General features: G+C 42.3%; 2 protein-coding genes across 3 annotated transcripts in view; both read left to right on the top strand.

Annotated features, from left to right (window-relative positions):
• The first annotated feature begins 17,365 nt into the window (after window positions 1–17,365).
• On the top strand, window positions 17,366–42,181 carry TSNAX (translin associated factor X). Of its 2 annotated transcripts, none has more exons than XM_041402124.1 (6): window positions 17,366–17,457; window positions 19,330–19,437; window positions 21,514–21,628; window positions 23,276–23,406; window positions 38,654–38,781; window positions 40,384–42,181. In XM_041402124.1, exons 1-6 carry the CDS (start codon window positions 17,445–17,447, stop codon window positions 40,756–40,758), a joined length of 870 nt encoding a protein of 289 aa, XP_041258058.1. In that variant the 5' UTR covers window positions 17,366–17,444; the 3' UTR covers window positions 40,759–42,181. The 2 variants fall into 2 exon arrangements, with proteins under 2 accessions (XP_041258058.1, XP_041258057.1); XM_041402123.1 differs by having other exon boundaries at window positions 17,455–17,564.
• A 22,041-nt stretch (window positions 42,182–64,222) lies between these two features.
• Window positions 64,223–71,780, top strand: part of LOC121334730 (disrupted in schizophrenia 1 homolog) — a gene marked incomplete at its 3' end in the record, with an annotated part of 23,515 nt that continues 15,957 nt past the window's right edge. The window contains exon 1 of the mRNA XM_041402122.1: window positions 64,223–64,280. The remainder of the gene's footprint in view (window positions 64,281–71,780) is intronic.

Raw genomic sequence — 71,780 nt, 5'->3', positions numbered from 1 at the left:
TCAAACACACCTGCTTATCTTTACTTTAAGAACCTTCCAAGCCTATCTCCATTCTTTCCAGGACAAAATACAAGGTGAAACCCCCCTACAAGGTGATGCCATATTTCCCCATGCTTAGATTTTTACCTCTGCAACTTTGCTCTCTTTGTCATGCTCCCTTTCACTTCCAGGAGATACCCCAGGGAACATCTGCTTCCCAGAAGTTGCTTAGATCAGCTGCAGTCAAACTAGCAATGGCAAATCTGTGGGTGTCCCACTGCCTCTTGGGTCGGCCAGTCAGTGATACTGCAGGGCTACTGCACTGCTAAGTGGGGATGACATAAAGTGGTATCACATCCTGCTCAAGTTCTTTGCATGCTGCAAACAAGATTAACTTTGATCTTAGAAATGAAAATAGACACCTACAGGCTATAAGTTCATGCAGATGCTTATAGAGATTGCTTAGGAAATCAACCATGATAAAAATAATGAAAGAAAATAATCTTGATTCTTTTGGTGAATTCTGTTCTCTTACTATCACACAGAATTTATCTTGCACGCTATTGTTGGTCATCAGTCTTTTTTGTTAAGATAGTAGTTTCTTTCTTCCCCAACCATATCCTAATATTTGCATTATACAAAATAAAATAGTTTAGACATTTTAGCTTGTCTATGCCAGAAAAGGGTACTGTTGCAACAATGCAGAAGTAATCATTCACACCTATTGTGCAGACAGCATAAAGACATAATAGAACAGCAACTCCCAAGTAAAAACTGGAAGAAATTAAGTGGTATAAGTCACCTCTCTATCATCCAAAGAAGGGATTTTGCCAGCACAAATGAGTTTGGTTACAAAACCGCCCAGTTCCTACTGCAATTATTATACTAGGAAAACTTGTAGATCCAGACTGCCTACAAAAACATGAGTGCAGCAGACACCAATATCCCAAAGACTTGTTACACTGAACTCAGTCCAGTTGTAACTCTTGATTTCACTGAAAGTTATTCCAAGAATGACTTTCTCCCACTGGACTGGATTTCCTTTCGTAACAGGAGCATAAAATGCTCTTCTAGTACAATCACATATTCCAGGAAAGATGTTAAAGGAAATTTTTTTTATGGTGGGGGGAGGGACCGTGCTGTGAAGATGAATAATTTCTGTATTAGAATTCTTCCACTCCAGTAAATATCCAACCTCCCACCAGCATGCTGCCCTCCTTATTTTGCCAGCTTGTGAGATTTTTACAGCTCCAGGTGGCCTCTTTTTCCCTCCTTGATAGCGCAACTCAGCCTCACAGCCAACACAACAGCTAACCAGAACTTTTTTTAGCTTGATAAATATATCTGTGTGAAGGCATTGTGTGGCGTGTGTGAATCCAAGTTGGGCCAAGGTGCGAGCTGGGCAGCACGCAGCCCAGGGCTGAGGCAGCTCTGTGCCAGGCAGGAGGAACTCTGTCCCTCACAGCACATAAGCAGGGGGAGCTTTCAGCACGTAGGGCATGGCCATGTAAATCCCTCTCAGCTACACGATTTACCAGCCCCACATTTTAGTTTCCACCCAGCACTCATGTGCCTTGTGCTGGGCATGCTCGGTTACCTGCAAATGGATGGCTTGGGCACCTGGCCCCATACTCAGCCTGTGGTCTTCTTTATCTGGGCTCTCCTATCTGCTCTGCTATGTTATGGCTTTTCTAAGCCTGACAGAGAAAAAAAAGCACCATCTTGCCTCCAGGAGAAATGAAGCTGTTTCTGGGCTTTGAGGCAGCAAGACATGAGGAATGATCACTTAAGTTGGCTGTCACTGGTGACAAAGTAAACAGCTGGAATGGTGGTGGCTTTCCTAGGTATTTTAGAGCAGAGCTTGGGAAGCTGGAATGTCAGGATACAAAGTACTGCCCTGCTCCCACCTTTGCTATTTTCCTCCTCCTGTGATGGTGTTATGACAGTGTAGGCAGCTCTCCAAGATCTTCTGTCAGCTCCCTGTAACAGCTTGACCATTTCGATGTTCTCTTGAGAGGTAAGAGCCAGTCCCACCTGGCCTTTTGTCCTTGGAGTGGCAAAAGTTAACTTAGCCAGTTCAGCTGGGGAGCCAAGAGAAATAGCTTTGGCCAGCCAGACCCAACTAGTTGCCCTCAAGTACAACATTCCCTGGGTCTGCTCTACCAAGCACCATACAAGGGGTTGGTACCCTGTTTTGGTACCCATGTTTTGGTACCTTCACTTATGATCAACACAGACCTGTTTCACTTTATATTGCGGCAGTCTAGGAAAGTGCAGATAGTTAGTGATTGGACCTCGTCTTAAAACTAATTTAATTCAGGCCTTTGCACTGGTCAGTCAGCAGGTTTGCATACAGCCAAGTGATGCTCAGACACCATAGGTGATATGGCCTGCCTATGCAGTTTCATGTGGTTCTAACTTTGACTGTCATTGCTGTTTCTGCTTATGTTTGGGATGCTTTTTAGAGATGGTGTTTCATTGCCAGGGTGTGTGTAGCTCGATAGGATCAATGGTGAGGAAAGCCTGTTTCACAGGCTGGCTTCTAGCAGGTGTTCACATGCGGTCGGCTCAGACTTGACTTTGCACTGAATGTGACTCAGAGTGTGTCCCTCGCTGCACTGGACAGGGTGTAGGCATGTGCATCTGGGCAAAGCAGGTGCAAACCACTGTGTCTTGGGGTTTCCTGGCCATTCATATGTGCAAATGGCCCTCCTCAGGCACCAGGGGATGTGTCACATGGGGTGTTTTACCTCCCTGAAGAATCAGGCCTTGGGCTTCCTTTCACTCCCCTGCTTGGGTAAGGGGAGTTTGCTTTAACACAGCAGGTTGAAAACTTTAAGTGGTTTAAGAGTTGCTTCACATGCAGCTCAGCTGTTACAGCTCAGCAGTAGCTGCCTCGAGGGGAAGGGGAGAGTGGGAAGTGAAGCACAGACACCCTACAACTGTAGGACTCTACCTATGCAGCTCTGCCTTTGTCTGTTTTTGTAAAACAGTGCAAAGTTTGTGCATTTCAGTATCTGCCCTTTTCACATATTCCTGGTATCTTAAAAGCCTGCCGGTTATTCTCCTTCATGTGTTGCATGCAACAACTGCATTTCATCCTAATTTGGTGTTTGGAAAAATCCTGTCATTCAAATTACATTAGCAGAAGGTGAAAGTAAGCAAGGAGGAAACAAGGACAACTGCATATATTCCATGTGGGTAGATTACTTTTCTGTTCTTTTCCTGTGGAACAACTGTGGATGTTTTTCTTACTTAAAAAAAAAAAAAAAAGAAAAAAGGCAAAAAAAAACCCAACCACCAACCAAGTCCTGACCTCTGGCTAATTACCAGCTTCAGAGCTACACCAGACATACCCAGCTATATGCACGTAGCTGAGTGATGCCCTCCCAGAGCAGGGCACATTCCAGGCACTTGTCTCTTTGGGATTAACTGTCTCTTTCATCAGTTTGGCTTGGACTACTGCTGCTGTTGATCCTGCATTGCAAATCTTCCTGAGAAAGACTCTCAGGCTATTGATTACAAAACACTGCCATTTTGACAACCACCAAAAGGATCCAACCCTCGGTGTTTTGGTCTGTTGTTACCGGAGATAGGAACTGTGTTATTGATCACAGCCAAATATGAAAATATGCATGCTTTGCACTACATAATGTTAAATATCTAGTGAAGCAAGATGAAAATTATCATTTATGTCACTTGAGGGAAAGGGCTCTGCCAGAACGTGGGTGGGTGTACTTTATCTAACATCCTATCTAACATTAGCAGCTGAGAGCAGCAAGCAGGAGAATTTCAACACTTCTGCTTGTGAAACATCATGCGAGAAGCAGAAGGGTGTGGATTTGTCCACACCTCATTTTAGGTGTCTAAATGAAGCACCAATGTCAGGAGCAAAGTTGTCCTGAGCACTTCCTCAGACAGAGACATGGTTAAGATTATAGGAGGGATAAATTGCTTTCTGCAGGCACCTCCTTCTTTCTTGACCACAGAAGACCACAGAGAACTGCACTGCTCACCTCCTCACTCCTCACCACCTCCCCACTTCACTTGCCTGAAGGGAAGATACTGGTATTTGTTTGGGGCTTCTCTTAAGGAAGGGAAGAGGGAAATGCTAAATGATTGGCTCAGAATTCCTCTGACGGGGGGTGGGACAGCCACAGCCAGCAGTAGTCAGCATGTACAGCAGATCCTGTTATCTCCTGCTCGGAGGTGTGCTGTGGAAGAAGGTTGTGCTGGGACAGTCCCAACGAGGTAAGAACCTCCTGTGATGCCAACCCTGAAGCTCTGCTGATTTACAGTAGGATGAAAATAGCCCTCAGAGGTTTCACACTAGTGAAAGGTCAGTCAGACTGGGACATCAGGGCCAACATACAAAGGAGTGGGCAAAATAGCTACTTTTCTGTCTACGTGCGGGAGCTCTGCTCTAAAGATAGACTGCTGAACTATTTATTGTGACATTTGCCTGTCCCATCTGCATAGGGAACAGGTTTACCTCTGAATGCTATCACCATTAGAGTAGGTACTGGGCAGTTTGGAGAAGCCTTGGGCCCAGGCCAGGATGTACTGTCATAACAGAAATTTAAAACAGCCCTGTCCCATATTCTCTGCCTTCCACAAGCTTGCTCACAGTGTGTTCCCTGTTAATGCTTTCTGTGAAAACTGGCAAAATCCCCTTCTCAAAACCCAGAGGACTCCTAGGTAGAGCTGACATTCACATGAGCTGCAACTACGGGCAAGTTCTGTGCACCTTCTTGATGCCAGCGTGTGCAAAGGAAACGTCAGCGTTCACCTTCCCAGCAGACCCTGCTTTCCTGGGGTGCAGGGGACACCCTGCAGGTGCCCACTACTTCATCTGGCTGCAGAAAGCCCCTGCCAGCAAGGAGGGAGAGCAGAGGTGGAGTGGTTTCAAGCAGTATTTGGAAAAGTTCCAGTTCTTACAAGGCCAGTACAATGCTGAATAAAAAAGGTGGGTGGTTTAGTAAACCTGGCATGGCCAGCAATGACAAAGTGACAAAGGGCATTTTCCTTGTGGTCAGCCTCAAGGTTGGGAAGGAGGGGCAGGTGCAGCTGCATGTCAGAGCAGATGGTGAAAGTGTGCATCGCTATGATCACACAGAAAGCCAGTCCCCAACAGATGATCAATAGCTTTGGGGGGTCTAAGGTGCTCCAATTGACAGAACTTACAGTCCTATTGCCTGACCCTCTCTCTCCTCTGCCCCTTCTTCCAAGAAGGAGGTTTTGAAGTCCAAAAACATGAAAGAGCACTTCTCTGTTGTTCTTTAGCACCTGACTGTCTGCCATAGTTAACATGCTGTTTTTAAAGTAGTTGGGTCCAGAAAAGATTACGTTAAACCTTTCAAATACACATTTCTTTCCCCCTGTGGGGAAAGGCCCTATGGATCTGTAGCTATAACATGGATGATCAACAGCAGCCTCCCCTTCTCCTCTCCCCAGGAGCCTGTGTGCCCCTCTCTTTCAACTGCAGTAGTGTGTGTGTTTTGGACAGAGCAGGTGCAGGTCCCCACAGACACTTGCGCTGCCACAGCCAAGAGCAGGGCACGCTGCAGTGCTGGGGCAGGGGCAGAAGCACTGCACAGGGGCTCAGTAACCTGCCTGCCTCAGAGCCTGCTCGTTTCCTGTCGCCGTGTTGGAGGAAGCACCTGGGCTGGAGAAATGAGCTGTTTAACTGCTGCCAAAGATAAAAATGAAGAACGCCTCTGGAAAACTGGCAGCTGGAGAAATAGAAGAGGATTTTGTATTTTGAACAGCACTGTGAGAAAGGGGAGTGACCTTCCCTGAGGGCTGGGAGACAGAGGTTCAAAGATTTGCCTCTCAAGTCTGTGCAACCAGTGAAATGCCTGCTTGTGTAAGACCAGAGTTGAGGAACACCACCAGCAACTGCTGTGAGGACAAGAGCAGGAACAGAGATTGATTTCTTGGAGTACTGGCCTGGGTCACTGCAGACAGCCATGCAGTAGACATTCTTTGGAAACTAAAGAGATGCCATACTGAAAAGCAGCAACATTTGCTACTGTCTTCCTCTGTGGGTAGCCTTTTTGGTCATGCCTCTGGTAACTAGGAGCTTTGCTCTCACTTGGTCCGTTGATGACCAGCTTGCAGTCAAATATTTTTGAGTCAGATTGTCCTTCAAGTTGAACAGTTTTACTTTTTCCGTACTGTCCCCCCACACTGTTTATAATGGGAAATCATAAGCTCTCTCATCCTTTGCTTTGCTGAAATTCTTCCAATGTCTTATAGAACAGGCTGTTTATTCCCTGTAATGTTCCTGGATATGTCTTCACAGCACCTGTTTGAGAGCTTTCTGAAAATAGATCTAACTGGAATAGTATACAGTATTCCAGATGAAGTTTCTCTAGTGTCTTTTCCACAATGCTATTAGAATAATTTCTGCTGCTTTTCTGTCTGATTTTTACTACACCATTTGACTCTATTTGTATAATTTAATCTCTGAGAGATTTTTGCCTGTGATATCCATAACTTTTTGAGTACCAGCAACACCCTCCAGCTGTCTACTGTTGACAGATTTCATCACAGATCAGTCATGTTTCACAACACCCCTAGTTTTTTGGTGGTGTTGTGCCTTTTTTTTTTTTTTTTCCTTTTTTTAATATATCTGAATTGTCAGTAAAAATATTGAAAGTCGTAAGACTGGTACTTGTGGAATCCCCTCATCCCAGCATAGCACCTGTTCAACACAACTTGTATTCTTCCCGTAAGGCATTTCCTCACTGCTTTACAGTTTGCTGACTAATCTTCATCTTCTCCAGTTTGCCTTTTAATCACCAAAGCTGTGGCACTGAATGAAATGCTTTGCTGAAGTCCAGTAGTTGAGACAGACTATGTTACCTCTGCCTAAAGAGGGATTAAGTTAATCACATCTAAGAAAGGTAAGTGCTTAGTTTGGCATGATGTAGTTTTAAAAGACTCATCTTGCATCTTATCCTGTTTCCCAGCTACTCATTATATACAATTTGTAGTTATTCATTCTCTAAATTTGTTCTAAAGCTCTTGATGTGCAGCTGGTGGATAATCTGGTGAGGACATGCTTTATACACTTTCTTGTAAATCAGATGCAGGATTATTGTGTGGCAGATTTAATATGTTTTATCTACTTGTGCTTTCATCAACTTTTAATATCGTCTGGTTTTAACTCTTATTAGTCAGGTGAGTGCTTGCTCATGAAGGTGTAGGTAGATTCCCTGACCTTATTTGGGACTGTCCATACAGGCTTTATGTGTTTTCATGCATTTTATGCTTTAGTTCTCAGGTAGTGCACTGTGTGAATGCTTTGTGCCTTCAGGCTCTTGGGAGAATGGGTTGTAAAATTTGTAAAGAGTTGCTTGGCTGACTGTAGAATATAAAATTAGTGTTTGAAAAGGGAGAGCAAAACAGCCAGGGTAAATGCAGTTTCTTCTTGGAGTCACTCAATTTTTTTGACAGCTGCAGTGTTGCAGGAGCAACTCAATGTCATGGGAACACGGGAATTTGTTTTCATCAGAGAGCTGCTTTCCCTGCCAAGCTGGCAGCAGCTATAGATGAAGCCTTAACAGGGAAACACTTTCATACTGCCTGTGCTAGGAGGGGAGTTTTCCACGAATGACTAAGTGACAGAATAGTGACCTTCACCTTCTGATCTTCTTCCATCTTCTCACTGCCCTTTTTGTGTTTTGAGGTTTGTTTGGTTTTTTTTTTTATTTTCGTACCAAGATGCTGGATAGCAGTGAACACAGGGATGCCTATGGATTTGCACATTGCAAGGACAGAATTCAAAAGGTAAGAAAAACAAATATTGTGTAATGCTCAGTTTTCCAGCTCAGCAAAGCTAAGGTTTCCTTCAAACCTCAAGCTGTTTCCTACAACCATTCTGAGGATCATCCCCACAGCCTACTCTGAGGTGTGGGATATTCTGGAAGAAGCTAGTTTTTAGCTTTGATCCTGAATCAAGTCTCTGTCATTTATGAGCCAAACATCTCTGTGAGTTAGGTGATCCACTGTGTTTTGTCCACCACAGGGAGGGAAGAGAGATTCCTTGAGATTAATCATGTAACTTAATAACCCTAGAGGGACACAGCCCAAGATAAGAGTTAGAGGGGACTCTGATGGCCAGCCCAGTGACAGTGTTTGTTTTTGCAAGTGTTGGAGGGCGTGTTCCCCAGACATATGAAGAAACAGCAAAGAAAACACCTTTTTGCAAGGGTGAAAGGGAGGTCAGTGAGATGAGTATTACAATTATTTGCTAGTATGGGCCTCCTCAATGTTCTCTCTATACAGTAGGATATGGGCACTAATAAGCTGGAAAAAGATAGCCACAACCCTGTGGATTTAGAAATACACTGAAACACTCTCTGCTTTTTAATTTCTATTTCAAAATTCTTGCAAACAGACTACAATTTCTCTGCCATGGATATTTCTGGGATGGTCACAGCACAGTAATTCATGTTTTGAAGTGTGCTATTTGTACTTGAGATATTGCTGTCATATATCTGGTTTAACCCATTTCTCATGCTGCCAGGTACATAAGGCAGATGTCTGTCATCACCGACCAGTTTTGTCCCAGAGCAGTCCCCGGAAGATGTTCAAGCTGCTGACTTGCTATGTTGCTGCTTTAGTCATTATTGGGTTTCCTCCTGTTCCTCAGGGTCACCGTCTCTTCTTTCCTCTTCATGTTGAAACAGGGCTTGTTGAAGGACCTGGTTATCAGGCACTCTCAAAACATGGCCAAGGTCAGTCTGTTTTCTCCACTGTACTGTTTGTACAGCTGTGGGTAATCATGCAGGCTCTGAAATCTCAGCATTCCTTTGGCTCTCTGGCTGCTTTATGATCACTGTCCCCCTGCAGGCATCTGTGTTGAAGCACTTTGATTTCTGGGGAATAGACATGTTCTTCCAAGACTTCAGCTTGTACAGGTGTATGTGTAATGTATATTTTAATAAGAGTGGCTCAAAAGGGCTTACAGGGAGGCTTAGCATTGATACTGATGACTTCCATATGTGATGTATTCTTGTCATGGGAACAAAGGAAGTATTTTACCCATTTTGATACCATATTCTTGGACCAGTGAGTAGAGATATGCATGTCATCTATAGATATCTTCATAAGACCTGTGCTCCAAGCTTACCCTAATTTGTTCATTACCCTTACCTAGCCTATGATAAACTTAGAAACCACTAATAGAGGTATTTAAAAGTCATTAGGATTAATGTTTCAGTTATTACAGTTTTCTAAACAAGTATTGATTCTCTGGGATTTGTTGGAATAGGTGGATTTTCCTGGAGGACAGAAAATAAAAACTGCATGCTGACTTTTTAAAGGTGATTTTAAAAATATAAATACAAATAAAACCTTTATTGATTTGCACTCTGTGGCCTTCACACTGTGACAGAACTATAAAATGTTCAGTTTGTAATGAGCACAGTTTTAACATGATTTCAGTTTTCCAGGTCAGAGCTGATCATACAGCACAGCACTCAGGAATAGCTGGACCTGAATTTTGAAGACACCTGCAGAAGTGACAGGCTGTGACCAAGTCACAGCTTTTGTGTGTGTATGAAAGTTTCTGTGAGATTTTCAGCCTTCAGTGTCTTCAAGGTCATCAACCGTGCCACAAAATGAAATTGTTAGACTACTACCTCTTCTCCATTTTGAATGGACAAAGGTCTGTCATACAAGTGTACTTCCTCTACTCATCTTGAATTCTTTGTTTTGATGCAGCTCTGTCAAAACCCTCCCCTGAGACCAAGCATAAAAATTCTGGTTTCTGTGCCCGGACCAACACAGATTTACCTTACTGCAGAGTATAAGAAGCCTCACAAGCCCCCTATGGCACAGGGACAGAAGACAAACCTATTAGTATGATGCCAAAACATTATTCCAAAGTACCTGGGTATAAAAAGGCAGAATTAACTCTGTGTTAGCATTTAAACAACTGGGTGAAACCTGTCATTTCTGGTCACTGTGACCCACTTGAGCAGAAGAAACTTGGATGAAAGCAGCCACTAGGTGTGGGAAGGTAAAAAGCTATGTAGGAAAGTAGGTGGAAAACCACCAACACACTCTGAATCAAAGGTTTCTTCAATACAAGTCTACAACTGGCACGTCCTGTTCTTGACCCCTCATAATATGGCTACCTTAACCAGTGCCAGTTCAAAAGGCAAATGGCCATTCTCTGTGACCAAACTGGTCATGTATCAACCTCCTTTCCCTTCCTCATCAGGTCTGGAAGGTCCCATGCACCAGACAGAATTCTTCTCCCCATTCCCTATCAGCCTGAAGGTCCCTGGGCTTCCTTCCTTACCAGCCTTGAAGGTTCCAGGCACCTAGGCTGTAATGACACCATCACAAAACAGGGAGGTGTGGCAGAACACAGAGCACTGCCTATAAAATCAAGCAGTTATGAGACCAAAGTGGGACTTGGACCACAGTTGCCACTGGACAGCAAAACCCATGATCTGCTAGTGGTCAGGGATACTTCCACCATCATCTGCTTCCCCCAAGTTCTGAGTGATTAATATTTTTCCATATTTTTATTCTATACAGAATATAGAATTCATGTATAGAATCATTCTATACATGATTATTATACTGATACCGCAAGCCAGGTATTAAAATTTAACCCATTCTACAGAGCATCCATGTGATTAGGAACTGTAAGCCAACCTCTGATACAAATTTTGTGCTAAGCTACCTAGAAAATTCAGACATGCTGATTCTAATTATAAAAATCATGTTCTATTCTGATCACAGAATTGTATGCTATGCCAATCATAAAATTATGTTTTAAAAAACAAAGCTTTAATTATAATTACAACTTTGTGTCATCATCCTTCCACACCATAGTGTGGGGTGGGTGTTTTTTTGGGTGACAAAACAGCTTTAATGTACAATCTTTTCTGGCTCAACTGGGAATAAAGCACTTAGAATAAGCTGCATACAAATACCTGGTGCAGATGTAGCTATTTTTTTTCAGCAAGAGAAACGATTTATTCTGGTGTAAGTATATCAAATAGCTCATTCACCAGTGTAATAAAAAGCAACAGATAGCTCTTCAGCTCTGCATTGTGGAAGGGTCTGCTAAGTGGAGTGGCCAACACAAAAAAAAAAGCAGTCTGATGAAATCACAGAAGGTCCCTGAGACCAGCAGTACCAACAGAGCCTATGCTCAGGGGGCACTTAAACTTCATTTCCCCCTGTAATCACCATAGACTCTCCACATGCACCAGCTGCTGATGGTAGTGTTACAAAAGCCGAAGGGTTTTGCACTGGAGCATGTAGCAGACATTCAGTTTGTTTCTTTATCCTGCTGAACAAGGGGAGCTTCTTGTTGGGGTTTGGAGTCTGTCACTGGGAGTGGTTAATGTGAGGTGTGCAGGATAGCGTATGCAGGGAAGGTTCCCCTAACCTGTCATTTCTTGTGTGGGTGTGTTTTGCCCTGGAGCAACCTTAACTGCTTTTTTAACAGAACTTTTTGGTGGGAATGGCTAGGAAAGCATTTCTCTAACTACCTAAGCCTTGCTGTGTTTTTTTGGCCCTACCTATACCGCAGCATAAAATATTCTGTACATTGGGAATTCTCAAGACTTGATAGTCATCTCAATGGCACCCAATTTAAAGGTAATTATTCCTGATTTACATAGGTGTGAATAAGGGCTTTCCATATATAATATAATATATTGCCTCTCTCAGATGTAGACACAAAGGCTATTCTCAGATTCCTTCTCATAGAGAGTTAAGTGCAGATGAATCAGATTAACTCCTTTGCCAAGAGCCATTACTTCCAAGCTGCAGCACTGGAGAGGACCAAGAGGCTGAAGGAGAATATGTATTTGGCACTGCAGTGCAGGGGCAGAAGGGGGTCCTGAGGGCTGTAGGAACTGAAAAGCATCTGAGATTCTTTAAGGTTCATATGGTTCAGACGAGAGACCTAGGCATGCATACCAAAACCAACCAACCAACCAACAAAAAAAAAAAAAAAACAAAAAAAAAAAAAAACCCAAAAAAAAAAAAAAAAAAAAAAAAAAACCCAAAAAACAAATCAAAACAAAAAAAAAAAACCAACCAAAAGAAACAAAAAACAACAAACCAAAAAAAAAACCCCACCCCAAGCAAATTCTGCTGTTATGTAATTGGATTTACCTTTTCTGATGAAAGCCATACCCTTGGCTCTCACTCTTCTGACTCCCAAAGCTGAAGGAAACATTTTAGGTTTTCTTTGTTTGCAGCTCTTACTCCACCAGCATCTTTTCCAAAACTACAACACATTATAACTTTCGCTCTTACATTTTCTCTGTCCTGCCTCCATGCTGTGGCAGAAAAGCCTACATTTAACAATCTGGAGCAGCTAGAAATAAAAAGGATTATATAATTTCAGTTAGACTTTGCAAGGGGCTCAGACACAGAGCAGAGCATAGGACAGATGAAGGAGAAAGGTTAATTTCTGCATTTCACTTCTACTGCATTAAGGGTGTTGGTGTTGATGCAAAATAAAGATATTCTCACCTTGAATTCCTCCAAAGCAATTCTTTTATGTGGTTGCCTCAGAAGAATGAAATCTTTATTAAATAGTCAGCACACCCACCCAGACATAAGCCAGGCACTAACTGTTCATGTTTAGAAACAAACTTTCCCCATGGGTACATTATTCACAGCCGGTCACTTGCCAGTTTTCCCTTGGAAGATATAAACTAAACATTAGGAGTAAAGACGATGCATAGTTTGGTATCTTTTTTTTTTTTTTTTTTTTTACATAAGAGCTAATAAAGTTGTCACTTTTTTATTTTTTTTTTTTTTTTTTTTTTTTTTTTTTTTTGCAGATGGATGTTGCAGCAAATCTGTGGGTTCTCTCCTTTTTTCCACTCATTCGTTTACAAGTCAGCTAAATCGATGGTGCATTCCTAAAGTCTTCCTGCTAATCCTTTCAAAGGCTGCACCATCGTGTATTAACACTTGCATCCTGAAATCTCAAATTCTACCAGCAGTAAAATATTCACAGCTTTCAAACCTTATTTCAGGAAATTAGGAAATCACCCTCCTGATCCATCCTGCCACTGCTGTGGGCATCTCTGTTGCCTGAGAAACATAACAGGTTGTTGTTATAACAGCTAGAGACCAGCTGACCTCCCTCTTCCTTTTGTCAACCAGCTGCAAAACTCCTCGGTCATGGAACAGTCTCAAATTGAACATCTGACCCCAGTTTATGCAATTCCCCTGTGACTGTTTCATAAGCTTTTTGTCACTTCACTTCACTCAATTGTTTGTGGAAAGCTTTCACAGTTACCCTGGCTAATGGGAACGTTTCAGTGTGACAGCTTGCCCTGTGGCTAAGCCCTCCATCTCCAAGGCAACCTCACAATCTTGCTCTAAGAGTACTGCGCCATGTCATGAGATAAAATGAAACCCAAAAGGATATGCCGGGATAATTCCAGCTCTAACTACCCATTGCGCTATTCTGCTTTAGCAGAAACTTTAGGAGACATTCCCAGGTTGGTTATTTTAACATGGGAGGGCACCACAAAGATAGCATTTGTCTCTAAAGCTATACAAGCCATACAGGAGCATGAAGAGCTACACCATGAGCTCTGCCAGGGATCCCAGGGATCTTAAACAGTTTCCACAGAGCTACATCAAAATGACTGAAGGCAGAAAGAAATGGTAAATTCATGTGTCTGACAAATCACCTGGGTCCTACCTCTGTGCAGCTCCAGTATTTGAAGCTGTAGGTGTTGAAGCAGCCTCACTAATGTGGCTCTTGAGCTGGACCCACGACACTCCTCTGCCTGCCCTTCACAGAGTTCAGCTGAGTCAGTATTAAACTTGGGCTTTTACAGGAAAGGAAGGATTTCTTTCCTTGAGTGCCATGTCGAGGTGGTCTCTGCTGACACTACTACAGAGGACCAGAAGCCTCACTGAAGGACATTGTGTAGGAGTGTTGCTGAAGCAGGTCATTGTTCAAGGCTGTAGCTATGATATTTTATTAAAAATCCTTTCCTAGGATTTTTTTCCCTCCTGAGGAGCTGGGAGCCCCAGGAAAGAAATGTAAACAATAACTATCTGCTGCTGTGGAATGCAATAGGTGCATCTTCCATTGATCCATGTGGATTGTTTTCAATTGATGACCAACCACAGCCACCTGTGCCAAGGCTGTGAGCAGGCACAGGATTTTGTTATGCATTCTATTCTATTCTTGTTCTTTGTAGCCTTCTGATCTTTCTTTCTCTCTGTTCTTTTAGTATAGTTTTTATGTAGTATTTTAGTATAATATAATAAATCAGCCTTCTAAGAAACACAGAGTCAAACCTTGTGTCTCCACACACAGAGAATTCACCTCAACACAAAGCAGCAGACTACAGGGATAAAATGAATGGAGAAGTTCCAACCCCCTACAGTGGTTGTTTTCAGTTGGTTTCCCCACTGAGAAAGGCACAGATCCTGTCTGGCCTATGCACTTGTGCACTGTCCTTACAGCCCTGAGTCTTGGAAAACACTTCTTTCCCACGTGAAAGCTGAGTTACCAGCCTTGTCTTAGGATCTGGAGCACAGTCGTGTGCAACCCATATACAACATCCTAGTGTGACCTTAAGTCTCTGAGAAAACCTTGTTGGTTTGTTGTTAGCTTGTTTGGGTTTTGGGATTTAGGGTTTTGCTCTACCCTAAATCCTCACAACTCCTTTCTCCTACCAATTCCTCCTTCAAAATGTTACTATTCCACCTTCACACTTGTGGAGGTATGCCGTTCTCTTCAGGCATAAAGAACACAAAACTGTAAGGGGAAGGGAAAAGGTTTAAATACCAGCTAGAAGAAAATGAAAAATACTGCAACTAACCTGTTACCAAAGTGGTTTAACACTGCCACGTTTAAGTGGATTGTTTCAGAAGAAAAACCCCAACCAGTTCTTTTTCACAACAGCATCCAATAGAAGTCAAACAAGTTGAGTATCTCAGTGCACGTGCAAAGTGTCACTAAATCCAATAAAAATCAGCTGAAGACCTGACCTTCACTCCCTACAATTGGCTGAAAATTCTCCACTGCTGGGAAGCATTCAAAAGCAGACACTCTTTCCACTCTCCTGCGACATCGATATAACCAAAACAACTCTGCTTTTTGTCCAAAGAGCTGCCAAGAACAGGGAAATAGCACAGTTTAAAAAAAAAAAAAAAAAAAAAAAGAAAAAAAAAAAAAAAAAAAAAAAAGGTATGTGTTTCCAAAAGCAGTTTTGTACATCTTCTAAAACAAAAGGCTGTGCCTGAATGTGTGCAGCGATAACACCGACACAAATAATTTCATGTCCTGATTTTGCCCCATAGAAAGCAGAAATCTCCTGTGCAGCTAGTAGGGCAGCAATCAAGCTGTTGCACAACTCACTATGCAGATCAGGCCTGAGGAAGTTCTGCTGGGATTCTCTTTGTCCTCTGTTTTTCAAGTGTGATTGAAATCTGTTTTCTCAGATTAGGAAATTGGAGAGAGGTTTTATGTTACACTTCTGAATAATTTTGAACACTGCACGACAGTCACATGTTCTCAGTTGAAAACACGAGGTTTGAGCAACTGCTGCTTGGCTGCCTGCAGACTTTAAAGCTCACTGTCAAAGTTTTACTCCTCTGCTATCTGAGCGAGGTGATTTACTGTCCTCCTGAATCTGTTGATGGATTCACCTGATATTCAAGTTTGTCAAAAGCTGTCTTTGTTTATTTGTTAAATGCAAAAGACCTGATACTGTGCTGGTGTCCCTGCTCTTCCAGAACTCCCACAGGCTGGGCTCTGCTAACTTTCCACTCTAAAGCATTTGCATTTCACAGCTGGACTTATCTGATTTCTAGTAAGGTGCAAGTTCCACCCAAAATTTTTTCCTTACTCAGGATGTTTATAATCACTCCTGGAGGCTCTTTCCCTCTGTCAAATCAGATTGACCAGTTGACCAACAGATTAGAAAATTATTAAGGGTGGGGAGGAAGGACAGGCATACACGCACACCCACACACAAAGGCTGCAAACACTCTGCCTTTGTGCTCATATGAGCTTTGTTTCCTTGGGAATCAGCTACTAAAACAGGCAACAGCTGTGACAAGAAATGAGCTCTAGCAGCAGAGCAGCAAGACTGATGATTTGCAAAACCCATCTCTATTTTAAACACGTCGGAGGAATCCATCAGGATGCATGTGTAGGGAAGTACAAATCTAGCAGGCAAGCAGACTTTTTGTAGCTTATCATCGTAAGAAGAGAAGCATCAAGTGCCCTCTGTGCTGGGAAATATTTACAGTGTGCATCCCTCTCCTTCGTGCTCAGTCCTGCAGTGTGTCCTGAGAACACTCACACTAAGTCTCCAGTAGAGGAAACATAATTTTTACCAGGCCTGACTAAACATAGGATGCAAATAACCTGAGTTTGGGAATTTGTCTCTGTACCAGCAGCTACATCTGCTGCTTCTCAGATTTCTTTTCCTGGTATCAGGTGGCTTCACTATCAGATCTTTTCGGTGTACAGTTAGTGTCTCCAGTTTCCAGACCCTGTCTCAGTGTCAGTTTGCCATCCTCCCTGGCCTCCTTCCCCTGGCACACCACGTGGATGGGCACTAAGGGGAGTAACGCGGCACCTGGCGCTGCAATGGGGGCTGCTCCCAGTCGCCTTGCCTGGAAGGAGAGCACCTGGATCCTGACGTGCCGGGGAGGAAAGGGGCACTAAGGGGACGGGAGTAGACAGGCAGTCTCAAAAGCTGTGCCAGGGAAGGTTTAGGTTGGACGTGAGGAGGAATTTCTTCACAGAAAGTACCTCACAGTTAGACATTGGGATGGGCTTCCCAGGAAGGTGATGGAGTCACCATCCCTGGAAGTGCTGAAGTGTTTTTAGTGTCCCTGGACGTGGCACTCAGTGCCAAGGTCTGGTTGACATGGTGGTGTTCAGCCATAGGTTGGACTCGGTGATGTCAGAGGTCTTTTTTAACCCAACTGATTCTGTGATTCTCTGGAAGCACCGTAGTCCTGATACGCCGGGGAAGAAAGGGGCAGTAAGGAGTCCGTCGGGGGGTGAAGGGAAGGCGACACGACAGCCGCTTGTACGGGTCTGGGCTGAGGAATGGCGCTGGATTTCTGCGGGTCTAAGCCAAGGAGCACCGCAGTCCCAGTGGCGGGACACGCCGGCCACCAGCGGGACATCGAGCACACAACCCCAGAGCGCCGGGGACCGCGCCGCCGCCCCGCCCGGCACTACATGTCCCGTCATGCTACGGGCGCTGAGGCCCCACGACGGGGTCGCACACTAGCTGCCCAAGGAGTCGCCTTCTCGGAGGCACGGCCCGGCCTCGGCGCTGCCCCGATTTCTTGGGCAGCAACGTCCGAATCACGCTCCGCGCTGCCACTGCTCCGCACCGCGCCTCCTGCGCCGCAGGCGGCGGGCCGGGCTCCTGCCGCCAGTTTTGGCGTTTCGCCGTCCGGCACCCGCGGGGCGCCCCTCCATGGCGCCGGCAGGTCGGGGGCGGCAGGCGGCGCGGCGGGGTCCTGGTGGCGCGCGGGGCGGCTGTGGGTTGCCGGGGGGACGCGGTGCGGCGGCGGCTCCGTGATGAGCGGCAAGGAAGGTGATGTCCCCTTCCCTTCCCTCCCCACCCTCAGGAGACTGAGGCGTGAGGAGCTGGGGCCGGCGGAAGCAGGGGGAGGCCCCGCCGCTCGAAGGGGACGGGGGTGCGTGGCCTCTGCCGTGCCCAGCGGTGCCCTTCGACTGTGCCGTGAAAATCGCACTGGGAGGGGCCGCTCCTTCACGGGTGTCACTGAGCTTTCCTTCGTGGGTGCCCGGCCTTCCCGCTGGGGCTCTGCGGGTGCCTATAGTGGTCTGTATTCCTGGGGGTGGAAAATCACATGCCACAGAGGGAAGCTGAGTGTGTGAGACCTGTAAAGCACTTGTGCTAACTGTTCGGTAGAGTGTATATATATATATATATATATATATATATATATATATATATATGTATAAAATATTATGTATATAGCATAACATATATGTGAAATATGTATTTTTCACAGCTTGCTCTGCCGCTTGTGTGTTGGTTTAGCCCTAGCAGTCACAGAATCAGTCACAGAACAGCTCAGGCTGGAAGGGACCACACGGGATCATCTGGTCCAACCTCCCTGCTCAGGCAGGGTCATCCTAGAGCGCATGGCACAGGGTTGTGTCCAGATTGTTCTTAAACATTTCCAGTGAGGGAGACTCCACAGCCTCTCAGGACAATCTGCTCCAGTGCGTGGTCACCTGCACAGTAAACTTCTCCCTCATAGTCAGGAAGAACGGAACTTCCTGTGCGTTGGTTTCTGCCTGTTGCCTCTTGTTCTGTTGCCTGGCACCACCGAGAATCCACACAGACCTCCCTTCAGCACTCTTTCAGGGGGTGCATTTAAAGTTTTAAACTGCTATAGGAAAAACAAAACCCTGAACTCATGTCCAACAGAAAAGAAAAAATTATTTTCAGTTTCCTCTTTAAGAAAGTAGCTACGCCCACTTCTTGTTTTGGTTTGGGATAATAAACAATTAAGCGGAAACATTTTAAAATCCAGTGTTCCCTTGGTTCTTCTTTTAAGGAAATTGAGAGAACTCCACGTATTCAAAAGGTATGCCTCTTTCAAGTTCGCCAAATTTTTGGCTCTGTTAGGAGCAGCGTCCAGCTGTTACCAAAAGGAGGGAGAGAGAGGAATGGTTGACACGTGGGTGACACAGTGAGTTAGTCCAAGGTGAAGGAAGGATAAAAGGAAGAAACAATACAAGGTGTAAATCGGGAGTAAAACATAGTCCAAAAGAGACGAGTTCTGGGTGTGGGTCTGAAGAGGAGGGTTAAGGAAGAGGCACACGAAGCAGTAGAAGTGGGCAGCTGCATTCAGAGAAGAAACTGATAATGGGCAGAGTGTAAGGGCCTAAGAAGCTAGACTGCAGGACAAAACCTGTATACCTGAATAGGGGTAGTCTGCTTAAATTGTGCCTTACTTCTTCTGTGTGTTAGAGAAGACTAGTGACGTAAATCACAGACTTCCATGCAACCATTTGCTTACAGCAAGAAAACATAAAAGGGTGTGAAGACCCAAAGACCTTACAAAAAAAAAAGGCTTATGTTCCTGCCATGCTCATCCATTGAAATGGATTTTTTTTTAAAATTTTCACTAGCAATGTGATAGAAGAAGTAACATGATAATATGAAGCTGGTGTCAGTTGATAATAAGGTTCATCCAGTTACCTTATTCCATCCTGTATGATATGATTGCTGTCAGGAATGCTCTGAAGATAGCATTCTGGTGCTCCTTATGCTCTGGCAAAACTATTTTTTAATTTTTTTTTTTTTGGTGTCTACTGTTTAATAGGATCAGGTGGGTTCAGAAAACGGAAGCATGATAATTTTCCACATGGTCAAAGAAGAGAAGAAAAAGAGAATGTTTATCCACCTTCAGCTTTGATGAAGTCTTTTAAATGTAAGTAAGCATTTGGAAAATCAGATTTTAAAAATGTGGTGTAGAAATTACTAGGAAGTTATTAGTGAAATAAACCAGCTCTTTCTGAGGGAGAAACTTGAAACTAATTTGACTCATACTCCATACCTTTAGAGCTTAGTGTTCTGCATTTTGTGCAGTGAAGTCCTGGGAGTGGGATTTTGTATAACTGCCTTGTTGATGACTTGCTCCTGTTTCCATCCCCACAGCATCTCAGGGAATGCTGTTTCCCCTGCCCCCCTCACTTGTGCTGAACCTGATGCTGAGCAAATTGCACAAGTGTTCATCCAGGCAAAAGGTGACTGGGCCCTTTGATGACAGAAAACTGTAGGATCTGCAGAGGTGTAATAAAAAAATCTGAGCCACAGGGGCAACAGGAGGAGATGGTGACCTTTGGGAAACTGAGGAGGCTCTGACCTTGGCTGGGATTCACAAATGACTGAAATGTAAATCTAGATGCATTGTTTCTAGAGTTGGTAGTTGTTTATACCTGCACTTTTTTAAAAAAAAGACTTCAACTAATTAATATGGACCTTAATGTAGTCACTTTATTAACTTTGAATGCTTTTAAAGTATTAACATATATTTGAAGTTCTTTAAAAAGGCAGGTGTAAACTTCTCTTCAGCCAAATTGTTTTTATAGGATTTTTGACTAAACCAGATTTAAACTCCAGTAAATTTAAATTTCTCATTAGACAACCCCAACAAAGCAAAGCTGACCTTCAGAGATGAGAAGCCTTGACTGAAGAAGGAAGGAGATTTGAGAAGGGGAACAGATTAATTCTTGTTGTAAAATTTTCCCCGTGTCACATATTTTTTATGAAGCTAAGAAGGGTTAAATATAAGCTGGTTGGCTGTTTTAGATGGTTAATGTGTACTTCAATGTCATATAACTTCCTGGCTTTTTTAAAAATGGGTGTTTATATTTTTCTGTGTAAATCAGCTTGGCAGATGATTAACCATGACCCCTGAACTTTGCCTAGAGAAGCTGTGGCTCACCCATCTCTGGAAGTGTTCAAGGCCGGGCTGGAGGGGACTTTGAGCAACCTGATCTAGTGGAAAGTGTCCTTTTGGACTAGGTGATCTTTAAGGCTTCTTTCAACCAAACCACTCTATCATTTATATTGATTATTGTATATACACTTGCTCTTGAATTGAGCAGAGCAACTGTACTTTCAACTTTAATTTTTCACTGTTGTGAATATCAGTTTGTCATAAAGTTGTTACTACTTCCAATTCAAAACAGTTGTTTCCCTCCCTTCTCCTGAGACACATTCATCTGTGTTTGGTTAATTTTAGAAAGAATTTACGGGACATGGTTTCTTCCAAGTTTTTCAAAGATCCACTCTTTGTAAACAGTCATAATATTTGACTGTCAAAACCAGATACGCTTCCTCTCTTCTCTGTATTTGTTGTAGTTAGAGAGAACTAATATCAGCAAGTCAGAAATATTATTTTAAGTAATTGATCTCACTTTTTTTTCATACTTCTAGTCCTTAGGGATATTAAAATACTCAAGTTTTGGCCAATTCTAGCTGGGATGTGAAATGCAACCTTTCTTGTAACTAAATGGTGCATTTTGAATCGTATATGTGCCTTAGCCAGATGCTTTTTATTTGATTGGTTTAGGCACTGGTGAATAATATTAACAAATGATTGTAGGGTTTTATTTTTTCATTTTTCTTGCTGAATTGGGGTGGAATTTTCAGTCCATTTCCAGAACAGCAGTATTGTGGAATAGATTTTATCAGCAAAACCAAATATTTTAACTTAAAAATTGTTTAGTCTGCTTTAAGGCATCATCAGCATTGATAGCTACTTAACCTGTCTTATTAAACAAAGGTAGCATTAATGATGAATTTTGCAGCTTTGGCAGGTGACATGCAGTGATGGTGTCTGCAGCCGTGCCCCCTGCAGGGACAGCCCACCTTGGGGAAAGGTGCCCAGGGGCAAGGCTGGTGGGCTCTGTAAGGAGTTAGTGCAGCACAGGTGCTTTTCTCTTCCCCTGCGCTGTGTTTGTGTGACAATTGGGTTTTGCTGTAATGATTGACTCCGCAGCATTCCAGCTGGAGCTTGACACCAGGCATGATAAATACGAACGGCTTGTGAAGCTCAGTCGGGATATAACGATCGAAAGCAAAAGAACAATATTTCTGCTCCACAGGTTCATCAGGTGAGTCACACTGAGCGTGAAAACGTTCATGGAAACCTACAGTCTGCCTTGCAGTGTTGTCTGTGAGTAACAGCTGCAATGTTCTGTTGAGAGGAATTTAACTTCCCATAAACATACTTTAAGGTGGATGTGAGCTAATGAATGCACACTCCAATTAGAGAATTAAAAGATGCTGGTTCGGGTTTCTGAGTTGGTTTTGTTGGTTTATTAAACCAGTGTAAAGCAGTAGAGTGAGCAGCAGATGAGAGCCTTCCAGCTTTCAGCAAGCTGTGAGAGAGGAGTTACGCACCCTTCCTTCAGGTTACTTGCCCGTGCACTTCCGTCACCATTTTGGTTGTTGCACCCCCACCCCAGGTCATCAGTGCAAATAGGAGGTGACCTGGGATCTATTTATGTAAATACTACAGCTGGATAGGCTTCTGTGTGAAGTTTTGAGCTTCCATATGTTTTGTGTTCTCATGAACCTTCAAGCAATCTTTGGAAGCCAGAGACAAAGTAGAAAAGGAACAGGAAAATTAGAAGCTTTGCAGCCTGCTGTATAAAGTGTTTGCTGTACGTGACAAACACTGGTCTTGCATGTTATAACAACTCTCCCTGTTACTTTTCTTTGTAATTTCATTTATCTTAATTTGCATTTTGTTACCTATCAATATATTTATGTTGAAGTAGTAACTATTTATAGTTGTAGTTATAAATGGAGATTATGAAGTTGCCTGCTCTTTAACTTGGCTTACTTCTTCTGCAAAGAAGTACTGTGATAGTTCCAGTAACCTCTACAGCCTTGACTGTAAATGACTACTCCCATTGCAGAGGCTAGGTAGCTGGGAACTTGTGGAGGAAAGAACAACAACAAAGAATTCCTCATTACTCTGAATTTAGATTCCTGTTTTATAAGGCATTCCTGGTTTTGTGAGAGTAGAAGTTTTCCATGCTGTATTTTGTATTTCCTTCTTCATTGCTTTTCACAATTATTGTGGCTTTAATTTCAGTAAATTTTACTGTTTGCTTTTAAATGTTTTCTTGAGACCAATTAATCAGTAGTTCCTTAAAAAGACTGTAAACTAATATACCACGTGGATTACTTGGGCTCAAGGGAGGAGAAAGTTTAAAGGAATTAGATAAACTAAACTTTAAATGCCAAGTATATGTTGTGGTTGTGAATCAGATATTTCAGCTGTTCCTGAACAGCATAGTCCATAACTACTTCCTTAAAAAAAAAAAAAAATCACATGTAGAAGTATATGATGTATTGTATTTTGCAATACTGTCAAGAATTGCAAAATATTAATTTTTTTAAGAAGTTGAAGGACTTCTGTAAATACTGCTAGTTTTCTGGAATATTTTTTGAAGCCTTTGTATGTGTTTCTCCTTTTTCTTACTTAAATAATAATCATGGCTGTAGTCTGGAATAAGCTTCATGCTACCAGAACCCTGAGTAGTTGATTATTTTCTTGGTAAGAATCTACAGAATTTCAGAATCTGCAATAGGTATCTGTGAAAGTTAAACTGTTTCTCATTCTAGTATCAGTTTTGCTTTTTCTTGAAACCAGTGAAAATGTATTGATTAGTAAAAGAAAAAGTGTAATGTTTTTTAACTGTTTGTTCATGCTAGAAACTGCTCTTTCAGTTTCTGTTTTATGATTGCAGTGCTCCCAATGGGGAAGAAATATTAAGTGAATCTGAAGTCAAGCTAGATGCTGTCCGACAGAAGATCAAGCAGGTTGCACAAGAACTGATTGGAGAAGACATGTATCAGTTCCACAGAGCTATATCTCCAGGTAAATAATTTAAAATGAGGAAAAGTGTGCAGTTTTGAACTAAGCTTATTTTCTGTTTATGTAGCAATACTTCCTCTTCATACTGCAGGTCTGAATTTGTTGCATTTCTGTGGTTATAAATCAGGACTCAGGTTAATCTTTGTTACTAGCAAGTTAGCTCTGGTATTAGAGAAGCTGTTGTCCTACAGTTTCCTTGCAGTTTAAAGGAAGATGTAAATGAGAGTCTACAACTGGAACAGTTTGGACCCTGCCCTAAACTGAAGTTGGGAGTATTTCTCACAAGTGTACTGGCTACTGTTCTCTGACTGAGAGGAATATATGTAGCACATTCATTTGCCCCTCCTGAAGGGCTGCAGTTTCAAAGAGGAGTGTGGGAGCAACTGTCTTGTGAAATTATCCATTTTGAGCGATAAAGTGGTTTCAATTTGATAAAGTTAATGAATTTGAGAAATGTAATGAATGATTTGATAAAGTAATGAATTTGATAAAGTTAATGAATTTAAATCCTTAGTTTAGCATTTTCTTTCTTCTAGGCTCAAAATGTGCTTCTGCCTCTCTGTTGCAAGTATTAAACCAGTTTGTGTGTTTCAGTCGCATCTTTTTCTGCTCCTCTCTGTAAACAGCAGTCTTTGCTAACATTCTTGAGATATTAAATCCCAGTTTGTCCGTGACTCTTGCTGCCAAACCATATTTCTTTGCTGACTTCTTGCAGCAATAATCTGAATATTACCTAAAATTAGTATGCCTTGGTTGTGGCAACACATGAATAAAATACGCAACTGCTTCTTTGACATCTCAGTCATGGTATAAAAGTGTCTTGTGTTTATCAATCTCATTTTAAACAATTTGGAATTGTGTATATCTTTCCTTGTTCAGGCAAAACTTCTTCAGCTGATGAGAGCTGAAGATTTGCCCTGAATTAATTGTTTAGTAGTGTCCATAAGATTGATTTGATTAACCAGCAGCAAATACGTGTCTGTAATTTACAAGACAAACAATGGTTAAGGTCACTTGTACTCATGTCTTACACAAACTTTGCTGTAAGAGTGACACAGGTCTTGAGTCTCAATTTAACAATTTGGAACCAAAAGGAGCATGCCCTGATAGTCCTCAATGGCTCTGATTAATTCCACAGTCCTCTTACCTGTGATGCCTTGGGTTGCTCAAATTAGATGTAAATAGTTTTTCTTAGTGCCATTTAATCTGTGTCTTGCTATTTATAGCCAAGTACTGTAGTGACACAACGAAAAGAGATAATTCAAAATGCTGACGTTACAGATGAACTTAAACTGTGAACAATACTATTCAAAGTGCATTATGAGTATCTTAACACATTAAAATTGTCTTTTGATTTTCATTTTAAGTACTGCTTATAAAAGCTGAGAATCCTTGCAATTCAGTTTTAAGAACAAAAGTTTTTGAATGCTTCACTGTGACCTGTAAAGTTTGTTTGAATAACCCCTGAAGTTTGTAGTCCTGTGTGAATCATATAAAGCTTTGTATAGAACAGCAGTGTTTGAGGTCTGCTACGTCATGGATCTTTGTGAGACTGCGTGGTGCAAGCCATCAGCCATGCCATGTGAGTCAGATTCTCACAGGGTAACCCCTTACTCTGCATCAGCTGCTTCACCTGAACTGACTCTGTTTTGTTTGATGTGTGTCTTTGTGGCAGTAAATTACCTGCCTCTAGTTCTACTGAGGAGCAGTTGGCCTGGAATTAGATTCACTCATGTCGCACATAAGAGAGTATACCTACGTAGCAGACACATGGAAAGTTGCTGTACAGTAACTTCTGTGTGTACCCATCTTCTTAAAAAACAAGTAAGCAAACCTGATGCTAGTTTTCTATATCCAGAATCTCTCCTCTTTGTAAAAAAAATTACTGGTTTTGTGTCTTTAAATATATATATATTTTCAGCAATCAAAAGCTAAATTTCTTTTTTACGTGAAAGATACCTAAACTTAAGCTAGCCGTAGCAATCTGAAAATAAAGAAGTTAATGAAAAAAAAGTACTGTTCAGCTTTGCTTTGTGTATTTGGTAAATACACATTGTCAGCTACACTGATTTTCCTGCATAATTTATTTCTGGCTTGCATAAAGGTACTCATTAGTACCAGAATAGACCTGAATAAACTGTTTAGAAAACAACTGCAAGTATTGTGTCAGGAATAATTCAGAATTTTTAATAGTTTTTTCTGGTGTTGTAAATCTTAGCCTCTTAAAATGACTAAGGTGTATTTTTCCATTTTAGAGCGGGATGAGTTACTCTAGGGGAGGTTAATAGTAGTAGAAGTAGTTAGCAGAGGAAGTTAGAGACCTGATGCATGTGCATGATGACTCAATGCCTTCACAGCTGCAAAACTTTTAGAACAGAATAGGCAAATTCAGATGGAAAGAACCTACAGTGATCATCCAGTGCCACTGCCTGACCACTTCAGGGCTGACCAAAAGTCAAAAAACGTTGTTAAGAGCATTGTCCAAATGCTTCCTCTAAACACTGACAGGCTTGGGGCATCAACCACCTCTCTAGGAAGCCTGTTCCTGTGTTTGACCACCTTTTCAAAAGAAACACTCCTGCCTGATGCAGCTTAGAGCCATTCCCACATATCCTGCCACTGGATGGGACAGGAGACCAGCACCACCTTCTCCACTTCCCCTCCTCAGGAACCCGTAGAGAGCAATGAAGTTGCTCCTCAGCCTTGTCCTTTCCAAACTACACAAGCCCAAAATCCTTAACTGCTCCTTACAGGACATTGCTTCCAATGATTTCACCAGCTTTGTTGCTCTCTTCTGGATGCCTTCAGGGATCTTCACATCCTTTTTAAATAGTGACACCCAGAACTGCACGCAGTTGCATGTTTGGTGGCACATCCTTAGTGCTTACATGGGACTTGGGGTGAGATTGTCATAGAATTAAAGAATTTTCTTACTACAGTCTTAAGAAGACTTAAGAGAATGAGTCTTACTGTCTTCTCAAGGTAAAGAGAAAGGAAAGCAGGAAGGTATTATTGTGCTAAATAAGGGAGAGAAGAAGTAGACTCTGCTGTCTGTCTTTCCAGCAGTCAGGTGTGGAATCTCTCAAATACCTGAACTTTGCAGTTTTTTTGGACAGAACTAAAGGGTACAAATACACAGTCCCCCCAATGCATTTCTGAAGTTAGAACTGGAAATAGCTGTACTTTTACTTTTTCCCTCTCTTCAGGTGAATAAATGGTGAATCTGTGCACTCCCATCAGTTGTATAATACTTGGCCCTAAGGTCTTCCTGTTGTTTCTGTAATTAGGTATTTTTGCCTCATTAAGAAAACTGTTTATAAAATTCAACTGAAATAAGTTGCCTTCATTCTATTTCGGTACATCATCCATGTGATCTACTTCCAGCTCTTCTACATCTGCTCCTCTGCCAGGAAAGTTTGTGCCAGCTGTTGCCCATAGTGCATGCTTAGTAAGGGAGAGTTAGAATATAGCTGTGTGTCACTGGGAAGACAGGGATTGCTTTTAGGCATTTGTGTAAATGAGCTTGTGTGCACAACAAGTATAAAATGCTAACATTCAGCCAGACCTTTACTCTTACCTTTGCTAAATCCTCTGCTCTCCAGTTAGTCGTTGGGATGGCAAAAAAGGGAATATGCAGGCTTCAAGACATGTAGGTCTTGATTGTGCTGAAGCTGGGATCAAGGCGGTGTCAGAGATATGAAGATGCTTGATGTCAGGATTATGAAGCTGAGATAGAAAACCTAGAAACAGGAGGAATGAAGGGACAGTTAGATGAAGAACAACTGGAAGAGGGAATGCTTTATTCCACCTGCCCACCACTGTTTATGAAGAACTGTAATTGGGGGGGTGAAAAGTGATAAGCGTTAAGAATGTTGCTTTTAGTTTTGGTTTTAAGTAGTGTTCTTTAATTGTTGCTTTGCTTTTCTTCAGTGGAAAAAGCTTGCATGTCGTTTTGAAAATAAAAGTAACTAAGTGCTAGGTCTTTGTCTTTATGTATTTCCTAGGGCTGTAAGTCTTGACCTTACTTTAACCTAGTTTTCAACTCTGATTTTGTATTTTAAAGAAATTCTGGAGAACCAGTTAAAAAGCTTTTATGAACAAAAACATTGCCATTAAACTGCTTTTTTCTTCCAAAAAAAAAGAGTAAAGAAACACTTATGTCCCATATCTCAAAAGCAGCATGTCCAATTAACCTCAAACTTCCTAAAAATATTCTCCTTTGTCTTGAAACCAAACATGAAACATCCTCCTGTTCCCCACCCTAGCTCTCACAGGAGTAAAAGGGTTCAAAATTGAGCTTATAATGGAAACCACTGTAGCAGCCTTAACTGGAGAATCATGATTGTCTGCATAATAAAGATGCCTAATACATATTTTATTCAGTATAATAACTGTTAGCCTATAAATAGAAAAATGCTATGAGTATTATGCTTAGGAATATTGTTTGCCACTTGTAATTGTTGAATGTTTTTTTTGGGGTTACTCCAAGCAGTTGTTCTTTTGACTTGAAGATAAAACAATTCTGGCAGAGCACTAAAGAAGTTTCATGCTTTCCCTCATTAAGAATAGTTCTAATGGCACGCAGGACGTTTCCCCAAAGGACACTTGCATGAGCTCAAACACTGAGTATAGCACTAATTGAACAACAACAAAAACTGATGACTGTTTTCTACACATTTCTTAACAGTACAGATTGTCCCAGGGGATGATTAAACAAGCAAACAAAGAGATACTGAAATAATGAAGTCTTTTTTTAATGCAGAGCTCTTCATTTGTTATGTTAGAATGTTCTGCTTTGTTGATATTTTTAAGGCTTTACTATTTGTAATATAGAATTCCTGCTCCTTTGGCCTGCTTTGGAGTGTATACCCTATATATCCTGTGAGGAAATATGTACTCTTTCTGTAAAATTGTTGAGCGACACTATGCAAGAAAAGGACTGAAAAAGATTGTATGGATTTTTTGAAAGGAAGGAAGGAAGAAAATTTTCTGGATTTTTTAATTTGTATATACATATGTGTTTAAGTATTTTTATATATATGTTTAACTGTCAACTACTGAGGGAAATACCAACAGTATACAGAAAAGATCTGTACGGAACTTCATAACAAGAAAGAAGTGCTCTGCAACATGTGTAGGGTCCTACACTTCTGCTACACCAAACCCCATGCAGTGCTGGGGGAAGAGCAACTGGAAAACTGCCCGCTGGAAAAGGACCTGGAGTTTCTGGTCTAGAGCAGTTGAACATGATCCTCCAGTACATGCCCAGGTGACCAAGAAGGCCAGTGGCATCCTGGCCTCTATCACCAACAGAGTGGCCAGCAGGACCAGAGCAGTGATTGTCCCCCTGTATTCAGCACTGGCTGCACCTCAAGTTCTGTTTTGGACCCATCACTAGAACTTTGGACACTGAGGTTCTGGAACGTGTCCAGAGAAGGGCAATGGAAGAAGTGAAGGGTTTGGAGCACAGATCTGCTGAGGAGTGGCTGACGGAGCTAGAGATTTAGCCTGGAGAAGAGTAGACTCAGGAAGGACCTCATTGCACTTTACAGCTGCCTGAAAGGAGAGTGTAACCAGGTGGGGGTGCTCTCTTCTCCAGCGTAACAAGAAATAGGATATGAGGAAATGGCCTCAAGTCACTAGGGGAGGTTTCTATAGTATATTAAGAAAAATTTAATCATGGGAAGGGTTGTCAAGCATTGGAACAGGCTGCCCAGGAGAGTGATGGAGTCACTATCTGTGGAGGTATTTAAAAGACATATAGATGTGGCACTTAGAGACACGGTTTAGTGGTGGACTCGGCAGTGTTGGGTTAGTGGTTGGATTCAGTTGATCCTTAAAGTATTTTCCAACCTGAAAAATTCTATGATTCTATGTTAGGATGTATGTAATTCAAAGCATGTTCTGAATCTTCTCTGCATAAATGCAAAACTTGTGTACTGCAGAGGGAAAATTAAGGACTGCTCAATAAGTTGGCACTGTGTGGGATTGAATGGAGTACCTTTTCAATGTGACTTTGTTAAATGAAATCTCTAGCTGTGTCTCCGTCTCTCTGGGTGCCTCCCAGTGAACCCCAGCCAGCCCCGGGTTGGCAAACAATGGGGGGGGCAGCCCCAAAGTGACCGACAGCGGGGGGGACACTCTCTGGTGCCCCGAGGGTACTGAGGGCAGCTGGGCTAGTCACCTTTGCATCAGAAGAGACAAAGGAGACATCGGTGGAGAGTAAAAGGCCGACTCTGAACAGAGGCCAGTCCAAGGTTTATTTGGAGGTCCCCAGGGGCCCCACACCCCTCAGTGATGCCCTGTGCTCAGAGTAAGACAAAGGAATCTCAAGGTTACATTTAAAGGGGGGGAGGAAACCGAGGGTAGATACATTTGCTGACCAATAAAGACCCTCCAGGGATGCAGCCTTAGGGGATGGACATTTGGGATAGCGTATAACATCATCCTTGGGGGGCTGACCCCTGGCTTCGGGCTAATCACTTGACGGCTTTGACCGAAAGATCTAGATAGAAGGGATGGGATGCTGAGTGACTGACAGAGAGCCAGGGCGGGGATTTGGGGGATGATCTCAACACAGGAGAATGGTTACACAGGTAGAGGAAGGGGGTACAAAAAGGGGTACATCATCTGGGGAGAATAAGGGGATACAAAATCAGAACTATTACGAAGTATTACAAAGTATAAAAGCACAGTGCAACATAGCTGTTTGAGGACTTTACTCAGTTTTTTGCCCCTTAAGACGAAATATTGAATGGGGAGCCCATAATTCTTCTGGAGTTTCTGAAGTGGAGTGATGTGGGGTGATGATGATCGATGCAAGTGGAGCACTGTTGGCTGACCTTTGCTGTGTGCCTGTGCTTGCCACAGTGGTGAGTGGAGTGCTGTGCACACGGAAGCTCATTAGCTGTTTATCATGTCTGCACTTGCTCTCAATAGGATTAGATGACAGGGCTGTAAAATGTCAGCACCTTGTCAAAACTATTGCTCTGTGACTGTTTCTGCTGATGATGATGCAGGAAATTCTGTGTAAAAGTTCAGCACTGACACAGTCTAATACATCATTTATCTTGTGCAGGCACTATTTGTATTCTGAGAGACTGATATAATGGAGCTTATTTCTGTCTCCTGCCTTGTGCTATTTAGAGTCACTTCAGGCATGAAGTTGCATATTGCAACAAACTGCATTGCTCGACTGGACCAGGCCAGTTAAGTCTGTGGATGAAAAGGAAATACTTCAGTTGCACTAGAATGCCACTTTCTAGCTGTAGTATGTTGTACCACCAGGCAGGATGCTCTAAGAAATGCTGTGGAGATGAGTGGAGTCTGTCCAAGCAGGCCAGCTTTAGATTGCTGATGATTTAAGTAACAACATTTTTTGGGTATTGTATTAAGGATTTTAATTAGAATGCAAAGTAAAGGAACTATCTGTGTAATGAGGTCTGTGTTTACTTGGCTTGTTTTAGGTTTTTTTTTCCTTAGCTTTTTAACTCAGAATATGGAGATAACATACTCAGATTGTTCTACCTTTGTAAACACACATGTATTTCTGAAATAATATCAAGGTACACAATATAAAGGATATATCAATGTACTGTTCTGTACATCAGGAACAGTATAAGTAGAACACCTTATTTTTTTCTTGAGAAAGCTTAAAAACTGTAATTAAAATAGATGGCATATTTAATTTTAGGTTAGTAATAGAAAAGAAAAGCTTTGTACTGCAGGAAGAAGATATCATGAATTGTAAATGTCTCACCCAGGATGAGACCTAAATACACCTAAAACTTGAAAGGAAAGCTGACCATGAAGGAAGCAATCAGGTTTATGCAAGATGGTGGGAAAACACAGTAACACAGGAACAGGATGTGACTGAAGAATTAATCTCTTGCTGTTGTAGGTGAGGGGTAAAATGCCAGAAATGGAAACAAAGTTTCCTGATTATACTGGATAATTAACAGAATTTGGAGTGAATAAGCTTACAGTTATCAGATGCAATTTTGTTAATTTCTTTCTTTCTGTTTTGTTATTTTCTGTTTCTCTGACTCATATCCCTGCTTGGTCAAACTGGATTGTTTTTTTTTTCATTCTGCAAGATGCCTATTTGAAATTTGGTACCTTCAGTTTGTTGAATTTGCTGCCCTTTTATTATTTTTGGTTTGTGCCTTTTTCCTAAGTTCTTCTAAGGAAAAAGAAAAAACAACGACTGCAAAGCCTCTCACTTGGTATTTTCTGCTGCAGGTTTTGTATGTCCGTACACAAAAATTAAAACAAACCTACAAACATAAATGCAAATTCTGATATGAGCAGACTGGGCATGTACTGTGTGAGAACTGATTATCAGCTCATCCCTGAATGAGATGTAAATTCAGCAGGAGCCGTTCAGAGCAGCAGAAGTCCGTCAGAGAAGCTATGTAGAGTCTTTTAAAGATGCACGCCGTGGGTCAGCATGATCACAAAGATTGTCTTTTCCTGCTTCTCACTTAAGACCTAGCTGTCCTAAAGTCCTGCTGTACTATTATGAAAAATACTGTGATTACTCACATGACAACCTGAAACTAATGACTCTGTGTTTTAATTCAGTTTTATAGCTGGCAAATGGAGGGCACCTTGTTGTCTGGCTCAGGAATTTTTTTCAACCCTGCAGTTATTGACATTAGTGATTCATAGACCAGATCTCTCCAGCCTTTGCAGGAACCAAGTGCAGCTGGAACATAAGAGAAGTTAAAAAAAAAAAATCTATGAAGCTTTTTTGTTTGTTTATTTAAAATCACACAGGAGAATGTGTCGTAGAGGAACTCCAGTCCAAGAAGTGATGGGGATAGCACATCATGGTTCAGTTTTTGTTTTGCAGTCACATGGGGAGAAATAGAGGTTGGCAAGTAGTGAAGTACCTTTTTGCCATCTCACAGGTCTGTGCTTATGAGGACAAATGGCCTCATAATTGGTTCTTCTGATGTACTTGTGAGTTGAGTCTGTTGCATGGAAACAACAACACCTCAAGAAGAACTTTCACTGTGTTTTGAACTGCAGAAGCTGTGTTGTGTTAGGTGCTCTTTCTTCTTTGATCATTGAACATCCTGACTGAGTCAGAGCTTCCTTTCTTTGGTATCTTGAACACTTGCCCTCAAGGCTTCCAGCAGTGTAAAATTTGCTGTCTGACTGAATGGCTTTTGAAACTCTATGTTAATTATGAAGGCAATTGGGGATAGTCAAAGAGGTCAGGAATACTACTTGTCAGAGGAATAGTTTTTTTAAGAACTCATGTAAAACATTGGGTGGTCTTCATAATTACTACATTTGGGGCTTGTGAGTTGGAATGAAATCCCAAACTTCAGAACAAAAACCTTGATTACAAAAGTAAGCATGGTACATCCCTCAGGTCTCCAAGTAGAAGCAAAATAAAAGTTTGTGAATTTCTCACCCACAATTATTCATCTGCAAAAAGGCCTGTTGTTGGTCATATGTCCATGTATTTTTAATAACAATATAAAAAAAGCTTGATTCCCTGCTCTCTGCAATGAGAGATTAAAATATTGTTTGCAGTTCTTTGAAGGGTTTTTGTGCCTGTTTAGAGAAATAATTTAACTCTCACAGGCACCTGTCTGATAAGGAACTTATATTTGTTTCTGGGGTTTTTGGGGAAACTGACTAATCTTGGTATTGCCTTTTCCCCTGAAATGGTATTACTTTTCCTCCTGAAGTGTGTATTCAACTTTAAACAAAGTGCAAACAATATTAACACTTCAGTATCCACAATACATCGCTTCAACTCATGAAGCTAGAAGACAATATAACTTTTTGGTGGTTGCGGATGTGTCAAGCAGCAGCTGACTAATGAACAAAGCATTCAGGGCTTTACAGAAGAAATTTACCTTATTTTAATTATTGATATAATAGTAAACTGACCCAGCTTTTGAATTATTATTGAGTGAATAGAAACATGTGTTTTTCCAAATACGTGAGCTCACATAGACTTTTGTTCTAGTACTTTTATTTGTATTTATTAGTTAGTACTATTTTATAAAATCCATCCCTGACTGGAATTACTCTTTTAAGCCATTTTCACAACAGGATGTCCAGAGCATTCCTGTCTGTGAGGAGAGCTGGTTTTATCCTCTGTCAGTGTATGTTATAAAATTAACCTTTGACTTCATGCTCACAATCAACAAAATGCTTTGATTGTTTCATAGCCTCAGTTTAAGTTTAGTTACTAAACTTTTTACCCCCTTTGCCAAGAAAAAGACCTCTGAATCTTAGGAATCATTGTCAAGTATGCAGAGAACTTTAAAGGAGTAGATTAAGGTGTAAATTACCAGTTTCATCTTAATAGGACACTGGCTTTAGTTTTTGTATTAATATGACTAAACTTATTTTGTATACTTGTTTCAATTGATGGTTACTCGTTTGCTTATTTCACTTGTTTTCCCCTTTATTCATCCATATGCTTCTAGAAACAAGTTCTTTAAGTTTACCATGCTCCCCATATTCTGCATAATTATTTCTCTGTTTGGGATTTCCACAAGGATATAACTTTTTTTTTTCCTGGATTATGGCAGGGATTTCTGTGTTTTGGTGGTGGGTGGTTTTTTTTTGTTACTGCTTTCTTTGGTTTTGGAGGGGAGGAGAAAGAAGGGAAGTTTTTCTCTGTGTTTGTTTGGGGGTTTTTTAATGACAATGTAACTCACCAGCCTAATCATGGGAATAAGATAGAACCTTGTCGGTGCTGTTTTGGTTTTGTAATGAATCAGCAAGCGGGTAGTTTCACATGACTCGCCCTGGAAATAATGTGCCCCACTCTTCATGCAGTGATCCTGGAAGAAGCTTGCTGGCTGTATCTTCCTACCACCTTTCTAGTGGCTGCTCTTGGCCTGTGATTCCTGCTGCATGGCTTAGGGGAGGAGCTGAGTGAGAGAGCACAGGCTTGTATCTGTCTGCTTGTGTCCACACCATCAGCACAGACTCCTCTCTAAACAAAAAGATAGAGAGAAACAGTACAAAGGATGAAAAAAAATGAGTTTGGGAAGAAATAGAGTGAGAAGCAGCTTATTTGAGAAGACGGCAGGTGGCACTGGCATTGCTAACCTTAACAACCGAGAAGCATGAAATCCTTTTGAACCTATTTTGTAACTGTTGAACCGAGATTTCAAGAAGGAAATGAAGTAAACAAAATTTTAGATGGAAACTTTCACCTCTTATTTGATCTGTCATTCTGGGTGGAAGCTTCCATGCATGCATGGATGCATGCATATCTCAGGTATCTCAGATTCTGTTTACCCTAATATAACTCCTGCAATTAAGTAATTTCAATTATTTACTCATTCTTTAGATAGAACTTGCTTTTCCTCTGCCTTTTGCATTCATTTGACTCTTGGACTGAGTGCTCCAATTACGTTTTTTAAAATTATTTTTTCATTTAAGAAACCTAATTTCTTGCTAAGTTTCTTAGGGTAACTGCTTTTTCTTCTTTCTCAGATCTTGCATATGTAGTTAAGGAAAAAAGTCTTGAATATCAGCTGGCAAAAAGTGCTCAAATTTTCAGGCAGAAAAATCTTTATTTGTAGATGCATACTCAGAAGATATCTCAGTGTAGCTATGTAGCTATGTGCAGAAGATAAATTTTTTAAAACACAGAAGGGAGCTGCTATACTGGGTCACTGGCATTTGTCTAGTATAAGCTATTTCTATAGAATAAATGTAATAAAATATCAAAATACTTAAGCAGGTAATTTTTTACCTTGCATCTGTAATTTTAAGAGGTGCTAGTAAAAATAATACCGTGTTTTTAATTGGTATTTTTGTCCATGTACTTCAAAAAAACCCAAACCCATAAAAGGCAGTCTTACAAACTATTCTGTTACTGGTGGCTCAATCCATAAATAAGCTAATTTTGGAATAAATCCAAAACAAGAGCATAAGGGGAAAGGTATTGTTGGATGGCGTAGTGAAATGGGATGGGGTTTTTCACCTTGGGAATTATTTGCTGAAAATAGCGGATGTCCTACCATTAAGCTAAAACATGTTTAAACATCCTTCAACCTGCACATGGAAATACCTTACTTCAAGGTCTTGGCTCATTGAAATGTCGTATTGTAGCTACTTCTGGAAGAAGAACTTGTTAAAAAAAAATTAAGAAGAAAAAGTAAAATATTAATGTTTTTTGCAAAATAGTCATGAACAGGATTTGTTAGCAGTCTATTTGTGATGGTAACTTTAGTTGAGTTTTGTAAGGCTTACTAAATGATGGGAGATAGATTCCCTAATTGTGAGAAGATGGCAGTAAATGGCAAACAGACTGTGTGCAACATTTACATGGTGGTGTTAAACAAAGGGAAAGAGCACAAGGCTGGAACCTACCAGCTAGCGTGGGATGGCAGGAGGAAGCAAAGATATGTGTGTGTACATATGTATAAATATGCCCACATTAAAAAGTACAGAAAGATAAAAGAACAGAGGAGCCAGACAATGGAAAAGGACAAAACATGTATGAAGTAGTAAAAGTGGTGTGAGTTGAAAGTGGGAGATCTGACTGACTGAGGAGACTGTTTACCAAAAAGTTTGAGGGCTGATTTGATCTCTCTTAGAGCTGTGGAAAATGCCAAGTTGATTCTTCATATGTGATAGTCTTCTCCATAGATAGCAGAGGGAGAGTCTCACAGATGTTGTCGAGTGCTGCTGTATCTGGTAGCTTACAGCTTATCCACAGAAAAAGCCAAAGTTTCATAATAGATTACTGGTCCTGTTACATCAGAAGGTAAGTCAGGGAAAGAGGGAGTGATGAAATCTACCTCTCTGCAGCTTGTGAAGTTATCTTAAAAGATCCTGGGTAGCTTTTATCTACTGTTTTTCTATTGCTTGTGCCCAGAATGCTTTACCTGAATTCTGTTGATGAAATTATGGTGTTTAATTACCTTGCCAGCTCTGTGTTTGTGTTCTGGTTTGTGAACAGCAGTGTTGAGTGTGAGTTTGGTTGCTGCATATTTGTTCTGTTTTTCCCAGTGCTGCTGTAGAGTGCTATAAAGAAATTGCCATTCTGAGTTGCTTCTGCTCAAATACATATTTAAAAGGAAAAAAAAATAGGTCACATATCATGTTTTTGTGGTAGTAACATGGAAAGCCTCCTACTCCTTTGAGTTTTTTGGGGTATTTCCACACTCATCTGTTATTCAAATCTATGTTCTCTTCTTTTTGATGTAGACTATTTCTTTGATCCTGGTGAAGTCTAAATTTGCTTCTTCCTGCATAGTTCCATAAGCTGAAGTCCTGACACTGTACAGATCAGTTGAGGGTATTAAGATTATTCTAATGGAAACAGGCTTCTGCTTCTGGTACCCTTGGTTACATCCTCATTTTCTCACTGACAAAACTATTGTCTAATCCTGGCCCTCTTGCAGCATGATACCTGTTAGTGTCTCTTAAAGTGAGGTCATCCCCTTAAAATGGCTCAGAATAGCTCTGCTAGAACCATCTCTGTCATGTGTCTGTTCCTTTAATGTCCTCTTTTGGCATTCTCTGTTCAGGGGTCAGATATACACAGGCATTGGCTTTGTGTCTACAACTTTTTTTAGCTTAATACTGCTGTGGCTGTTTGTTCCAGCTTCGTTTCTGCCTTTTTTTCCACCAACAGTGCCAGCTTCAGCTTTCTGCTTATGAGCTTTCCTCACATGCTTTCCCCAAATCTGCTCTCTGCACATAAAGATAAACTGACGTCCTGTGAAATCTCTGTCTGAACAGTCAAACTTTTTTTTTAGACCTCACCTTTGTTGTAAGGTGTCACCATTGAGTCAGAGATGATCATAATCTGATCAGAAGGCAAAGTGGCAAAAACTCATTTAGTTTGTCCTCTCTTCTTTTATAGCTCAGTTTGCTACAGGTGGACCTGATTGGTCATTTAATCAATACATTTCACATGATTGGCTAATTAAAAAGACACCCATTTGTCTTGTTAAAGAAACCTATGAGAAAAACAGATTATTACAAAAACACCACCTGCAGGTTGTTTTAATACTTGGCTATCGCTGTTTGTCTCCAGCTCCCTAAAGCTTCCCAGGCCAATTCTGGGAAAACTTACCTAGCTTTCTCTTCCTCCAGGCTGTCACGTATACAGTAATGCATAATAAAACCACCATCTACTATAAGTAGGTTGTGAGAGAGAATTGTGGCAGGTAGCTGTAGATGGCATATTAATCTGGTACAAGCTATGTTTGTTATCCCATCTTTTATTCCCTTTCCAACACACCAACTCCTTTTGTCCCCCTGCACTTCTATTAAGATACTTTCACTAAGCCTTCATCACCTTAATTTTAGAGTGTAAGTTCTTTTGGATAGAGCAGTTATTCATGTATTCCCAGAATCACAGAACAGTTAGGATTGGAAGGGACCTCTAGAGATGACTTAGTCCAACCCTTCTGCCAAAGCAGGATCACCTGTTAGTCTTCTTACTGGACATCACAATCCTGTCTGCTTTGTTTATTTGCTTATTTCTTTATTTATTTGGTGTGGAGTGATTTCTGACAACAGCTGCTTTGTCTTGAATGTGAATTTCACCAAACCTGCATATTTTAAGGAGCCTGATTCTTACAAAATGGAGAAGTGGGAAGCTCAGTTTTAAACAAGTATCTACTCCCAAGTCCTCCTGGGCAGGGTTGCTCTCGATCTGTTCATCCCCCAGCCTGTGCTGATACTGGGGATCCCCTGACCCAGGTGCAGCACCTTGCACTTGGTCATGTTAAACTGCATGGGATTCCCATGGACCCAACTTCTCAAGCTTGTCCTAGTCCTTCTGGGTGGCATCCCATCCTTCAGGTGCATCAGCTGCACCACTCAGCTCTGTCATCTGCAAGTTTGATGAGAGTGCATTTGATCCCACTCTCTATGACATTGATGCAGATATTAAACTATACTGGTCCAAGCATGAGCCCTTGGAAACATTATGGGGAGCTATCTTCAGAAAGTTTCTGAGAATACTATGATGCTTTATACAGAAATTACAGAAAGTTCTGCATGAAAAATGCAGATGGAGTAAAAACTTAAACATGTTTGTCTGTGTGCTTGGTCTGACTTTCATGCTTCAGAAATGTGCTGTGTTAGATTATGTTTCAGTGTTATTTCTGGGTTATGTTAATTTTCACTTTTTGCTGGTAACCTTCAAATAGTCTCACTTAAAAGATTTCCTAAAAACTAAATAATTGCAAGCATGGATCATTGCTAGAAAGTTGGAAGCCTGAGCTTGTTTCTGCTGTTTTTGCAGGACTTCAAGAATATGTTGAGGCAGTTTCGTTTCAGTATTTTATCAAAACACGATCTTTGATCAGTGTTGAAGAGATCAACAAACAACTAATATTTACAGCAGAAGACAGAGAAGAAACAACAAACATGGTAAAAGTTTTTCTTTTTTCAATTGACAAACATCTTTCTGGGATGGAAATACAGCAAGAAGGCTTAGTCACATTTTTGGCATCTGATTAAATAAGTGGAATGGATTAGATAGACGTGAGCTTTGACTCACTTGTTCAAAACATGCCTTTTATTCTGATAAGTAGTAAACTAAATCCGTGGGATACAAGTTTATAAATTTCACATCCTTTTTATTCAGAGCAAACTGAACTCTTTCTGATACGGCAAAAGATCCAGGACAGTGAAATACTAACTAACAAATGTAGCGGGGGGATTTTTAGTGCCTGGGGCTGTCTCTAAGACCTTCTGGTGTATGTTGCAGAAGTTGGAGGATACAAACAAATCCAAGGCAGGATGAACTCCATGACTGAAATCTTATTGCTGGTATTGAACTAGTCACTGGAGGCACTGTATTTGACTTGTGCATATGCCTTAGCTGCATCATTTGTAACTCCCCTGGAGCTGATTCCTTTCAGAGGACAAGCTGGTGTCCCATCATACCTTAGCTCTAATGCTGTATCTGCTGTTCCTTGACTTGTCTGTACTCCTAGCCTGCCCTAAATGGCTCATAGGGATAAACTACTGTCACCAAACACAGTAAACTGGGTGCAGTTTGATTGTTGACAGGGGACAACAGTGATTTGGTAGCAAGCTACAGAAGTGCACAAGTAGTTGAGGTGCAGTGTACAGTAATGCTGCTTTACATAAATTCCTAAGTTTGCTTCTGCTGAAGAGATTCTGCTGTAAAGCACTTCTCATTCTTTCTTTATTCCCTTGGTATGATATTTGCAAAGAAGCCTGATCTTTAGCTTAAATTCATTTGTTTTTACCAGAGGTGCCAACTATGAAATTGTTAACCCCAGCGTGTATGCCTCTGACCAGATCTGTCAATTTGGGTAGATAGCATATTATGAGAACAAGTGAACAGATAGAAACCTGCATTGTCTCCCATGTTACCAATATTCTGGCAATAAAAAGTATTGGAAACTTGGATATTGGAGGAAACTTGTAACTTTGTGATGGGTTTGCTTCATGAAGATTTTTGTTTGTTATTTTAATAAGCTCAATTGATATAAAACAGATCTGAGAATACTATGGCTACTTGTAGAGAATATATTTTGAAAATCAAGACACCATTATGAAATTATATTATTTGTTTTCATAATGCAGACTATTTTTGACTTACTTGCTAACTTTGGACTGACTATTTAGGAAAAAAATCTGTCAGCTGAGGTCTGTCAGATGAAAGAAAACCCCAAACAACTGCAAATAAATGTTGCTACAAAGATGTGATAATTCTGTTTGCAAATAGAGATGGTAGAGTTAGGGTATGTTTATCATACTTGCTAGAATGAAAATGACATCTCAAGTAGAAATTACCTTTTTATATGGAAAAGGAAGGAGATTAGTACTGGAATGAGATTAGTACTTCTGAAATGAGACCATGTAGAAGTGCCATGCAATTTAATTTTCCAGAATGTTTTAAATTTCCAGTTATGTTAGATGAGTTAGCATGTAGTTGAACCATTACAGATGGCTTTCTCACACTTTTCTTTACTGGACTTTCTTCCATTCTGTCCCCAGACCTCCAATTCCCATGATAAACAGCCCCATACGTGGAGCCTGAAGGTAACCCCTGTGGATTACCTGCTGGGAGTGGCTGATCTGACAGGAGAGCTGATGCGGCTGTGCATCAGCAGCGTTGGGAATGGGGACATAGACACGCCCTTCGAACTGAGCCAGTTCTTGCGTCAGATTTATGATGGATTCACTTTCATTGGCAACACCGGACCTTACGAAGTCTCAAAGAAGCTCTATACCTTGAAACAGAGTCTGGCAAAAGTAGAGAATGCTTGCTACACGTTAAAAGTACGGGGATCCGAAATCCCAAAGCACATGTTGGCTGATGTGTTCTCTACCAAAACGGAATTGATTGACCAAGAGGAGGGGCTTCCTTAAAATTGGGAAGCTCTTGCCACTCAGAAGAGGACCTATAGAAAGCTCTCTAGTTGTGGTTTGTGGGGTTTTGACTCTTCTCAAAGCTTTTTAGGTAGAGACATTTTTAGTTTTATCTATGAGAAGGCTGTTTGCAGTGGTAATTTGTAACCAAAAATACCTTTATGATGTGCAAGAGAAGAAATGTTTGACTTTGGCCTCTTGGTATGGAATTTCCTGTATTGCTCCATTGTATCTTCTTTCAGAATGACCAAAATTTCCACTGCACTCTACTCCAGTTACTGTCATTTGTGTGATGCACCTCAAACTGTTGTTGGTACAAGTTTTCATCAAGCAAAGCAGTGGAAAAAAATGGTTAGGTGCTCTTATTTAGCATTATCCATAGGTTTCTGCTGACCTATTTTCTCAGTATTTGGGTTCTGTACTCATGTCACACCTACAACAATGCACCTGTGTGTAAGTGCACCCCTTGACTTGAGACTGGGGTGGTCTCAACAGTGCCATCTAATTCAAGTTTTCTCTGATTTGTGCTTTAACCTATGAAGCTAAGTCAACTTTTTGCCAATTGATAGTGAAGCTAATTGCACCAGGTAAATAGTACTGTCACCTGCTATTTTGGGTCTCTGTTAAAACTGAGCTCCATTTGAGCTAGCACTGGTTCTTCATAGTTTTGAGATGAGCTAGGAAATCCACAGAAAATAATTGTTGAAAGTATTCTTTTGCATTTTTTGTAATACAGTTTAATGCAAAATCTGACATATTTCTGTTTGTAGACAAAAGAAGTTGTCATACAAAGTATGTAATTTGGTGTTAGGACAAGCAGTTTTTGGCCATAACAAATGTGTTGCAATGCTGGAAGTTTGTTCTCCATTGTTGTTGTGCTGCCCTGAGGACCTCCAGTGGGATGGAACTGGTATAAATGGAAAAGGGCTAGCCAAGCTTTAAATATGTGTTAGCAGGAACTATATCATGTGCATGTTCCTGTGGAAAGGAAATTGCAAACAGAAGTAAGGCAGTCATTCTGGTTTCCACATTTATCTTTGAGGGGGGTATGTCGCTGTTGGCAAAAAATCAGGGCTTTATGCTGGTGTCTGAAGTTATGAAAGTCTGATAATGTACATAATGCTAAAGGAAAACAGATAAAACAACATGATCTCTAGACTCCAGGAAATAGGCCTCCCAACTGCAATTGAAAATACTGCATGTTTTTTATTTCCGTTTCCATATGCTGTGATACTGCCAATACTTTTCCCATGAGCATGTCCTGAGGAGCTGGAATCATCTGATATATGGATAGGAATGGGTAAATACATTTCTGTCAAATTTTTCCATTGTTTCCACATAAAGTAGTATGGGGTGGATTGAACAAGAAGTAGTATTTTTCCTATTGTTTAATACTATTTTTTACAATAAATAATGAAAAGTAGTCCCTGTCTCTATGTTGGTCCTTTTTACCTGTCAGTCCAAGTGGTAAATTACGGTGCAAGTTTCCCACTGTGAAGGACTTCACTTGGAAGCTTGGATCCATTCCTATATGCATACTTCCATGGGCACTTTCTAATGCTGAATTTTTTTTTCTCCCTTAACTTTATTCTGTGGTGTCTAAAAACTAGTTAGTATAGAAACTTCATGTGAATCTTTTGAATGAAAAAAAATGCAAAAATTCAGATGACAAAGTAAGTACATCCCTGGAACAAATCTGCAACAGCACCCATGTTTCTCCACCTCACCTTTGTATTCTGGTTTTTTATTTTTTTTCCATGATGAGAGGAGGGGAAACAAAGGAGGCTGGTTGCTAAAAAGGAATAATTTTGGGGTGTCACCCTCTCCCTGACATGTATACATCTAGCATTTCAGTTGATGCAGCTACAGTGCAGTTGTGCCTCTTTTGGCACACTAAATTTAGTGCAAGTCATTGCTTGTTTAGTGTAAGTGTGTGAAGTGAAAGCAGATACTGTTAGACATAGTGTGTGATATTAAACAGAGGTCTGTCTCTTGTCCGTCCTAGCGGCTATCAGGGGGAATTAAAAAATGTTTATGGCACAGTTTGAAATGGATGAGATGAATTTCAGCACATTGCACTGCTTGGCTCAGTGACATTCTGCCTCTAGCCATGGAATGAGCGCACAGTGGCCACCACTTTAGTCAGCTCCTGCTTTTATACAGTCATTCATTATTTTAAAACTACAGATGTCTAAAAAGAGTACTTTTTTCCCCCCTAGCAATGTTTAGAAGTACATGCTCTTTCAACTAGTACATACTGGTTCTAGTGATTTTGAGATTTAAATTTTCAGTAAGGCAAGAGAAATTTTTTTAATGGCAGACATGATTTCTAAACTTCAGGCTGCCTGGCCATAATCAAAAGCTGTGAATAATTTCTAATAAGGAGCACAGTGTATGTGCGGTGTATTAAAACACCAGCACAGATGGGAAGTAGTTAATGGCCTGAAAACCTCCTGCTCAAGGAAATATTTTCCCCAAAAAACAATTGTACTGTAGCTATTTGAAAAGTGACAGACATTTATCAGCAAAACAAGCTGCTAAACAAGCAATGGCAGTTTTCCCATTTCTTATCCCATTACTCTATGGAGCTATTGATACGCTTGGTCTGCAGCCAGAACAGGACTACATCATAGCAGATGTTTCACAAGGGCAGCTCTGCGTGCTAAAAATCATCTCTCTTTCTGGAATCTCCTTTCTCAGAAATTACTTTTCTTTATGGGTTCACTTTTTTTCCTGAGTGTTAACGCACCCGCATTTAGCTTTCCAGAACTGCCAGAGAAGTTATGCAAGAGAAACTTCCTGTTGATAAGACACATATGTCTGTCTACTTAAACTCCTGCTTACTTGGATGTTCAGTGAGTTTATTGAAAATCAAAAGAAAAAGAAAGAAAATAAACCGCACCTTTTGTAATATTTAGCATATTAGGTGCTTTATAGAATCCAGACCAAATTCTGGCACTGCCCTCAAAGAGTTTGCAGTTTAAGAGTAGGCAAAAGGTCAGCCAAGACAAACAAAAGGAAGATGGTAGAAAGGGGAGGGGATAAAGTGACAGGATTTTTACCAGAAGACAGTCTGTCTGTAGTAGTAGGGTGGTTTACCACTTCCCATTTTGGAAAAGAAGCTTGTCCAAACTTGTGGAAGTCTGCAGTGTGACAGTAAAGGGTTAGTTGGGAAGGGTGAAGGCAGTGGAGAGGCAAAATGGAAGGAAGTGAGGTAGAGACAAAGGGGGGAAGAGTCGCAAGAAGTGGGACAGCATGGAGGAAGGGCAGGCTGAGCCACAGGACAGGGGGTGCACATGCAAGGAGGGTGGGACTGGAGAGGACGTGGGACAGGAAGACAGCCCTGCAAGGAGTTGGAAACAACACTTTGAAACCAAGTGACTCAGCTATAAGAGAGACTTGGAGTTGACCAAAGGAACTGAATTTAAAATTACCACAAGGTCCCCAATGCATTGATCTAGTCTTGGGCCATAAATAAGGGGCACTTGATTTCCTTTGCAGCTGAGAACCTGCAGGTCCTGGGCTGAGCAGGGTTTGCAGGCTTCCAGTCATGCAGTCACTAATCAACAGGCTCTCAGTTCCCATATGACCCAACTTCCCATTCACATTACATTCACTCCCACACTGGTAGCCACAAACCTTGATGTTTGAATTGCCATCATCTGCAACTGTAAGAGACATGGTTAGATACAGTTTTTAACATAAAGGAATGCTTACGGTGACCACAGTTTCCCCTTGTGTGCTGTTTACGTGTCCAATTTCGCTGGCATTGCTGCTTCAAACCCCTCTCTGTTTCTTCCCTTCTTTACTTGTCCTTTCTCAGGCTGTACTGTTCTTTCGAGCCATGGCCCATGTCCATCCCATGGTTCAGTCCTTTCCATGTTTAGTTGGAATCCTGGGGTAAAATATGTCTGTGCAGGAAGAGGAATCGATCAGTTTCTTAGGTAGGGTTGTCTGCTTGCACCCCCAAATTTGGGAGTAGTGCTCTGACTCTGAGGGGAGAGGTCTGGTATTCCTGCATTCGGATAAGGCCTGGTGCGTATGTCCTACAGCAGCCGTGGTGCCGTGTGTCAGGATGGGTGGGTGGCTGGGCAGATCTCATGCTGCTTTTGCAGGTGAGCAAACCTTGGTTATTCTGAGGTTTGCAATCATCACGAGCCAAGGAAAATTGCCTACAAACATGAAAGAAGGTTCTTCTCAAGTTCTGAGGAAGGTTGTCTTTCAGGAGTATGATTTCCCACAAATTCTACCTCTTTTTACCTCACCCATCATCCCTTTGAAAGGCCTATTTGCAGAATGTAGCAGAAGAGACTTGCTGATGACTTCTTCTGGAGCCAGTTGGTGCCTCCCTGAACGCTGGCCAAAAGTGATGTGATGGTTCCTTGTTCCTTTCTCAGCTCCTCCCACAGGCCAGGCAGGCTGGCTCTGGTGTCCCTTCAGCCATGCGGGGGGAGTGAATTCTGAGCCTCCACTAGTGGATTTTGTAGACCAGTGACATGTGGGTTCATCCTCTTTTTTTTTTTTTTTCCCTAGTGTTGTTGTTTTCATGTCATGCAGATGTTCATTCCTCCTAAATAAAGACTCTATTGTGTGTGCTCTACTCCTGCACGGCCACAAAAGGTCAGATGACTTCTTGAGCCTGTCATAAACTGTTTCTTGGCAATCGATGCAGTGCAGGTTTTGGGGTACATCTTGGGGTACAGCTTTGGGCACTTCTCCCATAGCCCTGAGCTTTCCTGCAGGCTTGCAAGTCCCTTTTAATCCAGAAGGGTCCTACTAGTTCCATTAAATTCTTCCTTAAGGTCCTCTCCTCAGATGACCCCAGCAAGAGAAGCTGAAAATACTGGTCTGGAAATTGCCCAGGTTTTTGTTAAAATTAATCTTTTTTGTGCTCAGGGACAGGCCCCAGGGTGGCGAAGGATGTGCTTGAATAGTCAGTTCTGGGAGTTTGGATGTCATGGGAACATTATGTCCCAGGAGTCTCCTTTTAGGAGGGAGTGGGGATTGTTTGTCTCCTTGCAGCAGGGGCAGTTAGTAGGTGTGTTTTATTCTGCACCTGGAAATAAAGGTGACAGGCAGCAGCTGCCGGGACTGTGAGAGAAGATGAGTAAGATGAAGCCATAAATCAGTAAATCATCCAGGAGCCTGCAATAAGATGTGACTATATAACCTCCAGCCCTGCGACCACCAGAGCAAGCCTGAGCTCCTTCTGCTCCTGCGAGTCAGTCAAGGCCAGAAGCTGCGCCACCAAAATGCCACGGTCACTCGCATGGGCATGTCTGTGACCTGCCACAGGCCTGCATTTACCTGTGCCCAGTGAGCAGGGGATAATATTGGAAACACTAATGTAGAATCTCCTGCTCGCCTTCATAAAGTCCTGATGCCTGTTATTTTATATTTACTATTTTATTTGTGGTTTCTATATCTTTTCTGGAGGGCATGAACAGGAGGGCAGAGCATGGGCAGGACGTGTACTAACCCCTGTTTCCTTGCCTCCTTCCCAAGCCTTTTTTCCAGCTTTTTCAGCATAGCCTCTGCCTGTGATGGCTCCTGGCTGATGGGCTGTTGGAGAAATGTTGCTTTGCAGGAGCAAAAAAGCCCAACCTTAACAGGATCTGTGCTCATTTGAGCTGATCAGGAAAAGCAGGGCAGCTATAAACCTTTAATTTATTTGATAATACATCCTATAACTCTCTGTGTTTGCCTTCTTACTAGAAGGATGAGTATTTGTCAGTTACTGGAGAACGTATAATTTTTCTGCCACCTAGTGTCCAGCCTCTGGAGTGCTCAAGCTTTTGGCTGTGAGTAACAAGTTATTTATTGTTTTCTCTTTAAGTGCTTATAAACATAATAAGTGATCTGGTGTAAATTTCATTTTTTGACTGAAGTAGGTCTCTCATAGTAATAATTTTTACTCTCTGCATACTCTACTATTTGGAAATTGGGGGAATACCAGAGAATAGCATATTTTTATTTTATATCTCATCATATGTGCATATTGACATAAATGAAAGGGCAGGAGATCTTTCTCCTTTTCAATGCCTTTATTAAAGAGATTCAGCTCAGGTGGGGAGAAATCGACGGGTCGCGCCCACGCCGCCGCTGTCCCCAAGAGTGGCATGGAGGAGGAGGAGGGTGATGCAGCTCTGTCCGCTGGTCTGCAGGCAGAGCTGGGGACTGCGTCCTCACGGGAGATTGGCAGATTCCTGTTTTTCAGTCCAACACTTCGGGTCCCCTCCTTATGGAACATCTCTTGGGGTCAGGGTGTGAAGCAAAAAGGATCCAAGCAGGCACTGGACTTCACGCCCGTCCTTAGACATCACTTAGGGTCCCCTAATTCTGTGTTGGCTCGTTGTTTTTAGGGGTTTTCTAGGAAAATGGGAAAATTTTGGCGCGGTGCATTTCTCATTTGCGTACGTGGTCCCAGGCCACTCCTATTCTCCTGGGCTGCGTGTCCAGGTGTAGCTCCGGGGCAAGCATTGGGAGAACAATGGCTAAATCACCAACCATTAACGGGCAATTAAAGAACTCTTTACAATTAAGCTAATTTAACAGCAACTGGTCCCACCGTTTTTTTTCTCTGTAACCTTAAATAAAAATAGGTATCTTTTTATTCATAACACATACGGTGTTTTGAAGAAAGATAAACAAAAAGCCATGAGAAACTTTGACCAGGTGTGTTCTTGCAGATTTGTGAATTATACAAACGTTCTTATTTGAAGTAGTACTTTGAAGGAGTCTATGAGGATTTATAGACCAAAGTTCTAAATTCCTTAATTTATGTTCTAATCATGCTACCCGTACAAGAAAAAGCCTTTTTTAGCTGTTGAACTCCTGGTATAAAATCAAATGCTCCTGCATGTGTGAATGTGCCTCTGTGCTTCCCTGCCCTGACTGTTGTTGTCACAGAAACCCCTCAGGTAGAAACAGAGGAGGCTCCAAACCCATTGTGTGTCTGCGGGATAAAAGAAGTGGCTGTGCTGCGCTCCCTGAACAGAAGGGGGCTGAGGTTTGTGCTTAAGTTCTGAGACATTGCCCAGTTTATGCTAAAGGTGATTTGGTCCCTTGTGTTGTCCTGGGCCTTCGTCTGTTCCTTGCACTCTGCTGCTCAGGGGTGTCCCAGGCCAGGAGGTATCTGGCATGCACCACAGCAGAGGGATGATGAAGCATTAGGCTTTTAAAGGGGATAATACAGCCATAGTCATCACTTGGATTGCCCCAGTGGAAAGGCATTAATAACAATCACAAAATTGCATCAATAGACTTCGAAATGGTAGTAACTGTCACCCTGGAAATTCTTCTTCTAAAGGTCATTCAAGGGTAATTGTAGGTCCTTCTCCTACAGGGTATGATCTCCACATGATACCTACTCTGGGACTGAAAGCCAGAGAACAGTGTAGATCTGTTCTTACACCCACAGTTCCTGCCTGTCCTGTACCCAGCTCCAGGGTGGAGGGCTGGCACACTGGAAAAGATCAGGTGAGGCTGGTGTGTCTGGACACATGGCTGTAGACATCTGTTGCTACCCAGGCATTCTGCAGTACAAAATTAGCCCTGTTTTATGTTATAATGTCACAGTCATATCTGAGCATCTTTGGCTTTTTGTAGCTTAGCTGGAGGCCAGATACCTCATTAATATAAACTGCTTTCTGGATTACAGCCATGGGAGGAAGGAGATGCTGGTTTGTTTTAGAGCAGTTCCTTTGCCTCTGGAAGATCACAGGTTTCAGAGGGATTTCCGTCTTTTTCTGCCACAGCTTAACAAAGACAGATTTCGTTTGTGAACCTCTGAATGCTTGGGACCCATGTATAAAGGTCAGAGACAGTTTGAGTCCTCTCAGTCTTTATGATAAACTCCAGTGAGATTCCAGCTGGTGTCTTAGTAAAGAGTTTGAAATCCCCAGCTTCAGCAGGGAAGCTAGTGGCATCCCTAAGCTGCTGAAACTCAGCAGCTACATCCTGCAGCTTTCCCTCAGGTCAAAACTCAAAGCTCTCCCTGAGGTCATCAAGAGTTCTTGGAGCTGAGCTTGATGCTCCCTCTGGGCAGCTGGAAAACTCACAGACAGGCAGCTATGAAGGTGTCTCTGAAACTCGGCTGCCCTTCCCTGGCCTGCCTGTGGCCGTTTTTCTGGTTCTGATCTCTTTTGCTTTTGGAAGTCACATTTTATGGTAGGGTGTTACCATGGATGTTTGCTGATGCAACACCTGAAAATGGGATAACTGATACATGAGTACGTACTTGGATTTTTGCCTTATTTCCTGTGCACTTCCCTCCCACTGCTCTGTGCATGCATGTGGTGCATACGCATAGAAATGTGGAAAAGAAGGTGAGCTGTGAGGTGAAAAAGTTTGCTCATGGTGAGATATCCTCTGCAGTAAAGGCAACAGGTGACTAGAAAATGTGCAGAAGAGCAATATGGACCTGCAGAGTGACAGGATGGGGAAACAGACTGAGAGTAGGTATATGTGAAGCAATACACAAGGAAAAATAATCCCCGTGGTCCCCCCTTCAGAATACTGGGATCTTTTTCCGTCGCCCTGATTTTTTAAGATTTTCTAAGCCTTCTGATGTTTGCATTCTTGTATCAAACTTTCTCACACACTTTCTGTAAACAACTTATTGTTTTGGATTTTTTATGGAGGAGGAGAAACTTGATGGACTGTTGGTTTGTCCAGTGTCCTTGGAGAGGTGGCACTTTCACCCTCCAATCCACTGTCACCTTTGGAAATCTATAAATGTTGGAGTCAGAAAATAAACCCCCTTTTTCCTGCCTTGAGAGCAACAGCGTGTCTGCATCGTGTTGTCCTATAATGACATTTTTCCTAGAAAATATAAATTCAGTGATTGTTAGTAAGCAAAAATAACCCCAGTCTTATGTTAGGAATTTTGAGGACTAGGAATAAAAGCGAGAATATGCTGTAAATAAATGTAACTGTATGAATCCCTGGGTTGCCTGCTTTTGAGTGTGACTATGATCCTTTATCTCAAAAAGGATATAGCAGAACTGGAAAAGGTCCAGAGAAAGACGCAATGGATGACTAAATGCAGGGAATAGTTTCTTTGTGAAAGGAAACTGCAAGTCCAGTGGGCTGGGTAGGGAGGGTTTAATAGAGGCCTACAGAGTTATATGTGCCATAAAGATGGATATGGAGCAACCACTCACTGTCTCTGCCAAAAGAAGAATGAGACACCATCAACTGGAGCTGGCCATAGCCTGACCCAGAGCAAGCACCAGGAGCTGTGCCTTGCACAGTGGATGGAGACCTGGGGAACCCTTCAGATGTGGATGCTGTGTGGGCCAAAAACTGGAGCGGTCACAAGGTGGGGCTGGGCAAGTCCTTGGAGAGTGAGAGCCACTGCAGGCTGCTGACTCAACAAATCAAAACGAGCTGAGGAACCCCCTGAGACGCTTTGGGCTCAGGCTCCTTGCAGGTGAGTGCTGTGTTTGGCTGTAGGGTGGCCCTGCTGAGAGCTTTGCCCCCCTCCCTCAGCATGAGCGAGTGCTGGACAACCCCTGCAGGGGCTGAGCACTGCAACCGAGACCCCAAGAATCTGGGGGAGCAGCCTGTACCTGGGCCAGCTGCTACTGCTGGTGTTTTCCTCGTCTCCCAGCAGAAGGGTGCAAGAGGTCTCTGGAGAGGAGACCTGGTCTCCTGCCCAGGCAGTTGCAAACACTGGGGAGGAGGGTGTTGTCAAAAAGGGCTGTGTCTGTGCTTACACTGTCATGTTTTTCAGCACTGGAGAATAGAGTTTAAACAAGGTTTCCTGGGCCATTGAAGCTGAATGATTTCTACAGGAGCAAGCCATGTCTTAAACCACTCCCCTAAATCTCCCCCAGGAGACAGGTTGGGTTTGTCATGCAGGGTTCAGGACTCGGAAGAGGACACAGCTCACAAACACAGCAGGACATGGCCCAGAGAAGCAGTGGGGATCCAGACCATGGATGTAACATGGGCACCTCAACTCAAAGCTGCTGCTGAATGTGCTTCTGGCACAGCTCTATGGTGCAAAAAGAACCATGGCAGCATCTCCCTGGCTTGACCTGAGCTCCTGCCTTGCCACAAAACTTACACTGCCTGAGCTAATGCAGGTTTTGATGTCAATGTCCTTAAATTGTTTGTCTCTGCAACAGGCTTGTATTGATTTAGGTTAATTTGGTTATCAAGAAAAAAAAAGGGTTGTGCTGATTGCTCTAAATGGATTAAATAGTGATTTTAGTTAAACTGATGGCAGGCTTGTGTGTAGACAGGGCCTGGAGCTTTGTAAGCTAATGACTTGGCAGTAATGCAATGGGTTTTTTTAGACAGCTGAGACCAAGCTGTTGTTTTAAATACAAGACCATAAGTGTTACTATTCTAGTAAACAGTCCCCAAACGTGATAGTTTTCCACTAACTTAGGCTCCTTCTTAATCCTGGCTGATACCTTTCCTAACTCTCACTTTCCTGATAATAATTTGGCAAGTTATTTTATTTATTTTTATTCCAAATGGACTTTGCATTAAATCCAAGTGCAAAATATGGAAAATTTCCAATTTTTAGCAAAAGTTTCTAATTTCTGCTCACTTTCCAAGCCTGCTTATTTTTGCTTTTTTTTTTTTTTTTTTGGCAATGGAAAAAAGTTTGTCCTCTTTTTTCATAAAAATTCAAGTAGAAGAAAAATGCAAAGGAGCCTAGCTCCTGCCAACAGCAGGGACCTTTCTCCACAAGAGAGCTCTTAGTGGAGGACAGGTCCAGAAGCAGCCACTGTTCAATTTATTCACTCAGAAAAATACAAGGGTGAGATCATAATAAAATCATAGAGGGGTTTGGGTTGGAAGGGACCTTAGCTCTTGGGCATTATGTATTTTGTGCCCATATAATCTCAATGGGAAGAAATCACTGTATTTGCATGAAGTCTTTCCTGCCTGCCTCTGACCCACCCCCCCGCCCCTCCCCCAGCTGAGCTTCTGCCAAGTGAATCTGCCTCCACAGGTCTTTTCTCCACCAAACTGCAAATACCATTTTGATTCATCTGCTTCCTCTGTTGATTTTTTTAATCTTCAGGTTGGGACTGAAATTAGAAAAGAAAACGACTCCAGACAAATGAGTCACTGAGCCTTGGTTAGCTCTGATCTGGGAGGAAGTACTGTAAAGAGTTCTGAGATACTGAATAAGCCTTAGCTCAGAAAACAAGAGTCCAACAGGTAGGCTGTGAACCTTTCCTGTCATAGGCAGGTATGTGGAAGCAGAAATGAGAGGAGCCTTCATGTCTCAAAGCACAGAGAGAGCAGCAAAAAGGAAGAGCTCAGGGTTACCAACTGGACAGCAGCTGGAGACCACAAATCTGAATTATCCTGAGAAATGAGTACATGGAAACCAAGCATGCTAACCAAACTAAGCATGGAAACCAAACTAAAACATTTTTGGCGGATGTTTCTATACCACTAGCCCAAGCCATAAACTTGCAGCTTGTAAGCTGTGGTAATAAGCACTGTGGAAGCCATCTTCATCCTCAGTGACCACCTCACCAGAGCAATCTGCCAGTGGATTAATGTCCTTTGTATGTGGCTCTAAGCCCCATTGAGCAAGACTCAGGGGGTGATCATTGAGACATCTTATCCAAGGCTAGAGGTTTGGGGGTAGAGATATTTGTCAAATAAAAATTACAGGTCATCTTCCTGCCTTGAGCACCTGAAATGTAGGTGAACAAATCTTAATCAAACTGACCAAAACATTTGCACAGAGCTGATGGGGCAGCTAGACTGAGAAAAAGGCTATTTATCCCCTCCTCCCATTTGCCATCTGGTGGTGTCTGAGAGCTCCAGAAGACAGCTCCAAAGCTGTTCCAGGCTCACAGCAGAAAAAGCTGCCCATGAGGGATGAATGCCCAGCCCTGGAATGCTGCCCTCCCTGGGCTGTGAGTTGTAAAATAAACTCTCAGATCACAACGGCTGGCTTTGCTACAAAAGACTACAAAGCTCACAATGAGTAAAAGAAAATCCTACAAAATCCTTCTTCAGACTTCCCTGAGCCTCTTCCATGAAACAATTAGTGGATGCTCTTGTTTTGAACTTTGTGACTCACTCCTGTAATTCAGTTGTGGCCTCTGATCACTCAGTCACTTAATTCGTGGCAGGGAAACAGGCAGTTGTGAGAATTTCCTCTGTGCCTCCCTGGGCCTCTCGCTGCAGCTCTGGGCACATTGGAGCCTGGATGCTTGCTTCCCAGATGTGCAGGCTCCCTCTCAGGAATGCTTCCTCACAGCACCAAGTGGTGAACAGGAAGGTTTCTCAAAGAGAAAACACATCTCACTGTGTTTTATGGTACTTAATCCAGCTGCAAGGGTGATCCTGTTATCAATGGTCTAAATAGTTAATTTGTGGCTTGGCTCTACCAGAGTTTTATTTATAATTTGGTATCTTCACAGCAGGTACACATGTGTGCACAACTGTAAAAACTCCATTAAAGATAATGGACTCTATCAAAGCAATTACACTGGCTAATGTCTCCCACATTCTTTTCTATTAACCATACTTAACTTTGCCATTCAGCAGTACATTTACTGTTATGAACCAGTAAGTGACTTTTAATCACTGGATTTGTATAACATGCAGATTTGTGTAACTTTCCAAGTACATTTTAAGTATGAAAGACATTTAACAATTAAACCAGAGATTTCCAGTACACACTGAATATATTTGAAGGCTTTTCTGTGCTTATGTTACCTTGGTCGTGCTGAGATAATTTGGAAAGCAGAGCAAGGAAAAACTACTGAATAATTTGGCAACTATTTCACATCTAAAAGAGAATTGAAAACAGAAAGCTGGAAAATTCCTCCTGCTGGTACCACATGTCAGAAACCCTGCCTTGCGTCTGCTGAACAGTGCCGTATGTTTGTCATGAGGAAAAAACAATTGTGTTCTCTGGCTCCTGACTACCAAGTGCTACATTTCTGCTGTTACCAGGAATGGCAGAAGGGGCCGTCACACAGTGACCCTGGCAGAGCAAACTGCAGTGTCCTTCATGCAGGGCTCTTTCCAGGCCCTGGCGGTGGCTGAGCCAGTCACTCTGGTGGCCTTGGGCAGTTGCTGCTCCTCTGCCAAGGCACAGGAATGAGCTTCTTCACGGGATGCTTAGGCTCATCACTCATGTGCTTTTGACTTTCATCTGCTTGACCTCTCAGACACTTTTAGTCCCGTAGTCTCTTTGCTATTTCCCTTTGGCAGTTGCTTTCTGTCTTACAGCTCATGTTCATTCCTTTCTATTTCTTCCCCTTTTTCTATTTTGCCTTCCCTATTCCTCTTACTTTCCCTTCTTGCTTTCTGCCAAACCATATGCACCGCTCTCCTTTTCTGGTTATTTTTCCCAAGGGCTGAATCACAGCAGTTCTGTTTGAGTGGCCATTTGTATAGCACAGAGTAATTTCCTAGAGTGTGGGGTGCTAGGCTGAGGAAGGTGACCTTCATTGGTTCCCTCTGCAGTCAGCTGGAAGACATGGGAACCTCCAGAAGGTGACTCAGGTTTTGAGCTGTCATAAGATCTTGTGAAGACTGATGTCCTCTCATGAGCCACCAGTAAGGCAGACAAATATCCTAACTTACAGGCTTTGGATTGGGGACCCAATTTTATTTAATACAAATCCTGCTTTTGCAGAGTTTTGGCACATGTCAGATGGACGAGAAGCACAAATCAGGGGATCTTCCCTCTAACCAACATTGCCCTCCAGGTGCCAGACTCCTGCCCACAGTTAGGAGAACTCCAGCCTGGCAGTTAGGAGAAGTGGCATTTGCAGCACAGCAGCTGACAGAGCCTTGCAACAACCTTCTCCCACCACGAAGTCCCATGTCTGCTATAGACAAAGCATTTGATCCAGCTTCAAAAAGCCAAGCAAGCACTTTTGCTCCTGTTCCTTTTTTTACTCTAAAATAAGTATTGTGCAAGGAATAAGGAAATAAAAGTGAAAGGGGAAACAAAAGTTTCATTCTCACACAGCTGTTTAAAAGCAGGCATTTGCACAGTTTCCATGACTTTCATTTCACCAGGACAGTATTTCCCAGGAGCTAACTTCAACATTTTCAATGGAGCCACCTTTAGCCTTTTCCACAGCAAATCACACAGGAGCCATGAACTGCAAATGCAGCCTTATCTCCATCCAGATATTTGTTCTCTAAGGGAATTTTCCAGTTTCCTGTGATCAGACCAAGAAAATACGAGTGATATTATAACAACTCTCCTAGAGCATGCTCCGTTGTATTCTGAGTTTGCTGACAAGCTGTTACATGATGAGGAGCGGTTTTCTCTGTAGAAGTCTGGTCCTATGATCTGCCTGTGAGATTTTGTCACTGGCTTCACTAGGATTTCACCTCAAGTGCAATTGCAACTTGTTGATCCAAGAATGAAAAAAAATTGTGGAAGTGGTTTTCTCCCTCCTATCCCTGTGCATCTCTGCCCTGCCTTCCCTTATAAATACTTGTGGACCCAAGGAGGGATGACTGCTTCCTTCATGAATATTCCTTGTCCCAGGGCAAGCTCAGCAGGACACTCTTTCCCACACTTTATGCTTCTCCACAGATCACTGGGGCAGGGAAAACTGGGTCCACATCCACCTGTTCTTAGGTCGAGATAGCTGTTTGGAGCATGCTTTGCTTATTTTTATTACTGACATAATAAAATAAGGTGATGGACAATTCCTTGGCCTTGTGTCTTACCAAGGTGGCTGCTGCAGCTCATTACCTGCCCCCTGAGTGTGCAGCTGACCTGGTGCCTTTGATAATCAAATTTTCATTAGTCTGCTACGCAAAATGCTGACATTGAGCCACAGACAAGTTGTAAAGCTGGCTGAATAATTGGAATAATAATTCACTCATATTGAATGTGGTCCATTTAAAGGTGGTGTTTATTTCCTGAATGGAAATTAATATCTTCTAAGGATTTGGTTTAGATTGCTTCACTGCATGGTTTACTTCAGCCTTATAATTTTGCCAGTGATACGTAAAGTGGGTTCATAAATAGAGCAGCAGAGCCTTGGCTGTGCTCAGAGGTAGTGCTGTGCACTAATGTAAATTATAAATGTGGAACTAGAAAATGTAACAAGCCCGGCTGGAAAACTTCCCTGTATTATCTCACAATAATTGTTTCCAGCCAGTAGTGATATTTTCTATAGCAGAAGACAGGTTATTTATATTATTTAGCCTAAAACTGTAATAACATCCTCTGGCAAAAGTATTATCTGATGGTGTCTGAAATGGAATCAGCTTTCCTTTTTTCAGGCATTAATAATTGAAACATTTGTGACACCTCACGGCATTTCCTGAAATGGAGAATAAAATGGGGATGACTTTTTAATTCGTATAGTTTACTTCTTAAAAAGTAGACAACCAGAATTTCCTAGAATTGTTATGTGTGGTTTGTATCACAACCAGAGAAATATTTCCTTTTACAATTCTGATCAGGCAGAGACAACAGTACCACCAGCCAGGACTGGCTCCTGGCTTAGCAGTCAGGAAAATACCTGCGAACAGGCAAGGTGTGTGAAGGTCACAGAAGAGAGTAGGTTTTTTCCCGTTTCCTCAGAAATGCCTGGATGCCTGCTACATTGCCTATCTGCACATTCTCAGGCAAACCCTACAGAAGTGAGGATGTGGGCTTTCAATCCCCAGATGGCAATCCTGCTTTAGTACCCCTTGGATTTCTGGCATGCAAGGGAACATGTCTTACATATTAGAACTTTCAATGCTGTGAATTTCTGTTTAATACATTATTTAAGTGATCCTTCACTTACAAGACATGTTAGTATGAAAATGGGAGAAAATGGCCTTGGGACCCACTCAATCCACACATGAGAATGGATATATACAATGGCCATTCTAAGATGACATGTTAAGGAAGTAAGATTTATTTAAATGAATAATGCCAAATAATGACCACTTCAAATCTAAATACACATGTGCTGTGGAAAAAACTCCCACTATAATAATGACAGCCCAACAGAAAGTAATTCCATATCCAGATGTAAAAAAAATTAATGCAGGAATGTTTGTTTACTTAGTAGCTGTAGTGTAGTGTTTAAACCCCAGTTTGTGACAAGCAGTAGATACGGAACAATGTGAGAAATAAATTTGAGGAAATTTGAGATTTGGGGTGATTAATTCAGTAAAAAGGACACTTGGTGAAAAAATATGTTTATACTGCTTTTTAAATCACTAGTGTTCCTGCTTTTGTTTCTCACAGTTTTGTTCTTAGTTGAACTACTGACATATAATTATGGCTGGTTCACACTACTGTGAGTAAAATCCATTTTAAAGCCTGCAGAACCGCAGTATGAATCCTAATCTCATTTGTTAGTGGTCAGGTACCTCTAGGGAAACTTAGTTCTTTTCTTTGACTAATTTAAATTTATGGGAAGTCATTCAGTCAAAATAAGCATCGAAAGGCTTAACTCTTTTGAATTGTATACCACTGGATTAGGACTTCAAAATTTTTGAGTTATCCATAATATGTGATTATTAATCCCATAAATATTTTTAATTGAGTGATAATGAGCTATCAGCTTTACTCTTGTTTTGAAGCCTACCGTGACACCAGTTGAATCACTGTCTTTGGAACAGGATCAAAAAAAGATGCCAGGAAAACCAAAGAACTGCTCTGCCACAGTTGTATATGAATAATGAAATAGAATCTGGAAAGTGAAATGTATTCACCTGTAACAAGAATCACAACAAAGCCTCATCTTTTTCTTTCAGATTGACATGAGTTTGTTTTAAAAAGCTGTTGCGTTTTTTTTAACAAAATCCTAGCTTAGCTGAAGTTTCTAGGAGTTCTGTGCTTTAGTAACTGAGTCTGGGACTTTTACCTTTCACATTAGTCATCTGTATTTATTTTATTTCTCCATCTATTAGAAAGATTACCTTTATGCTAATCACATCACAAGGCATATTCCAGAGGTATTGTAAGTACCCACAGAGTTAACTAAAGCACAAATTTAGAACAACTCATTTTGGATAGGGTATGATGGTACATCTAAACAAAGCACTGATTAAAGCCATGCAAAAAACTTTTTGCTTCAGTTCTGTGGATGACCTAAAAATAAATATATTTAAAAGTTCTTTGCATATTAACCCATGATACCTTGGCTTTTACTGGTTTTTGATGGAAAACAATCATTTGGTGATGAACTTCATCATTGAAAGTGAAATGAGTTCTAGTTTTGGACAACTGGGTGCTTTGCCTCACTGCGCTCTGCCAGCCCGTGCTGCTGCTCTGTACCGGCCACTCCTTCCCACCCTCCCACCTCACTGCAGCTGTCCCAGTCCATGCTGCAGCCATCCTTCACAAGATGCCCTGAAAATGGTTCTTAAAGGGAAGGAGAGAGGATGAGAAGAATAGCTGGGAAAAAAAAAATCCATATTAGAACATGAGCATGATGGTTTTTACTCTTCCGATCTATGACAAATGCCACAGTGCCACATGTGAGCCTAGCTTAAAAAGATCAAGATGTCTTGATGCTAAAGAGATTAAATAAATAAGTATAACATATCTGGGATTTCCCAATTTTTATGCCATGCAAAACCTTCTTTTTTTTTTGTTTTCTTTTAATTCGATTTGAATTTGCAAGTAGAGCTGGCTTCCCTTCAGCAGCATGTTTTGATGAATACGTTTTTTACTACTGAAACAGCAAAGATCTCTGGTGAAGCAGTGATGGGGCAGAGAAGAAAAACAAAGATGAATGCAAGAAGAAGAAGAAGAAGAAATGCAGATTTTGCAGCTGAGCTGTGAGACGAATCAGAGGTCACAAGGGACAGAGCTACAGGAAATCTGCTCTTTATGGCAGCAGGTGCAGAGGAGAGCTCCCATACTCTGATGTCAATTGGAAGCGAAGGTACCACACAAAGCAGCAGCTATGTGTAGATAATGAGAAGCTGGGAGGCCAAAACAAGCAGTGGAAAATGGGTCAATTTGGAGCTTGCACGAGGGCTCAGGAAGCTGTTTGAGTAGGAAAGAGGCAGCAGCACTGCCTTCAGTACAGAGACGGTTTGTTAAAATTTGGTGTGATTTCTGATGCAGCATGTAATGCTGTAGCTTCACAGTCGCTTTTAAGTGGAGAAAAGTTTTTAATGGGGAAAAAAAAAGTTCCTAGTTCATTGAAGAGCCAATGAAATTCTCCTGCCAGCACAAAGCAGGCAGTAGCATGGGGAAAGGGAAGGCAGGCACAACTGGAGAAGTAGTGGAGGGAGCAGGCAGGACAATTTCTTTTGGCGGCTGTGCCTGTATGTGCCATTATAATGGAAAATGGAAATTAAGAAATAGCAAAATTCTCCAGCTCCCTCCTAACTAATCTAAACTAGAAGACAGCATTATAGTATCCACTGTTATGTATGCTCTTCTGTGTCATTTCTTACACCAACCATCTCAGTCTAGATACTTAACTACTGCCCTAAAGTGCATTAGGGCAAACGAGCGGGGTAGATTTCTCTACATCTCTGGATGTCTCACTATGTCATTTGAATCAGGCTTACCGTTATGGTTATAATTAGTTTAGGGCACAATTAAAACAGCATTAAAACCCAAGTATACTATTCTTCTCTACTAGCATTTGTTTCAGAAGGGTATCTGCACCTTTTTCTCCAGTTATGCTTAAAGTCTTCAGTAAAAACTATCTGCCATCCCCCTGCAACTTCTTTCCAATGGTCTGGCAATTGAATGATCATGGCTGTCAAAAAGCAACTCCTTTCTGGATAAAGGAAGAGAATGTCATGTTCTGTGTACACACTCACACGTACTCCTCTTAGGAGTTATCATCTTAGGTAATGAATTACAGTCTGCTGAATATTCTATTGTGGTGGGACTTTTTTGTTAAATATACACTCTGATGTGAAGTACACATGAGGTAAGGCAAGCTCACCTGAAGCAGAAGTGGTGAGGTTTGGGATAAACTTTAACTCTCCCAGTAGATTCAGAACAAATGCATAGAGCTCACTAGCAGGGTTTTTTCCCCCAATTACATTTCATGCCCTGCTTCTTCTAAATATTTGTTTTGAGACTATGTCCCTTTTGGTAGCTTTGTATTGATCAGTGTTTCCTGAACCCCTCCTGTTCACCATATAAGCAGCTGAAACAAGTCTGCTGCTGATGCTGAGTTACTTGAGGTAGCATGAACCTGCCTGCAAAGAATTGCAGAAGGACCTTGTGAGGTTGAAAAAATGGGCAATTAAACCTGAAATGAAATTCACTGTGTGAATTGAACCAGTACCTACCAGGAAAAAAAATTCCTAGCTTCTCTTTTCATATAAGATGAAAAGCTCTGAAATTATCACAGCCCCTGAGAAGGAAACCATGCTATGAGTTACATATCAGAAAACACCAGTTAAGTGTGTGGCTGCACTCAATCAAATGTTACAGACCATTTATGAAGGAACACAGAACAGAACAGGAAACATGAAGATGCCACTGCAGGAATCCATAGCAGACCTGAACACTTACTTAGTCCCCTCATCCCAGAAAGCAGAAACAGAAAAAAATTGGAGAGGGGTTGTGTACTAGGTCAGTCTGATTAGTTTAGCACTGCACAGTTTGGAAAATGGACTACATTATGAGTTAACACAGGAAATCATCAGGGGCACAGACACATTGGGAAAAAATATTTCAAGCACAAAAGTCCAGGAGCTCACAAAGGCAGGGAGCCATAGCCAAGCTCAGAGCAAGAGCTGGTGCCTTGTGCAGCAGGTGAGACCTGGGCAGCCCCTCACCCGTGGATGCTGTGTGGGCCAAAGGCTGAAGCAGGCTCAAGGTGAGGCTGGGCAAGCCCTTGGAGAGCTGAGAACCACGGCAGGCGACTGACTCAACAAACCTCACTGAGCTGAGGAGCCCCTGGGCACACATTGGTCAGAGGGGGGTGGCACAGTCCAAAGGGGAAGTTTTGTGGGTGCTGCCTTGTTCCTGCTCTTGCTGAGTGAGCTGCCCTGGCTTTGGGCTGGGGGCAAGCCTGTGCTAGATGGGCCATTTGTCTGCACCCACAGAGCTGCCCTTTTATGACTAATTTCTTTCTGAAGGATGGGAGCCAGCACTGACATCGCTTGAATCAGATGCACTGCAGCAAGGCTGAAGGAAGAAGGATGTGTGGCTATTTTTGGCATGTGAGGCACAGCTGCTTGCTGTCTTCTCTCTCAAGTCAGGAAGGGCACAGACTGGAGCAGGAGGTCAAAACTCTCTTAGCATGTCCTGTATTTCTTAGTAAATGGACTGAAACCAGAGAAAATCAGTAATATGACAGTTGTTAGATAAATCTGAGCTTTTTTTAGCAACTTCTCTGAATGTTGTGAAAACTTCCTTGTGCACAGGATGGTGTATTTAACTTACAATTGCATTTCCTGCATCTGAGAAGGAAGGAGCATTCTTGAAGACTAGGATGGATGGAAGCCACCTGGAAAACTCTGATTTCAAGTGTGCAGGATTAATATAGTGGATATGATGATCTATGAGTGAAGCAGGCTTAACTTTAGCAAAGTTAATGAAAGCTGTAGTCAGTGGGCACTCATAAGCTTATATGAAGCTTGTAATTATGAATAACAATAGAAATAATACTGTCACTAGAGAAATACTAGGGATAGCAAAAATGATGTATGTGTTAACTAGGGAGGAGAAGATACACTGGAAATGGTGGAGGACTAAAATTGCCTAAATTACAAAACAGGAAAGGGGATTTTAGCAGAAATTCATGTTGTTCCAATGAGATGTAATAAGGAACTCATTCACCACTTCCCTTGGGCAGGCAGGCATTCAGTCATCCCCACGAAAGCAAGGCTCCATCGTGCATAACAGTGAATTTGGAAGAAAAATGCCATAAATTTGAACATCCTCTCTTCCTCCTCCTTCCCCCGGCTGTTACTTTTGGGCATGACATCATGGGGACATATGGTTTGGAATATCCCTTGGGTTGTTTAGATCAGGCTGTCCCAGCTGTGTCCCTTCCCAGCTTCTTGTGTACCCCAGCCTGCTCACTGGCAGGGCAGTTCAAGAAGCTGTGTAAGCACTACCCAGCTAAAACATCCCTAATTCTGGTCACAAACCCAAAACAGAGTCCTAAATAAGCTACTATGAAGAAAATTGCCTTTGTACCAACAAAACCCCATACGTATACATAAATGATAGCATCTTTTAACAAAATGAAAAACTGTGTGACATAAAGATATGTGGAGCCATACAAAAGCAATGAAAATACATACATAGAATTCACAGTACCACAGAATATTCTGAGTTGGAAGGGACCCACAAGTATCATCTAGTCCAGCTGCTGGCCCTGCACAGACAGTCCTGAGAATCACACCGTGTGCCTCAGAGTGTTGTCCAAATGCTCCTTGAGCTCTGTCAGGCAGGTGCTGTGACCGCTTCCCTGGTGAGCCTGTTCCAGTGCCCAGCCACCCTGGGTGAAGAATCTTTTCCTAATATTCAGCCTAAACCTCCTCTGACACATCTTCAGGCCATACCCATGGGTCCTGTCACTGGTCACCGCAGACAACAGATCAATGCACTGATCTGCCCCTCCTCTTCCCCTCACAAGGAAGGTGTAACTGCAATGAGGTCTCTCCTCAGTCTCCTCCAGGTTGAACAGTGTCCTCAGCCACTCCTCATATGGCTTCCGCTCAAGGACCTTCATCATCTTTCTTGCCCTCCTCTGGACCCTCTCTAAGCACTCTATATCATTCTTTTATTGTGGTGCCCAGCACTCACACGAGACTTGAGGTGAGGCTGCCCCAGTGCAGAGCAGAGCAGAGTAGGACAATCCCCTCCCTTGCCTGGCTGGTGATGCTGTCCCTGATGCCCCCCAGGACAGGGTTGACACTCCTGGCTGCCTGCTGGCTCATGTTCAACTTGTCATCAACCAGGACCTCCAGGTCCCTTTCCATGGTGCTGCTTTCCACATCTCATTCCCCAGTCCATATATCCAGGGTTGCCCCATCCCAGGTGCAGAGTCCAGCACTTCCCCTGGTTGCACTTCATATGGTTGGTGATTGCCCGGCCCTCTGATTTGTCGAGGTCTCTCTGCAGGGCTTCCTGACCTTCCAGGGAGTTGATAGCTCCTCCCAATTTTGTATCATCTGCAGACTTTCTAAGTATTCCTTTAAGTCATGCTTCCAAGATGTTTATGGCTACTTGAAGCCAATGAATACCATAATAGCTGAACACATGTCTTGCTAAATTCAGTGAGTATCTGACATGCAAAACAGTGCCAGGGTAGGGCTCACAGTCACATGATGCCTCTGAGACCAAGCAATACCCAATATGGCTAAACCTGAAAAAAAAAATTGTTTTCCAAGAGTATGTTTGGTGTATATATTTGTTGTTATGCTGGGACCTGTGAGATGGAAGCCATATATCTGTATGTGTAGCATAGGTTGTGTCCTTCACCAGGGGTGAACAACCCAAGATATGGGTTAGGGGCTGAGCTGATGGAAAGCAGCTCTGTGGAGAAGGACCTGAAGGTCCTGGTGGACAACATGCTGTCCATGAGCCATGCCCACACCCAAGTGGACAAGAAGACTGATGCGCTCCTGGGATGCATTAGGAGGAGCATTGCTGGCAGGTCAAGGAAGGGTATCCTGCCCCTCTAAGGAGCCCTGGTGAGGCACATCTGGAGTGCTGTGTACAGTTCTGGGCTCCTCAGTACAAGAGAAACATGGAGCTCCTGGAGTAAGTCCAATGGAGGGATACAGAGATGATTAAGCGACTAGAACATCTCCCCTGTGAAGAGAGGCTGAGGGAGCTGGACCTGTTCAGCCTCAAGAGAGACAACTGAGAGGGGACATTATCCATGTTTTTAAGTCTCTGAAGGGAGGGTGTCAAGAAGACAGAACCAGGCTCTTCTTAGTGATGCTGAGCAATAGGATAAGAGGTAATGGGCAGAAACCAACACACAGGAAATTCCACCTAAATATGAGGAAGAACTTTACTCTGCGAGCATGGGGACAGATTGTGCGAAGACGTGTGGAGTCTCCCTCACTGGAGATACTCGAGAACCATCTGGACACAATTCCATGCCATGTGCTCTACGATGACCCTACTTGAGCAGAGAGCTTGGATCGCTGCGGTCTCTTCCAATCTGACCGATTTTATGATCGCCGTTTCCTCTCCCGCCCAACTTGAAGCTGCAGACCTGCGGGAACAGAGCCCGCACAGCCTGGGACCACTGCGCGGGCGGGAGCCCTGCGGACCCGGGTTCCCTGGGGCTGTGCGTGCGCCCAGCCCAGCCCCGGCGGCACGGCACTGCACAGCACCACCCTCCGCAGCCGCAGCCGCAGCCGCAGCCGCAGCCGCAGCCGGAGCCGGAGCCGGAGCCGGAGCCGGAGCCGGAGCCGGAGCCGGTCCCGCCCGCCGCCCTCTCCTTCCCCGGGGCGGTGGAGCTGCCTCGAGCCCGCCCCCGGCGGGGAGTGGCCGGGCCAGGGCCGCTTTCCGCCGGGCGCGGGCCGGGGCCGGGCGGGATGTGGCGGCCGCAGCCGCAGCCCCGGCCGGGCGGTACCGACAGGCGGCGCCGCCGCGGCGGGCCCAGGTGAGCGGGGCCGGGGCACCGCGGCTGCTCGGGGGAAGGGAGGAGGCGGAGGGTGCCCGGCGGAGAGCTCGGCAGGAGCCTCTGAACGCGCAGGGGGCGTGGGGCACCCCTGGTGGGGCCGGGCCGGCAGCGCTGCTCCCCGCTGCAGGGGCCGGGCTGGATGCTGCCCTCGGGCTGGGAGCAGCGGCAGCTCTTGGGAGTCGCTTTGAGTATGGGGAGCATGTACTTGGTGGGGTTTTTTGTTTTATTTATTTTTTTTAATGTTTTTTAAACCCCTAGTATACTGGCATTTATTTCAGTTAATGCAGTCTAAGAAAGGGTCTTGCGACTTTGAGATAACGTAGCTATCATTTTTGAACTCAAAAAATAAGATACTTTGATTTCACTTCAGCCTGTGTGGGCGCAGTTATAGTGATATGAAGGTTAATGGTTTATTTGGTATGGTTTATTTGTTTATTTTTTAAATAACCAACTGCAAAGATGGAAGTAATGGTGCTCTTAGAAAAGTCACCTGTGTTATCTCTCCTGTCCTGGCTCAAGGAGGAAAAAGAAAACTGCCATCTCAGTGGACACTCTGTGTGTATATGCTTTTATAAATAAATGAATCCTACAAGACCATGACCTCTAACGTGGGTGAACTGCTCTCCTTTTCTCTCAGAGCAGTAACAATTAGCTGGTCCAGGCTAGGGCTGCTTATCAAACGGTGGTGATGGCAAAAGGCTGGAGCCAGGGGGAAATTCTGGAAAAAACCACTTCACCTTTCCCAGGACAACTGGGAAAGAAAGGTGTACTTCTCACTAGGTGTGTCTGCTGTCTTTTGAGTTGTTTGGGATACGTGGTTCTCCCAGCTCCATGAGTCCACCAAGACTTTCTGCAAACACTTCAGTCATCCTTGCCAACACTTTAATAGGAAACAGCTCATTCCTGTTTTGGTAATCCATATTAATCTGTGTGTACACGTGCTTGAGTAACTTCTTGCTATGCTTTTGAATTAATTATGCTAGCATCTTCAGAGTTCTGCAGTGAAGTGCTTTTATAATAAAGACTTTCACAAAATATGCTGCAGAAGGTATAGCAGCAAGTGCTGCTGCTAATTAGAAGTAATGATAGTTTTCAAAGAAATGGGTGAAGTCCCCTGGGATGCATTATCTCTTGTTTTGTCCTTTCCTATTGGTTCATTTACTTGTTAATTTGCTATTGGCCTTACAGTAACTCCTGAAAATGGCAAAAGTTCTACTTGTTAAAACTTTTCTTAATGTTTGAATACTAAAGTCCCTTTAATGATGTTGTATGTTCCCCCATCTCATTGCTGAAGTTGAAATTGTTGTGGCTCATTCTGGGAAGGCATTGACGGTGGTTTTCCAGTTGAAGCCCTATTCATAGGGGTTCTAGGCCCTTATGAAACTGCAAAGTAGGGGTGTTTAAAATAAATATGATTTAAAAGATATTTGATTTAAAAGAAAAAAAAAAGCCTGAGTTTAGAGATTTGTGGTTACTTAAAATATTGGGATCATATCAAGTTGAAGGAAAGTACAGGAACCACCAAATGTTTACGTGCAGTGTTTTGTATGCTTGAGATTAGGACTGAATCCAATATGTCTTTTTTTCTTCCCATTGCTTGATACTATTAGAGTTATCAATTTTCTTAATAGTTCTCTTTGAGATTGGGCACCAAAAACGGCATGATCTCATACGTGACATTGAAGATTACAGTGCAGCAGCACTCTGAAAAACAGTCAGAGGCAAGTGTTGTATTGCCACTGGCTTCCTCCCTCTTTAAATTTAGCTAGATCATCCTTTGTTCTCGTCACTATAGTGAAGTCAAAACTTTGGGCCTAAGCTGCTTCTGGTGGAATTGTAGTGGGTTCATGTAAGAAAAGAGGATTTATTAGCATGAGGATAAATTAATTGTGATGAACGGGAGGACAGAAAGCACTGCAAACAATGTTTTGTAGTGACAAAAGCGAAAACCCTGAAGGTTAATTCTGACTTTGTTCACAAATTAGGCACACTTGGTTAGGCTTTTTTTGCTCGCTGTAGCTTGGGCCTTTAACAGCTACTGAACCAGCTGACCTTTCAAGTGCCATTTACTCGAGTGTGTGACGCCTCATGGGCGCTCCTCAGGAGTTATGGTATTTTCTTTTCCCATTTTAGCCTTGTGTTTCTTTGAGTGAATCCCTCTTTCTAATTGAGCAGAGACAGGCTGTGACCTTTTCTGGTTTTGGCCATATTGAATATTAATAAGTCCTGTGGAAAGGGGTTTTCTTACCTCCTTTGCATTATTGTCCTCCAAGGTGAACAGGAAGGGACCTGCAGAGTTGCCATAGTGATTTCCAAGTTCATCCTTAGCATCTTGTGTCTCTTTCCAGAAAGCAGCCCTTTCATGCTGTGTCACTTAGATTAGGATTGAACCTAGGGTATGTTGTAATACTATTCAATATTCTTGAAGGAAAACTGCTGCAAAACCCTTATGTATTCGGAATGAATGCGCCCTTTGTAAACCAGCAGTCACATGAGGAAAACTTGGCCCTCTGGCACTGAACAAAGGCTGCTGTTCCTGTTTTAAGTGTGGTAGTATCCTTTTTTGAAGGTGTTTCCTTAATTCTGTGTAGTGTTAACTAGTTAGCACACCATGTAATTTCCTTTTTTCTTCTCCTTTACCATATAGGTGTAAAGGGAGAAATATCAAGCCTGCAAGCTACTGATGCTGTGGAAGCTAGGATCCACTATGGATGTACTTTGTTTGCTAAACATAAGTTTTCTGTATGGAAATTGAATTAGCTGTTGACATGGAGTTACTTCCCTATTTATTGATGCTGAGAATGCGAAGTGGCTTAATGAGTAATCTGAAGTCTGCAGGCAGAGGGGTGAGATCATGTGCTTTCCTCAAGTAGGGTTTCTTTGTTCAGTGTGATTCCTTTGGGACTTGCAGAATTTGGATCCTGCCTCCCCTTTGTACGTACTGTAAAATGCTGCTTGCTGTGTTTCAGACCCTCCTTCATCTCACAGCCAAGCTTCCTTCCAGAACACCTCTTATTATCTCTGTGTGATATATTTCTAATTGGAGCCCAGCTGTCTAATGAGTATGATCAATGGTGCTTTCTGATTTTTCTCACCACATCCTCCCTTACCCTCTTGCTGCCTTACACATAGGTCTCTTCGTCATGTCACACCGCTGTCAGGGTAAATTGTCTTGTTACTCTGCTCTTTTTGCCCTCTGTCACTCCGTTTATTCATACCACTGACAAGTGAAAAAAAAAACCCAACTAAATTAGACTTTACCTTGAATAGTAAATATTTACTACGTAAACAGCTGTGTACTCAGAATAAGAGTTGGAAAGTGGAAAATATGTTGCTTAATTAGCTCCTTTAAAGTTGTATGCACTACCTGTGTTTATGGATTGAATGAAAGAGCAACCAAGTCAGACCTACAGCTGAACAAAAATTTGTTAAACACCCTGTATGCTCTTAGATTATAAAAACTCTTTGGGAAAGAGCTGTGCGGGAAAAGTGGCTCCTTGAAATTAAGAGCAGAGTGGATGTGGCATATGTGACCTTTTTCTGTTCTCTGCAATGGCTGAAGAGTTGGTTGTTTGGAGGGGTTTAATGTGCTCTTGTTGAAAGTTTTCCTTTGCTGGGCTGAGAGGTCAGTGGGGCAGGAGACCATTACAGAGGAAAATCTCTTAGTAGGGGGACTTTGAGGCAACCTGTGGAGTGAAAAGTCAAGACGTTGATAGTGAGTATTGTAAAACTAAATAAAATGAAAGGGTTAGTGTCTGTGAGAGAGGCAGGAACTGGGAGTTGATACCATTAGATACCATTTTCTGAATTGTTTTGCAAGTCTCCAGATCTGTGTAAGGTGAGGGATGTGGCACTGGTGTAGCTTTTCAAGACCCTGCTTAATGGTGAATAATAATACTAATGGAAAATTAGAATCAGATAATAGTGATGTTTTGAATGTGTCTGTAGATAATGAAGTCTGTCAATGGCTTCACAACTTTATTGATTAATGGGGTAAGCACCACAGTCCCTAGCTCAGCTTATCTGACAGCAACTTGAGTTTAAATCACCAGTCTGATGATGGTGAAAATCATCAGATTGGTCTGAAAATTATGCTTAGAGCAATAAAAGAAACAATTTTTAACATCTTTTTGTTTTGCTTTTGGGAAGCCATCAACTCTCCAGAGAGCGTGGGAAGGGGAAGAATAGTTTTTTCATGATAGTAAACTGCTTTCTTGCTGTTTTAGTGGGATACTTTAAGTATTTTGTTTCTATTATGGTGGTGAGCATTCTTCCCACTGACATAGCAGCTTAGTCTTACGGGTTATCATTACTGCAGATATGCAGGCACTTGGAGTGGTGCTGGAGGAGATTACTTGCAAGGCCAAATGCTTATAGCCACAGGCTTTTCCTTTATGTTGTGGCTATCTAATTCTTGTGGTTGGTTGTTCTCCTTCCTCCACACATAAATGTTCTACTTCAAGGAAACACCATGAGGTTCAAAGAAAGGAGCATCCCTGAGTCTGTTCAGGGTGGTAAATTGAGGTAGCCTCAGCTCCATAAAATATCTGAATTTTTGTTTCAAGAGATAGGCTGATCATATGAACTTAATTTCTCCCTTTGTTAGAAAGTATGTCTTTGGGGACAAGAGCTTTCCATTCTCTGTTAGGATTTTGGACAAAGATGGTTACTGAGGCAGAAATGAGATGGAATTTCATGGTGCTGGTCTAAGTTTCAGGTGCTTCCTGTTGCTAATGGTCCGTGGAGATCGTGGTGATGGAAGGGAATGGGCAGCACAGCTGTTTGCCGGGGCTTGGCTTTTCCCATTGAATGAGTAGTGCATTAACCCATCAGTATTTACATTAATAGCTCAGACTGCCTGTGTTGCATTCCCAGCTCTGCTCCTGAAGAGCCATAGGCACACCAGTCCCAGGAGGGTGTGACATGCAGCTGCTGAGTTGGGTGATACTTTACATTGCTGTAGTAACATTTCCTTGCTGTTAACATCTTTTTGGTTCTGTGTCTATGGTGGGAGCAACATGTGTAGGGTACTGATAGCTGTGCTTTGGCAGTGACAGGGGCATGATGTGCTCTTGGGTGCCTTGGATGGTCCCAGGCTGTGCTGCCACTGTAGTGGGACAGCAATGTTTTAGCAGGGCACCATGCTGAAACTTTGCTCCTGTCCTACCAGAATCCTTGTTTAGGAGAGCGGGACATTTTCATTTGCTGAGAGCAGTGAAAATCTTGAGGAGACCCTCACTGAAATTGTGTAAGAAGGATCTGATTACTGTTGCCTGGGGTGTAGAACCAGAGCAGCTGATCCTCTGTGTGGTTTCGCTCCCAAAGTAGTTAATAATCAACAGGTATTGTGTTTCCCTTTCCCCTGGAGAGCCTGAGCATGGTCATGGTGAGAGAGCTGCTGTAGTGTTCCCACACTTGTGGCCTGCTGGGGACTTGTACAGACTTGGCTGGGAGAGAAGAGCTGCTCCAGTTAATGGTTTCCTCTGAGCAGTCCATCACAACTGGCTGTCTGCTTCCTGTGAGAATGAAGACTGGGGGAAAATCCAGTTTTGCCAGGGGGTCTCAAGTTGCTGTAAGCTAAGAAAAGATCAGCTTCAACTTCTTTTTTTTTGTATGCAGTGAACACTAGCAGTAGGGTACTTGTTCTTTTAGCTAATTGAGAATTTTCCTACTGTGGTGCCAGCTTTTGCCAATGACAGAATTTTCCATGGGATCATCTGTTCCAGGGTCAAGTTAGGATCTATTTCATGTTAGCTAAGCCCACCTTGAGTATAGCTATGATGCAGATTTTCAGGAGTAGATTTGTTACTGTCTTTTCTTTTGTGAGGCAGGACTGACAGGTAAAAACCAGCATTGCTGTTTTGGGAAGAATAATCCATAAGACTTCTGATTGCCCTTTGTGAAACCATCTAGCTTGCCCTTTTGTACTTCAAGGCTTTGTGTTTATCTTTTAGAGTGAGGTTAGTAAGTTTTCCATCTTTCGGTTAAGTAGGCAGTGTATATTCATGTAATTCACTTTCTGAGTTAATTTCATTTTATTTTTAAATGATTTATCTTTGTTACGAGTAGTGAGCATGGTGTGTAGCAGCTGTTTTGCTGTGTTTCTGGTGAGTTTGGCATGGCACTGAATTTCTTGATGTGAGTCCAGTCTTTTCTCCTGGATCTGGATGCACATGCACTTCTTGTGTTACTGCTCCATGTGCTGCCATACCCTAGTGAAACTTTGTGTGCTTTGCCTAGTCGTAGCACAGTTGGAAGCTGGAAGCCTGGGTATTAAGTGTGACCCTTGTAAGTTTAGACTGGCTGTGGTTTTAATGCTGAGGGGCCAGTATAACTCTTCAGTGCAACCTATGAGAAGTACATAGGGTTGCTGTCTTTCCTGCAGGTCTCTTAGGAGTAATTGTTCTAGGTGTTAGTTGGCTAAAGGTGATCTCTAATGGCTTGGAAATCATTATATAAAATACGAGAGGAGTTTTTAAAAGGATGATTACAAGGCAGGGGGCAAGTAGGGAATAATACCAGGAGTAATAATAATCAAAATCAAGCAGACCAGGTGAAGACAATGCTGAGGATATAAGGAATTCTGGGTAGCAGCCTGTGTACATATTTTGAGCACCAACATTGCTAAAAAGTGGAAGAAGAAAGAGACCAGCCCCCTGAAATTTCTACCAAACTAAGAAGGAGAAGATATAGAAATAACTGTTTGCTGTTTAACTCAGTTACAGATAAGGTATAAATCTCTGGCACAGTTTTGGCTGATACATCTGTGTGGCAGAGTATTCAGGTGTGACTTTTTACATGCTCATGTCATAATCAGACTTCACAGACTGGATAGGGTAGAGGCAGTATTCCCTGGGCAGAAGTGGTCTTCCGCCTTCCTTTGCTGGGAAATTTGTGAGACAGGCAGGTTTTGCTGCAGCTGTTCAGACGTGATGTCAGTTTTTTTGTGTGTAATGCCCTTGGCACCATTTAAGGGATTGTTTTTGAAAGGCAAGTGTCTTCAGAGAGTTGTAGTCTCACAGATGGCTCCATCTTGTCTTCCAGTTGGCAAGCAGCCTAGGAATAAGTATCAAAATAATTTTTAATACAGCAAAGAGAAATGCTTGCCAATATTTGTACAGCCAATAAAAAGCCTCAGTAATAAAGATTTTGTGAAATAACTGCGATAGATCAAAGTGACATTTAAGTGATGCTTATGAGCATCATTTAATCGCCAGCTAACTGCTGTAGGCCTGCTGCTGTGGAACAATTGGAGTTCCTGTGTTATGCTTTAGTGTATCTGTCTTGCTTAAGGCCCTGACCATCACAGAAGCTTGTAATTTCTCTCTCTCTGTGCGAATGATGGATGCTTAAGTGCTGTTTGAGAACTTATTTATTTCTAGTATTGAACTTTATTGTGAATTTTCTTTATAGAAAGTGAGCTGTTTTCAACTTCCAGGATGTGATGGAACTATTGTTTGCTAACTTCCCGTGACTCCT

The sequence above is a fragment of the Onychostruthus taczanowskii genome, unplaced genomic scaffold (assembly GCF_017590055.1).
Source record: "Onychostruthus taczanowskii isolate IOZ18803 unplaced genomic scaffold, ASM1759005v1 scaffold193, whole genome shotgun sequence".
NCBI classification, from domain to species: domain Eukaryota; kingdom Metazoa; phylum Chordata; class Aves; order Passeriformes; family Passeridae; genus Onychostruthus; species Onychostruthus taczanowskii.
The sequence above is the reverse complement of the archived record's forward strand: the minus strand, read 5'-3'. Positions and strand labels throughout refer to the sequence as shown.

What these genes read in the sequence shown, in the direction of transcription:
- TSNAX (XM_041402123.1), top strand. An exon ending in CTGCTCCACAGGTTCATCAG is followed by an intron (nt 21,629 to 23,275) that starts GTGAGTCACACT and finishes TTATGATTGCAG; the next exon opens with TGCTCCCAATGGGGAAGAAA. An exon ending in GAGAAGAAACAACAAACATG is followed by an intron (nt 38,782 to 40,383) that starts GTAAAAGTTTTT and finishes TTCTGTCCCCAG; the next exon opens with ACCTCCAATTCCCATGATAA.